Below are 72,089 nucleotides of genomic sequence, written 5' to 3' on the forward strand. Positions count from 1 at the left end.
GGAATTAACGACTGTCTAGCGATGAGTCAATCAGTTTAATAAGTTGATCATTGATAACAACACCGTGCATGTTTAATTGCATCCGTTAATGGGCTTAGCACACGCGCAAAATGCATGAATATGTAAAGCTCTCTATTACCGAAAATACTAAAATCAATAAATTTATCGCTACGTGCATTTTTCTGATAAATATGCACGATAATAATAATGTGGGAATTGATTTATAGTGTAGGTTCAAGTTCAGGAATGGATGAATGAGACAACGTATGAACTGTATCCGATGACTTTATTTATCTTCCCCCACTTAAAGACACAAGTAAATATTAGTATTTTAGTTATTAGGAACATGTGTACATGTCTTATACATAAAGTGTTTCAAAACAAAACAGTGTCTTAGTTACTCTTATAAGCATACATCTGTCTTTAACACTTTGTAAAACATTTATAGTCTGGTGTTGAAATATCGTTGATGATTGTGCTTTCTGAAGTGTTTCAAATTGAACAGTTTTCGAGAAAAATGCTTAAATCACATGTAAGAATGCTCTGATGTGATTTACAATACGGCTACCGTACCGTTCATCAAATGCATGATATCAAACTTCATTATACAACGAGGTATTACGCCACATGTCTTGATATCCAGTTGTACTTAATAAGGTTAATAGGACCATATACATATAAGTTGATTGCATTATTCCATAAACGTCCTATCAATAAACATTTTAATAACACATCTATGTGCCTGTAAAACACTAAGTGTTTTATTTCGAAATAGTGCATTTTTGTGTATTCACAATTGTGCTCAATTTTCATCAAAAAGTGTTTGAACTACTCCGACAAACATTTTGATAGATAATATAGAGATTTTATAATATACTCATGTTTTCAATTTAAACAGTGTTTTTTTTCAATTAAAAAAATGAACTTTCATTAAAAATATGCTTCGACGATTTACATTGCAGTAATAATTATTCCTTGCACTTTTAGTCATGTCCAACAACCCTTGCTCTCAGTCAAAACCACTATTATATAATAACTGAAAAACGTCGGAACGAAAATATAAACATCGTCCAGTAATTCAGTGTGATAAATTATAGATTGATGGATTCTGAAAGAATTGACTCTTTGATTTTTCATTTTCTATTATGATCATGCATTTCTAAACATATTCACAACACAAGAGTTATAATATCCTTTTTAGAGAAAAATGAAATGCTGACGAATAATATTCTATAATCTTAGACTTTAAAACATTAAAACGCTAAAGGTGCATTTAACATCACGATTTACCATATTCCTGATGTTTGGCTTTTGACATGTAACACTTATTTATTGATCGCGGTAAAATCTGGTCACCTCTTTGACATTGATCTTGTTTGCCCCCACGTACAACATTCTCTAACTACTTCTATATATATATATATATATATATGTAGGAACTAAATAATGAACGGCATTATAAGTACAGGAATACATAAAGCTAGTGTTCATCCTCGGGGTTTACCTAGTATGATTTGAGTAATATTCATTACAATATAATTGCCTGAATTTTACATCGCCATTTTCCCGCCTGAGTTAAAAATCAGCGTATACACTATTATAACTTGACCAAGGAACGTGAGAACTTCATTAATTCCTCGTAGGTCTTAAAGATTATGTGTTCACCATTCGAATTCCAATCCAGTGCCTTTCATTCTGTGAGCATACACGGCGTCGAAGTGCTCGTTTTGGGCTACAGTAAAGTGATTTTTCCAGTCACCAACGACTCCTGTTATAATGAACAATGCACGACCATTAATTAACTTGAAGCATTATGCATTTTGAGTTAGCTGCGCCCATATAGACGAAGCGATACAGTGACGTAGAAATGGCGTAAGTGAACAACGTAATATCCCACAAGCACACAGTGATTTTGTATTTGATACTACTCCGTCATGTTGATCGCAGTAACTCTCAAAAAAATGTCCAAGAGTATTTTAAGATGCATTTGCGACTTGTTGTGATTACACTCTGCATGTACTGACCACCTAAGTCATTCATAATTAGCATAGGAGACGCACAATAATCACGTAGAACGCAAATGGTGTTAATAAGTTGATAGAAGTAGTGTTTTAAATAGTAATCAGTGTCATTACGGAACTATAACAAGAACGATATGCTCCATGTGGTACGCTGCACATACACATCGTAAGAACATGAATTAAATAAAGATACCTTGGCTGGTCTGCGCATGTACACATCAAAGTAAAAACACTGCACCTACGAAGTGTTAAGGGGTCTAAAAATCTACGTATACATGCCTAGCTTCATTGAAATAACCAATAAAAATGTTTTCTGTGATTGTTTTGACAAGTGGACTGCATTCAGATTATGCATATCGGTAATTCGGCATTTTAACATGTGCTATCATGTTGTCCAATCATTGCTCGATCAGCCGCATTGATCAAGTGAGCTATTAAATGCTAAATTGCGAATGTACATGCCAGAAATTCAGCTCTAACCTCTACCGTTAGATGACGTATGTGCTGTCAAATCATCACAAACATAGTTACATATATTGATGTCATGGAAACATCAAACGTTCAATAACTGTATGGTATATAATCTAAAACAAAGCATTACCTTTTCTGATAAATTTTAATGTCTGACTGTTTTCTGTGAAATCTGGAATTATTTTCACTGACTGATTGTCCCTCATCTTCTCAAAGGTCGAATATTCCACAATTCTTGACAGTACTTCCTCGCTCACATCAACCTCGAGAAACTTTGATATGTCCCTCAGCACAGATCGAATATCCTGTGTTTGAATAATAATAGGCAACGCACTGTATAAGCAGTGTAATAACGCGTATCGGTTATGGGTTCTGGTGAGAAAATACACACCATCATACACTGGACAAAACACCATTGTTCATAAAGCGACCAACCTTTTTCATGTCTTCGTATTTTATGAATAATATGTTATCTTCATCTTTATGTGCCCACCATCCTAGCACGTGATCAAACCAATCTCCGAAGCCAACTATGAACCAATGAAACATATATTTTTAAGATCACCCTTAGCAACAATTTCAGAAAGTTAACAGACTATATTTGACTGTAGCGTTTAGGGAAATATACTAACAAGGTGCCGAATTAACTGTAAAGCCCAAAATGCTGAAATCAATCGCCCTGGCTGAAGTTATTGCACAAATGACCATGTAATAAATGAACAATAGGATTTGGTAGATTTTACGGTTCACGTTTGACTACAAACGAGCTTCGTTATTATTGCCACCTTCTGCACTTCTGACAACGTCGTGTGCCGTTGTAGTGTTTCACTATCCCTGACAATGACAATAAGCCGGTTTGTTTGTTAGTCCCCGTTCAGTCCGAAAACGGGGACTTATTATTCGGTCTCGGTCCGTGCGTCCGTGCGTCCGTGCATCTGTGCGTCCGTCCGTCCGTGTGTCCGTCCGGAGTCACATCTCAGAATCCCTTGGACCGATTCCGTTCATTCTTTGCATATGCCCAGTACTTTATGTGGGACATATGCACATGCAGTGGTTTAGCGATTCGGTTCAAAATGGCCGACTGGAAGCCATCTTGTTTTTTGAAAATGTTGTATTTTGGACATGCTCTGTCAGTTTTCATTCAAACTTGGTACATAGATTATACTTGTTAGGATACATGTCCATGACGAAGTATTTCACAATTGGATCAAAGATGGCCGACTGGCAGCCATCTTGTTTTTTGAAAATGTTGTATCTTGGACATGCTTTGTCAGTTTTCATTCAAATTTAGTACATAGATCATACATGTTAGGATACATGACCACGACCGTGAGTCTGTCCGTCCGTCCGTGTGTTCGTCCGTCCGTGTGTCAATCTGTCCAGAGTCATATTTCAGAATCCTGTGGACCGATTCCGTTCATTCTTTGCATGTGCCTAGTACCTTATGTGGGACATATGCACATGCAGTGGTTTAGTGATTCGATTCAAAATGGCCGACTGGCAGCCATCTTGTTTTTTGAAAATGTTGTATTTTGGACATGCTTTGTCAGTTGTCATTCAAACTTTGTACACAGATTATACATGTTATGATACATGTCTATGACAATTTATTTCGCAATTGGATCAAAGATGGTCGACTGGCAGGCATCTTGTTTTTTTATGCGGTATCTTGGACGTGCTCTGTCAGTTTTCATTCAAATTTGGCACATACATGTACTTTATACATGTTAGGATGCATGTCCATGACAATTTGTTTCAAAATCTGGTCAAGGATGGCCAATTGACAGCAATCTGACTTTTTGGCCTTACTACTAAATTTCCACAATTTATGTACCATTTTCATTCGTATTTGGCACATACATCATACATATCAGTGTGTTTCATAATCAGATCAATGATGGCCGAATAACGGCTGTTTTTATTTTTGGCCATATTACTACTACACGGAACACGTGTTTTCATGTAAATAAACAATATGTTGTATACGCCACTTGGAACTCAAGTTTCAAGGACACGCTCGCGACAACCCCTCTGCTTTAATATAAAGAGAACTTTCAAAAATTTTATATATTTTCTCCATTCAAACAAATATGGCCGACTGGTGGCCATCTTGTTTTTTCATGGTACCCATGCTACTTTATCTTGAATGCAATGAACGTTTCTGTTTAAATTTTGTACAAAGATAATATACCAAGAGATACATCTGCACCAACATTATTTTTGTGATTCAATTCAATATGGCTAGCCGACACCCAATTTTCATGTAAAAGCGCTAAATCATCATTTTTACTTGTCCGGAGCTGCTTCTCAGAGATGACTAGGCCAATTTGGATCAAAGTTGGTATGATGATCATACATATTGGGTTATAGTTGCATGTCATATTTTTTTTGTGATTCAAACTAATATGGCTGACTGGTGTTTTTCATGATACCTATGCCTACTTTCTCATGAATACAATGAACATTTCAGTTTAAATTTTGTACAAAGACAGTATACCAATAGGTACATCAACATGAACATTATTTTTGTAATTTGATTCAATATGATTGCCCAATGTCCAATTCTCGTGTAAAAGCACTAAATCATAATTTTTTACAAATCCATCTCCTATTAATGGTTTCAATCTAATCTCAATGACTTCATCAGCATCAACTTGATATGTCAGATCACAAAATTGTGGACGGGGACTGTGTCATTAACAATGACTTGTTTGTGATAATTTCATCTTAATGAAGGCGTAGTAACACAAACATGACCAGGCTTAGTATCTACTTTTCTTAATCGTCCCAGAACCTTTCCCACCCGGAACAGGCTCGATTACCACCGCCAACTCCGAAACGAACTTTCCCAGTAACATAACAAAAATGTAAGTCAAATTTTCCCCCTGGATCCGACAAGTAGGACGTTTTGACTGACATAATAATGTAGTCATCTGCTTCCGAATGTAACTGTTTACTGCGTGGATGACTTACGTTTTTCATTCATAAACAACTGATAGAAATGGTCCCATGACCGCGGAATTCCCATCATCCGGACCAGTTTATGCATGTAGTAGTATGACACTACAGTGTCCTTGGGGTTACGTGCTATGTAGATGACCTGAAACATAAAGATGTGATTTTTACTCAAACAGCGTGCAACAAATGACACGCCTATAACTCATTTTGAAAATGAAAGACCGACTAAAGAACTGACCGACTTCTACGGTATTGTAAGGCGATGTACGTATCCCACCTGATACTGTGATGCTATCGGGATTTACCATATGACCATGGCGAATTTTTATTTTGAAGAACGGTGGTCGTCGCACAGCGCATGTAAGACATTTGTGTTGATAAATATTACTTTTTGCACAATCCAAACCGCTCTTTTAACATAAATCACAAGTATGAATTTTAACTTGGGCGCGGTATGCATTAATTACCGCCGGTGACTCTTTCGATACCATCCAATCCCCTAAAAAAACACCGATTTTAAAGCTTGGTAATGTCTCAGTTTACAATCGTTGATTTTTGCAATAGTGAAAGTCGCCGTTGTTGTTTATATGAGAACCATATCTCCGCGCATGCGCCGTGGCGCGACCGTGACGACCACCGCCATTGAAAGCAAATAAATGAATTTCATTGGCAATTTTGTTTTTTTGGTACTTTTATAATCTTTTCACCGGGGGACTGGATGCATTTATACGACCTTACAGTTTAAAGTCATTATTCCATGTGGATACTTGCCGTCGTGGTTTCGCAGGCTTAGTGGCAGCAAAATTATTGCTATTTGAACATTTTGCAGCATTGTTGAATGGATATGACTATCGTCGGAGTCTTGGGAGCACTACAAAACTACACAGACTATATATAGTAAGTTTCGAAGTACTGTAACAATATAAATACAACTTTTAAAATCTTACTCGTTTTTTATTCGCTGTTTTAGTGCTTTGTGAAAACTGAAAACAACACTATCACCAAAAGTATTGTAATGCAAAAGTTGGAAATAAATCCTTGGTAATTTTTAATTTACGGAATGTGTCCGTCGACTCGGATGTGTTTGTTTTCTTCCCGCACAACTTACCACCGGCCTACATACAGTACATGTTCCTCGGTAATTCTCAACGTCTCAATTTAATTCAAAAAAGAAGTAATTTGCATTGGGCAATAATACCCATACTGTCTCATTAGTTTTGAGAGTTTTCTGAAAGCGACATATCTTATATAGCAGCAGGACGACGTCGCTGGATACGTTCATAAGTAACCGCCAAGGATATTTGAGACTGGTGCGTATTAGCTGATTGAGATCGGAAGCGGATTTTACGATTTTTATATGATAAGCGAGGAGGATACTTGTTACATTCCATCGCAAGTCACCTATTTAACACATTCATGATAGTGACCATGCATCAATGACCATGTTCTGAATTTGTGAAAACGGTTTGCTTAGGGGTCAAATATTTGAAATTATGGGGTGGTGGCTGGGAGACCAATGCACTGTTTTTCGTTTAAACATTCTTATTTTTCCTTGTTTTTCCTGCAACACCGTGCGATATTTTTTTCACTCGGTGTCTGGCTTGAATTTTTTAACAAATCTTCCATCCATATGCCATCCTATGATTTCAATCGATCGACCCCTTACTAGAAAACGCGGTCTGTTCAAATCAAAGACAAAGTAATTCTTCCTTGTAAATGCGGACAAAGGATTCTGAATGAGAAAGGTTCTAGAGCGAAAATAAGCACCACTGTGATAACAGGGCGAAAAGTTGTGTAATTATTAGGACATTTGTGAACGTGTAAACAGCGTTCACACCATGCAGTGTGTTTTGTTCGACGATTGTCTACAGTGGTTCAACTAGAAAGCAATGAATTTATTTAACCATACCTTGTTTCTCTTTTCCATAGCTTGAGTTGGGAAGAATTTAAACGGTAAGTGCGTCTTTAGAACCCGAGGTGACGGAATTCGCTCCATTTGTTTCGTTCCATTGATGGCACGTATGGTGGCCCACGGCAGAGCAAGGATGTATTTATGAAGGTGAAAACATCTCGGAATTAACATCGCCAGAATCGTGAACATGTACATCATCAACTGAAAGAGTCTGAAAAGTCAATTATGTATCCTTCTTTAGTTTCCTGTTGGTGCCCCCCCCCCAGTATACAGTAAAGGGCATAAAGCTGTGGTCGTTATAAACGTTTCATAAATATAGATTTTTATAAATCAGTGTTAGAATTCAAATTGACTAATCCAGAAATGTTATTGTGACGTCATCGTTAGTTGTAGTTAGCAGTTATCAGAGAATACCTATGCCAAAAATCACCGTCGTGAAGCAGCTGGGATTCGAGATCGACTCTCAACCCTCTTAAACCATCGCTACAATTGTTTTTTCTAGTTGAATGCATGCTTTATATATTCGTACAAAAGAATGTGGGGAAAAAAGTAAATTTGATATTTTCAAAGAAAAACACCTCTACTACATCCTTAATGAGACAGTTCAACGTTATCCAATCAGCAAACGCCTCATTTTGAATATATGGGCGGTAGGAGTATCAATGTCACGTGAAGGCTCGCGCATTATGCGCGTGAACAATGTGTAGCCCTTGAATCCAATCACTATTGAATATTTACACTTGAATGAAAAATGATGATCGACTTTTAGAATATTTAATGAATACGATTATAAGCAAAACCCCGGTTTTGTGTCTTTAACTGTAGTGTCGGCCAAAACCTAGCCGAATGTTTGATTAAAAATCTTTAAAATTTTATTTCGAAATCTTGCTTGCAGACAAACATCATAAAGGAACTTCTCCCGCCTAAATCGATGGGAATAACTATTAATTTCTAACTTACGCATGCGTAGATTACACTAGCAGTTTCATTATTTCATTGCAAGAATACTGCTGTATTTTCAACCAAAAAGAAGTCAGCGGTTCAAATTTTGACTACTTTCCAAAATTTGTTAAATGATTGCCGGCGGTTCAGTAAACGTGAAAGCAGGGAGCTAAAATACAAGTACAGGCAATTCAATTTGATAACTGAGTCACATGGAGACCTTGCTTGTTTTTTACAATACCGTATCGTTTCTACTTAACTTAAGCGACAAACTAAGAGTTAACTGAAAAACGAACTTGACTTTAACGTATGATAAATATATGAGGGAAACAAAACAAAAACACAAACAACAGAAAATTACAGAGAAACTCACAAACATGTGTTTGGAAATCATTTAATTTTATCTTGAATCTAAATACAGAAAAACAATAATTTCACAGATTTCTTATATCTCAGAACACCAGCCATTAAAAATGAAACTAATTTCCACCTCAGAACACCATACATTATATATGTTTCTAAATTTGTTTTTAGAAGACCAAACACTGAACTTGTTTTACAGCATCACACGAAACAAGTGTCGCCAACGTGTGATTGTTCAGCTTCATATTTGCAAACGTTGTATTTCCAACACTGCTACGTAAAAGTTTCGATTGCTTGCTTGTAATGAGTTGCCGCTTTTGTATAGCAATTCTAGACATTTCAACACGAAACAAAAAACATGGTGAAAACTCCACACTAGTCACTGCGTTCGCACAGAAAGTATGTGACAGCCTCAGTATAGTGTAAACAACACACATTATACACACCTTGGTATTCGTGCCTCAACTGCGGGGTTCCTCACTGCTTGTGCGACTGCGCGATTTGCATCAACGTCACCACCGTTCATTAATAGCGAAACAATCTCTATTGCCCATGTTGTTCCTGTAAAAAAAGGCATGTCAAAGGATGGTGTCTTAGCAATAATTAAGAGTATAGACAAAAACAGAATAGCACAATTACATCGAGTTGGAATAACTTATTCAATCATCATGTGTATTCTCTAGTTCACTGTGAACGAACCCCACAATAACTAGAGGCTATGCCACTTTAATATCGCCTTCCATCGATCATTCAGCATAAACTTCTACAATTTATAACACATATAATGCAAAGTACATATATCCATCCACAATTTTGATTAAAGCGGGAGGGTCGTCACCTGCGCACGCGCGGGAATTGAGTTCCACTGGCAAGCGATGATAATAACATACGCCAAGAACGCAAAGGCTCATGGGTAAATAATGACTCATGCGTACGTGATGACTCACCCGCTTTAAGTATTTCGACGCAAAATGTTATAGTTTGGGTGTGTTTGAAGACTGAATTTTAGTTTTCTGTTACTATTAAAATGAAAACTTTGTTTATGTCAGCGTTATGTTTGAGCTTAGCGCCATGACCGGGGACAGGCAGCGAGACAAAGAGCTTTACGTTTTGTTCTGTTCTTGGAGTAACTCGTTCTTTCATGTTTTGTTTTTTTCGCGATGAACATATCACCTTGTCCGTGCGTGTATAACATGTTCGTTATTCCAAGTGAATATGTCTTAAACAATCGAACCTACAATTGAACGACGAACCGCCGGCTTGTAGTTCCAATAACCAACTAACCCACTACACTCAGGGGAAAACCTGTTGAAAAGATACGACTTTGGAAAACTAAATGCATCATCTCTTATTTATCATACGTACTACAGCAATTTTCTTAAAGCGCGGTGATCGTCGCGCTGCGCGTGTTCGAATTTCTTGTAAATAAACAGTGTATTTTGCACGCGTTGTATACGTCGCTATGAGTCCCCGGCATATCGAACAGAACGTGGCACGACGACTGCCGCCCTTTAAGTACTGGAACAGCAAATTTGCAAAGTCGCTAGCGAATTGCCTAACTGGTTGGCTTTTTACTGCAGCTAAGTACGAGTATTTAATTATTTGTCACTAGTCGTGACAACCCTCTACTGGTATGGCTACCTGTTCGAATAAGAGCCGACGTTAACATTGTTTGTAAACTGGAGCTTCGTAAGGTGAACGTCACCTCTCAAACAGTATCCAGGTCGATGTTTATCTATATCGCTGTACGCGAAAGCCTTTCCCAGGGATGGTCATTGCTGCTATTGTAAGGGTAAACTGATTAGAATAAAATTGTCTAGTGGATATTTTTTTGTACTTCAGACAGCAAAAAATAATTCGGATATTGATAATTTTGTTGTCTTTCCTCAATGCATGCGCATTATTACTCTATAGGTTTGCTGATTAATTTAAATATATCAGTAAAAAGTTATTCCATCCCGAGCAAGTCAACACTTCGGTCACTTTTGCTCGGATTGACAGCATTCACGAAGAGAAGTCAGAACCATGTGTGCAACGAAAATGAGCGCACGTGGTTAAGTTGTTTGAGGCATAAACGCGTGGTTACGTGCTCACATGTAGCGTCTAAGTGTGGTAACTTGCATATATGTGGTGTCAGTGAGAGGGCATGACTCTCTTTCTGAATATAAGTTGGCGATACGATTTTACGAACGGATGCCTTGGGGTCAGCTTCACTTTTCGAACAACATTTAGGTCGATGGTTATATTGTTGGTACGCGAAAGCCTCTCCTAGGGGCGGTATTGTTGTGGGAAAAAATTTAGCAGTTTTCTGATAGAATCTGTTTGTCAGAAAGGCAATATGCCCATGTTCCTGGTCTTCTCCATGCAGAAATATTTCCGCCCTATTTCGTTTTTAAGTTCACTGATACTATCTATATGAATAATTATTAATTCGTTCCTGGGCTCAAAACAAGCGGATATTTTCAAACAATCAATCAACCAGTCACGACTCAGCCTTCTGGCTCGGATTGCCAGCTTGAAACTAAATAAAGAGACAAGTTGATAAACGTGTTTTCAGATTCCTACACATGTGGGGGGGGGGGAATAACCGAATTTCATACTCAAACGGTCCGTTGGGGTAACATTAAACCAACCGTTAATACAATTCGACCGCTTTCGTCGTTTTGGGGTGGGAAATTCTTTGCACACAAACACCTCATTTCACGAAGAACATAGAACACTTTCCCCACTGTATTTGAAACCGAAAGCGTCATCCAACTGTAAGTGAAGGCCGTCGCTGATTGGCTCTTAGTTTTCGATTTTACACTTCCAGGCACTGACTAGAGAATTAAGAATCAGCTATCGAATAAATTTCGACATGCGGAAATTTTATAATTTTTACAAATTTCCCTTCCGTTAAACCCTACTTTGGCTGCCATTTTTAGCGAAAATGGGCATAATTATACAAACTGTGCCATCCGCGACAACCCTTTACTGGTATGGCTATTCGAATAAGAGCCGACGATAACGTTGTTGGTGAACTGGAGCTTCATGAGGTGAACGTAACCTTGCGAGCAGTATCTAGGTCGATGTTTATCTATATCGCTGTACGCGAAAGCCTTTCCTAAGGATGGCCATTGCTGCTATTGTAGAGGTAAACTGATTAGAATAGAATGCATATTATTATTCTATAGGTTTGCTGATTATTCTTAATATATCAGTAAAAAGTTATTTCTTTCCGAGCAAGTCAACACTTCGAAACTTTTGCTCGGATTGGCAGCATTCACTAAGAGAAGTCAGAACCATGTGTGCAACGATAATGTGCACACGTGGTTAAGTTGTTTGAGGCATAAACGCGTGGTTACGTGCTCACATGTAGCGTCCTAAGGGTGGTAACTTGCGTATACATGGTGTCAGTGAGAGTTCAATAACACTCTGACATTCTGGTTGACGGAAACATGGTTGGTTCATGCGAGTCACGTGATTGGAGTGGTTCGTTATTTAAGTTTCTCAATCTGTGCATTCAAGTCCGTTAAAGAGGATTTCCTTTCGCATTAAATGTACAAATGACGATTCTATGAATTTTTCATCTTCAAAAATTTGTTCGCTCTCCAAGATGTGGTATGGCGTTAATTTGACAAAAATCTAGGGTCCTGAACTTGTTTCCATAGAAACAAGTACTCTGCAATTTACCCATAGTGTCTTATCTTACTTTGGTGGCCATTTAGATTTGGAGATTCAAAAATTAGGCTGGGTAACCAAGATCTCGTTTTCTACTGAATTTTAAACAACCATTCACAGTGAGAAATTTAGTAAAGTTTCGGGAAATTTCTATTCCAAAAGTGTGTTAACCTCGAGTCGACCACCTCTAGGGCATGACTCTATTTCTAAATATAAGTTGGCGATAACATTGTTGACTTTTTTGTGAACGGATGCTTTGGGGTCAGCTTCACTTTTCTAGCAGCATCTAGGTCGATGTTTATATTGTTGGCACGCGAAAGCAGTCTTCTAGGGGCGGTATTGTTGTGGGGGGAAAAATAGCAGTTTTCTGATAGAATCTGTTTGTCAGAAAGACGATGTGCCCATGTTCCTGGTTTTCTCCATGCAGAAATATTTCCGCCCTATTTCTTTTTTAAATAACTGATCCTATCTATATGAATAATTATTAATTCGTTCCTGGGTTGAGAACAAGCGGATATTTTCAAACAATCAATCAACCAGTCACGACTCAGCCTTCTGGCTCTGATTGCCAGCTTGAAACTAAATAAAGAGACAAGTTGATAAACGCGTTTTCAGATTCCTACACATGTGAAGGGGGTTAACCGATTTTCATACTCAAACGATCCGTTGAGGGTAACATTAAACCAACCGTTAATAAAATTCGACCGCTTTTGTCGTTTTGGGGTGGAAGATTCTTTGTAAAGCATACAAGCACCTCATTTCACGAAGAACATAAAACACTTTCCCCAGTGTATTTGAAGCTGAAACTGTAAGGCCGTCGCTAACTGGCTCTTAGTTTTCGATTTTACATCTCCGGGCACTGACTGGAGAATTAAGATTCATCTATCGAATAAAATACAACATGCGGAAACTTTATATTTTAAACCTTATTTTGGCTGCCACTTTTAGCGAAAAATTGGCCTAATTATACAACCCGTACCAGCTGTGACAACACTCTAGTGGCATGGCTACCTATTCGAATAAGAGCCGAAGATAACATTGTTGGTAAACTGGAGCTTCATGAGGTGAACGTAACCTTTCGAGCAGTATCTAGGTCGATGTTTATCTATATCGCTGTACGCGAAAGCCTTTCCTAAGGATGGTCATTGCTGCTATTGTAGAGGTAAACTGATTAGAATAGAATGTATATTATTATTCTATAGGTTTGCTGATTATTCTTAATATATCAGTAAAAAGTTATTTCTTTCCGAGCAAGTCAACACTTCGAAACTTTTGCTCGGATTGGCAGCATTCACTAAGAGAAGTCCATACCATGTGTGCAACGAAAATGTGCACACGTGGTTAAGTTGTTTGAGGCATAAATGCGTGGTTACGTGCTCACATGTAGCGTCCTAAGGGTGGTAACTTGCGTATACATGGTGTCAGTGAGAGTTCAATGACACTCTGACATTCTGGTTGACGGAAACAAGGTTGGTTCATACGTGTCACGTGATTGAAGTAGTTCGTTTATTTAAGTTTTTCAATCTGTGCATTCAAGTCCGTTAAAGGGGATTCGCTTTAAACGTACAAATGACGATTCTATGATTTTTTTTTTCAAAAATTTGTTCGCTCCCCAAAATGTGGTATGGCGTTAATTTGATAAAAATCTAGGGTCCCGAACTTGTTTCCATAGAAAAGTACTCTGCAATTTACCCATAGTGTCTTATCTTACTTTGGTGGCCATTTAGATTTGGAGATTCAAAAATCAGTTCGGGTACCCAAGATCTTGTTTTCTACTGAATTTTAAACAAACATTCACAGTGAGAAATATAGCAAAGTTTCGGGAAATTTCTATTCCAAAAGTGTATTAACCTCGACCACCTCCCAGGGCATGACTCTCTTTCTGAAAATAAGTTGGCGATAACATTGTTGACATTTTTTGTGAACGGATGCCTTGGGGTCAGCGTCACCTTTCTCGCAGCATCTAGGTCGATGTTTATATTGTTGGTACGCAAAAGCCTCTCCTAGGGGCGGTAGTGTTGTGATAAAAACCTCGGGGGTAAAAATATAGCAGTTTTCCGATAGAATCTGTTTGTCAGAAAGGCAATATCCCCATGTTCCCTTTTTTCCCCACGCAGAAATATTTTCGCCCTATTTTGTTTTTAAGTTCACTGATTCTATCTACAAGAATAATTATTAATTCGTTTCGGATATTTTCAAACAATCAATTAGCGACGCGGCCTTCTGGCTCGGATTGCCAGCATTCGGCATAGAGGAGGTCAAGTTAATATGAGATTTCCTGCCCCGCTCTACACGTGGTTTAGGTGTTCGAGATATGTTCTGCTGTTTGAGATATAACGCGTGGTTACGTGCTCACGTGTGGCGTATACATGGTGTCAGTGAGAGTTCAATGACGCTTTGACATTCTGGTTGAAACAAGGTTAGTTCATACTTGTCACGTGACCAGCGTGGATCTTTGTTTACATATCTTAATTTGTCCAAACCAGGTTTGCTTAAGGGGACTTGCTGTCACATAAAATGTTATATTATCTACAAATACAAACTCCATTAATTTTCATATATACAGTAACACAATTTTGATGGCGCACTTGTTTCTTATTTAATAACGAGTTACTTCTAAGAGAAATAGCGTGCGCGCGCGCAAACTAGTACATAATTATTCATTTGTTTGTGCTTTATTCGTAAGCGAGTTAGTGTGCGCGTGCATCGGGGATATTTTGATCATTTTACAATTCTTTCTGTTCAACGTTTCGTTCTTGAACTGTGACCGTGACCGAACTTCGTCATTGAAAGTGCACTGACCTCGTTGAACTTATACAGAGAGCCAATTATAACAGATTACGCGCATGCATTAGTAATGGATATACCTTAAAGTTTTACACACTCTCAAAATGATAAAAACATTCAGCAAATAAACAAATAATAAAATGTAAACTTAAAGCGATGATGGGGCTCTTGCGTATTTACTTGCCAAGCACCTACACGCCTTTGAAATAATATACCTTTCCTCCGACACATTCCCTGGCAAAATCCTAAACTGACACAACCAAGACTAAGCAGTAATATGGATTTCCGTAGATTGAGTTATCATAAATTGACTTTACTTGTATAATTGTTGACCATCAGAAAGTAGAATTGTTAGTTGATCGCATGAATGTTCGGCTGGTTGACTGGTTGGTCGGTTTCTGTATAGCACGTGTATGAACAAAAAATAACAAAAAAAGAACATCGTATAAGTACCTGATTTAGGATAGCTCGCCACGAATACATCGTCTTTCCGACAATCAACGATCTCAGGCGACTTTAAAATGTCAGTGTTTATCAGTTTAGGGAAAACTACACCCTGGCATTCGATATTCCCGGGCAGTCTGTGCAACTCACACTGGGCAGTGTCCATGTTGTGTTATTGTATTGGTAGTTGTATACCGATATGATAATGTACACGTCAATGTCCGCTGATCAACTCATACACGAGTGACGGTATGGTCCATTTATTTCATTTTTGGATCCAGGCCAACTCGGTTTTAGAACTGTTAGTAATATCACCGACTTCAATTCCATTTTTAATTATGTTCGAGTAGTATATTTCTTCACGGGGAAGGTAAACAGTCTGAATAAATGAGCCAAATTACCAATTTCCTGCGCGGCTACGTCGAGCGCCCTCAGGTGCGCCACGGTCTCACTGAATTTCAAATTTCTTCCATCAATTGTCACAAAAAAAGGAGTATCCAGCGCAGAACCGTGTTTGTTTTTATGGTGCCTTACTTTGAAAAACATCATAGAATATAGAAACATATGAATAAAATTTCTCATTGCACATTAAGTGTAAGAAAAAGCCCTTCCAGTATATAAAGTCTGACTCAAGACATATTATCCCTGGGAAGGCCTTATTTCCCAGAAGAGTTCGCGTATAAAGCCAATCGCCCAAACTTCATCTGTAGGTTTATATTCCGCGGAAATTCTCATACTTTTGAAGGACTTCAGTATGTCCTGCATACTATATTATGCACAAAACTCGTATTGAGAAAGAGGAAAATGCCCTATTCTCAAATGGAATATGCTATGAAAGTTAAAGCGCGATGGTCGTCGCACAGCGCGTGTTCGAATTCCATGCAAATAAACAATGTATTTTACACGCGTTGTATACGTCGCTATGAGTCCCAATTACAGGACGCGGCACGACGACCACCGCCCTTTAACGAACTGCTGTTACACAATGCATGAATGGTGCGTGAGTGTTGACCCTTCGGGAATTGTGGTCATTGCTCTCGTACATTTTGCATACTGAAATCAAGGTAGGTTGAGCGTAATGTAAGATTGGCAAATTATGAACATGCATGATCTAACACGAAAAGTCGTAGAATGAAATAGTAAAAAAGGCAATGACCGACATTGTGTTCTAGATGCATGAGCAACGTGTCTGCCAGATCGACCGTTGTGCGAGACCTGAGTTCAAAACCAGCTTTATGTTGTTTTCTTAGCTCAGTAAAACTTGGTCAGTGTTGTCAGTTGTACATCGTTGATGCCACTTAATCTCGCACAAAAGTTCCAGGGCAATTTATGAGAACAAAACGATTTAACGTTAAAAAAAAATCAGAATCGGAAAGCTGTATTTTACCCCAGTTAAATTGAATGATTTGATTGGGCGCGCCGCCAAGAAGTTAGATCCAACAATCAACGTTTCTGTAACAACAGCTCGCATCAATTTCAAATTTAAACCAATAGATTTTGCTGTCTTATATCACGTCATATATTAAGTAGGAAATAATCCGAAACAACTCCTCAATGTCCTGTGATGTTAGCTACTTATACACTGACTGCTTAATTTAATTTATTTCAAAGTCTTCACTGTACTACACATCAAGTGAATAATATACAATGTGAATAAGATAGAACGATTGCCCAGAGCAGACTTCTGCTTTTTACACGTACAAATCACGTGATTAACACAAAGCCAACGATTGGCTATTAGCATCATGTACAGACAATAGTTTCCTGCTATACTGGTGAACCTCGGGGAAACGTTATGTACTGAAAAATGCTAATTTTCACTGGGTTTAAATTTCGCTAATTTACCATTGCAGGCATATTCACTGGGTTTTTATAAATTCATTAAAACCCACTGAATAATTAACCCTTTTAGAGTATTATGCAAACATACCATGCTCGCATTTCCATCATCTGTTGACACTGACCAATCAGACGCCTGGACCACAGTTGCTTTAAAAATCCACTTAACTCCACATGTTCCAGGCCAGCTGCTATAATTGTAATTAAATATACCGTGGTCACTGATTGGCTGATGGTGCTGTCAATCATTTGACCGATATAAATAAGGTTTCCCGCGGTTCGGCAGTATAGTGGGAAACTGTTGTCTTTACATGATGTCAACAACCAATCGTAGGTTTTGTGCCAGGCACGTGATTTATAGGTATATAAAGCAGAAATCTGCAGTGATCAATCTTTCCACACTGAGTTAGCTACGGTTCGGTTGTACTAAACATTGTATTCGCATTATTCAACCTTATGGCGACCCATTAGAATATTGCCACGCTGATTTAAGACCAAGTTATGAAGTAAGTTTATGAAAAACGTACTTTTGGAAGACACTGACGACTTGATGGCTACCCGTTTTGAATAATTTAGTTACAAATGTTAAGTCAACATTTTTTTTTATTATACCCACGAGAAGTCTTTTCAACCTCGTGGTATTACATTGTGTGCAACTACACTTACAGGTGACACAATGGATATAATTTCACGTTTAATACGGCCCACCATCAGCGTTTTAGCCTAAGTTTAATTACGCAATAGATAGTGAATGGGATTAGCAAGCTGCTTATTAATGGTTGTATTAATAATGACCCAGACACATGTTAACCTTTCAACAGGTCTGTGTAAGCACAGGATGGCCTTGAACTGCATCTAATTAAATCTGTATTTGTTGGAATATAAATTTTGTTGATGATTTTTGAGTTGTAGGAGGTTACTTGTCTGTAAATATTATATATTCATATTTGATTTGAAGTCTGCTTACTATCTATTGAGATTGGCCAGGATCATTAGAGTTTCCTTGAATTTTCTGACAAATTCTGGGAGGTGTACCAATATTATGTTATCTGTGATGGTCTTTGGTATTTCTATGGTGTCGTGTCTGTTTCTCCACTAAAATTAGTATGATTGGGTTCGTGTGGTGGCGCTCCACGGGCATCAAAATTGTCACGTTTAATTTCAGGATGCTGGCATAGGTGGCGCCCTGCGCTCCGTGAATGCTCGGATGCGCTTTTTGTTAGCTTCAGACAAGTGTCAGTGGTGTCAAGCTTTACTGTAGATTGGTTGTGTATTAACCCATGAGTTGGTTCACATTAGTACATTAACGTTATTAAGCTAGGGAGCTTTATTGTGTGTTAAACCGGAAGTACTATAAAACGGGGGTCATTACTTCCAAGATGGCAGCCCAGAGCTGAGTTCAATCTGTTGTGTCTGTGTATTTAATCCAAAACATCCACTGTCTTATTAAAGACAGCGACTGTTCAGTTAGGTCATCTTTTGTATATGTAGAAAGGTAGGAGTCGTGCATTCACTGTGAAAATATTGATACATGCGTATCGTGGGAATGTAGTACATGTAAAGCGAGCAAATCTGAAAGAGGTCCGCTTGTAGTACTTATATGTTTATTATCAAAGCAAATGGCCTTTCGGTTTTCAGCAACAAGTCGAAATATCACTTTTTACAAAAAATGACAAAAATATTCATAAAAATTAGATAATAGAAGATTTCATAGATTGAACACATCTAAGTAGGGTCTACCCAAAGTACATATATACCAAGTATCAAATCAATCCTACGTGTGGTTTTCAAGAAGGCGACGACGGACAATCACTCATATGATAATCTCCGCTCGACAAAGTCGACACCAGAACTAAAAATACAGACTCCGTTTAGCGTCGTACGTCAGATTACAGTTTTGGCGATTACAGACGGCATTAATTTTGTTGGAGTCGTATGCATAATATGGCAAATATAATTTTCTAAACATGAAAAGCCGTAGTATATGGTATAGTTTATCACGGCTTGCATATTAACGAAGCAAAAGGAATAATACACGACCTATGATTGGCCAGACGAAATATTGTTCGTTCCTTTCGAACCTCTTTCGAACCTGCATCGATGATATAACGACCTATTCACGTAATTGTAATAATATAATTTGAATTGTTTGAATGAACTCACCGTGTTACTGCACTGAACACCAGGTGTTCATCATTACTCCAACTACGATGCATTGTCATGACCAGCTTGGCTACTTTGATTGCATCTATCAAAGTTGATATGGTGTACTTGACAGCTGACACACAGACTAACAAATCATACGCCCTGGTGAGCTTCGGTCGAGCGCCGATGATGGATACAAGGAACGTATCAGCTAGCGGCAATTCTACAATTCCTAAAATCGACCACGAATGATCTGTTTGTCGGAAGCCCATATATACAATAGTACAGTCTAGGCACCATATGACGGCAAGGCAGAAACAAGAATTTAGGTGGTTGTTCTTATCTGTGGTTATTTAGCTTTCTTTGGGTAGCGGAATGATGATAGAATGACGGGCACAAATGACAAGGTAACTAATTCTTCAACCACAAGCCGGAATATCTGCTCATTCCAAGAGGAAAAGAACGGAAAATCAATACGACCACATTGAATATCTTTCAGGACCAGTAAAGTGGCTAGTCATTGTCCACAATACCAAAGAATGGAATTCATACTTGCACATACCTGTCTTCTCCTTCGACAGTACGAATACACGACTCGAGAAAAAGAAGCCGGTCTCTGGACTTCATCAGTTGTGTTAGTATTAATAAAATGATGAAAAGCCGCAAAATAACGTACGAAAATTTCACCATCAAGTGCGGTATCTGCAATGAACACAGAAGACGGTACCTTAGTTTATAAACATATTTATAAAAAAATACTAAAAAAGCTCCACGTGACAACTGCGACCGCCCACCTAGTCAAAACGTGGTGTTTGCTGGTTGGATGATGTCGAACTAATATATTAATATTAATATTTATTAAAATTAACTACAATTTTACAATACCGATTCTGGATTGCTCAAGTTGAAATCTAACAGCCTTTTTGGTTTATAAAAATGTATATTTAAACATAGTAACGATAACATTTATTGTCAGCATCCTTTTTTTCTTATAAGTGTCATAAAGGTGATTGACAGGTCATACTTGTTTTCAACTCTGGAAGGACAGTTGGAATCTACCAGGTGTGCTTGTGATTTACATAACAAAGGGTGTTTACAACTTTGGGAGAAGAATTGGAATCTACCAGGTGTGCTGTTATTTGAATAACAAAGGATGTTTATGATCTACTGAGTTGCCTACGTGACACAGCTGCTAGCAAGATCACATTCTCATTGACTCATGTGGAAACCCAAGTGGTGACACTGAATGATGCCTATAAATTGGACACACTCAGGACACTTAGTATCCAGCGTTTGCTATTGTGTGACAAGTAATACAGGCTACAACCATCATTCTGTGAGACTTGTATGAACTGCTCTGCGATCTCCTGCTTCCAGCAGTGCCCTCCAGAATACCAGCGTTCCTCTGCAAGCAAGATTCCTGTATTTTTTCGTTGTTGTGTTGCAGAAGCCATTGACTGTCGTCCATTATTACATCCTGGAACTGTGAGTTATCACCAATGCACACTTCCCTAAGCCATCTCCTATTTTAGTGACTTTATTCATCGTATTTTTCTGTGCTTTATTTCTTGTAATTATTTTGAGAGGTATTAAAACCAGGAGCTTTAACTCGATATTTTGGTGTATGTGTATTTCATTCCCAGTACTATTTTCTTGTCTACCCCACACACTCAATTGCGATAAGCAGGTCTTACACTGTGACATTTATACATTTCATAGGAACGACGAACTGATGACGCAAATAACGCAAATGCGACACATAACATAGCATTCATATCATGGTTCCTTGTGTTTTTTATAATTTCGTTTTCCGCCCTGTAAAATATCTGCGTGCTGCGATTGCCATTCCTCCGAATATACATTTTCAGCCTTATAGTTTGTAAGACGGTTGTGACACGAACATTTTCAGAAGCCAATAATTCGTGAATGTTGAAAATAGCTGGGCATTTCGTCTCCATTTCACCAACAACAAAAAAAGCATTGTGATTAGATGACACATAATCTGAGTTACCAACAATGATCAGTTACTGTATGTATACAGTAATTATAATTAACGACGACACAATTCTGAAAATGCAAGGTGATTTTTGCATAATGGTAATTTCTGTTCATCTAAAGAAGATTATCAATAAGGAAACAAGTCATTACCGAGTTCTCGTTGAGAGTGAGAGTACCACGCGGCGACTTGTCCAAACAACGCCCTACGTGTGGCATATTTTGTCCTAGTCAAAGCAGAAATTGAAAAAGTGTCTCAGTAAAAAAAATGCGACACCTATAAAAACGACAAACTTAATGTTTTGATTTTGAACGGTGGACACGAAAGTCACTGTAAATTGCATAATTGTTGATCTAAAGTCTATAAGACCTCGTTGCATTTGAGACCTGCATAATAGTTCATCACATTAAATTATGATTTTTACCGAGGTTCTAAAAAACACAAAAATACCGCGGGAAATTGCCACAACATTTCCACATTAAAAAAAAACAAACATATATATACACGTTTGTAGTGTTATTACATACTGGGTCAAGGTTTATGTGTTATATATTACCCATCATGCAACGTGGTTGAATAAACATGGCGTCCGTCTAAGTACCCAATATTATTGTTGTCTAGTCGTCGTTACTAGATTACTGCATTCACTGGGCATAACATGGTGTCAAAATCAAGATTAACTTCACAGAGACACTTCAACTTTTGAACTGAAGACGTTTTTTCTTCATCAAATCACTGGACAAAAGCACATTTGTAAAATAATATTTACGGAAGCTTACAGCATCGACGATATGCTCGCGAATGCGCGTCCATCCACATGTGAGTTGTTGAAAGCGGACATTTGTTCGAAATATTACCCCATAATACCAGCGCCACAGCCCATGAATGTGAAGGGGGATGTCTCTACAAATTGGAAACATTTCAAGGCATGGCTGCAGCTCACTGAGTTGAAAGATAAAAACAATCTTATTCATGCATGTGCCTTATGTAGTATTATGGAACTTGTTTGTGTGAAAATAATGAGCAGTCTAACCATCTTGCCTGAAGCTGATAAACAAGATCTCAAGAAAAAATCTGAAAGAATTAGATGAATATTTCATGCCTCAAAAACATTTTTTGAGAGTAAAGTTTGGTTATGCTAATCAAACAGAACACGAATCTGTGGACGTGACAGTTAGCAGAAACTTGAAGATTTGACAATCTTAGTGAAAGTCTCTCACAAAGTCACATGATACGTCAACCAGAGATAGATTACCTATACCAGATCTGACGAGTTGCATTGAATCGAAATATCGAATCAACATCCGGTATATTTAATACTTGACCTTTGACCTATAGGCGTGTACATACTTTGAGACATATCTCCTTATAGGAATCAGTACTACATACAACAGTCTCGCTATCACCTGTGAGCATACCAACCGTTATGTTGTATACACAGTCAGCTGGCGCACACGTGATAATAAAATAAATACGATATTTACTATATGGGGGCCGCCATCTTGAATGACGCATAAAACTAAAAAAGAGACAAGTTGTGAAACGCGTTTTTCAGATTCCTACAAATCAGGACAAACATACCAATCTTTCACAAAAATACGGTCCGTTTGGGTTATATTAAGCCAACCGATAACAAAATTCGGCGCAATTCGTCGTTTTTGTGTGGAAAAATCCCTTGCATACGAACACCTAATTACGCGAAGAACATAGAACACTTTCCTGGGTAAATAAGGTAACCCAATAACGATAAACACAACAATGTAGACAATTTGAAAAAAAAATAACTTTGAAAGAAATAAAGCAAAATACAGAACATTTTTCAAAATTTTGGCGGGAATTTAAAACGTTCAATGGACTATATAACGTTTCGATATCTACACCACATCATAACTGTGATCCATTTCTCTACGGAAATTTGGACCGTTCCATTACGTCTGCGGTAAAATGCCCGGAAACTAACATGCCTAACAACCCCCTTCAATAATAATCTTTTTATCTGAATCAATAATTGATATCACAACTGCTCAGTCGACTTTGTTCCATAGTCAGTGTCTTTCAAAAGCAAACAAAGCTGGTGAGAATGACGCACTGTTTAATCGGAAATAATAAATCGGGGGGTTGCGCAATGTATTATGGGTAATACTTCGTTCGTGGTCACCTATTACTACGCGTCGGCGTCATGAGGTTTGTAGAACTGAATCCTTCCGACATTCGGTACTCGCAGGATTCAATACAAGACTGTTTCAAAGATGGTACACCGCTTGTATCTACACTCCAGCAACTATTTCGCGGAAATATAACACCCAGTTCGCTGCAAGAGATTGCTGTGTTTAAACAACCTGTACAAATTGCTGGAGAGTTTAGATATTATCGAGAAAATTGTTGTTCGAAAACTGGAGTGCCTCGATGATAGTAGGGTCCGCCGAATAACATCAATCGATGGCCATTGTGTCACAGTTCGCAATGGTATGGCATTCAAACGGGAGATTGAAAAAGTTATACATCTATGGCGTATGGGAAGCTATGATAAGACCCCCAGCTGGCTGGTGGATGCAAATAGTGATTCTGAAAACGACGAACCTACGAAAGGTAGGAAGTTAAATATTGTTAACGAAACCCTAAGAAGGATAGTATGAAGGACAGGTGTGACATGTTCTGAGATAAACTAAACTATGTAATTTGTAATGGCGTAGCTGCTACGTGCTTAGAAGCGTAGGTATGTGTGTAAACAGTATCCTATTTAGAACAGTGACATCATATACCCACAGTCACTGTGAACAGTGCTCACAGTCGTGTAATCAGTTAAATATTTAAGACCGTTTGGGACAGAATCACGGGTCTTATAATGATACAATATCTTGATTCAACCAATAAGATGGCTAGATTCAGCTTTGCAATGTTATAATTAGAGCTTATGATAAACTACAAGCGAGGGTATTTGGTAGTTTATATAAGGCCTCGCTGGGTAAAATTAGCATATTCAGCGGTAGATAATAACCAAACGTAAACTACTCGTGAAAATATCGAACAAACGAAAAATCGTGATATAACGCGATATTTTCTTGTTAGCGGTAAACAACCTCTAAAGATTTGAAGAAATCAATCGGTTAATTCCTGTCTCTGACAACAATGTATTGGGTGACGAGAATTCTTATCATATTTACATGCGCAACTCGCTATCTTCAGTGATAATGAAAATAAAACAAATAATATATCAAATAATTTGAGACAATGTTTAATATGAACTATACGATATAAAAACAGCACTCTAATGTAATGATTGAGAACTATTTTTATCCCTCGCTTTTCATTTTCGTAAAATTATGGAACTATTTGACATGTAAAATGTATAGAATAGCTAGGATAGAAATACACGCATACACAATCGAGTCCAAGTATATATACAATGCAGAATTTGATACGTCGAAAAAAACCTGTCAAAAGGTAATCAGGTTGGTTTAGCCTATCAGACAGTCTTGTAAGTAGCTTTGTATTGTCTCTGTATACATTTAACGTTGCTATTATTCAGATTCTTAGGATTATTGCTGATTTGTCATTGTTCCGAATTAATGCAGGTCACGTAAACTAGTCTTAATGAATAACCACACAACAGAAACCTATTAAAACTAAGGAATCATACAATTGTAACATAACAGCAAACAACAGGAAGCAGTAACTCGAGCTCCATCACTTGGACGTCCTAAAATCATCCAAAGGTTTCGTCTTAGTTACACATGTTGTCCACTATTCATGCGAAGACTGGCTCATCATCAAAGAGTTCACATTATAAAACCAATAATATCATATGTCTAGAAATGAAAATGTTTCTTAAGTAGATCACAAGCGATTCCTACTGACTATATTATGCAATGTATATTTTGAAATGTTTTCAGGTAGACACTATACTAAATACGGTATATAAATAGTTGCATAATGATCATTAAGGTAGAAACCTACTCATATTGTTTACAAAGTTGGTCATAAATCGCATGACAGTTTTCATTGGTGTATTATGTATAATCATGTAGCAATTAAATGACATTATTTTGTGTGTTGTAGTTACGTTTTTTTAATGAATGTTTTTCAAAAATAGATATTTTTAGAATAATTCCACAGCACACAATTTTAAATAAAAACTGAATCTTTTGACACTTTTTTAAAACCCACATTTTAAAAATAATTCAGGACAACAAATGGCAACCCGTTATTAACAATATATGATTTCTTCAGCCTGGGCTGAGTAGGCTTCTATCCTAACTTATAAATATACATAACCAAACTTTGAACAGGACAGTTTGAGTCGAATTCGAATTTTGCACAACTGAGCCTATTGCTGTACATTTATGCAGTGCATTTATGCTGAGCGTTTGTTCATGGACAATTTATTTGTTTTAGAGTTACGTCTCATATAAATGATTAAAATTTGTTTGTAACAGGCTACTACACCTTCAGAACACAACGTGAAGCCAGCAGCAGTGAGTCTGATAGTGATAATGAATTATGTGCCGGTAGAACACAACGTGAAGTTAGCAACTGGTCAGGTGACCAATTCCACAGTCGTCGACATTTTAATAATGGTGGCTTAAAGATGACTACAGCAGGTATAAAAATTAATCTTAGTATGTTTAGTGAGAGGCTAAGATTGGATCATAATGTTTGTACTATTGACTAATTATTGAATTTCGTGACTTTGATTTATTATTGACTTGTGAACAATTTTTGTATAACACTAAATTGTATAACTGATTGTTTTTTTTTACTTTAATTTGTGTTTTGTTTGATTTCCTTTTTTTAACGTAGAGAAAGTGGTATTAGGTGTAGGAGCAGTGGCGTTAGTGTCAGTAGCTGCAGTTGTTTTGTACAATGTGTGTACATCAGAAAGAAAAGATACTGACAGCGAGAAGAAAAAAAGCAAGCCTTAACTATTTATATGCAACACAATTGTTTTACTGTAATGCCTTACATAGACATAGTACAATCAAACCTGTGTTAGTGACCACCATGCCTATAGTGACCAATTTTGTATTCCCTTATGAAAATGTTAGCCTAGCCGCCTAGATCAGCTGCTGCTCTGTGGCTGAGTCGAGGCGGCAGAATGAAATTTTCGTATGCAAATTAGAATAGCTGATGAGATGCCGTCTAGATATTGCTGTTGAGATGCCGCCTAGATATAGCTGCTGAGATGCTGCCTAGAAATAGCTGATGAGATGCTGCCTAGATATAGCTGCTGAGATGCTGCCTAGATATAGCTGCTGAGTTGCCATCTAGATATAGCTGCTGAGATGCTGCCTAGATATAGCTGTTGAGATGCTGCCTAGATATAGCTGTTGAGATGCTGCCTAGATATAGCTGCTGAGATGCTGCCTAAATATAGCTGCTGAGATGCTGCCTAGATATAGCTGCTGAGATGCCATCTAGATATAGCTGTTGAGATGCCGTCTAGATATAGCTGTTGAGATGTTGCCTAGATATAGCTGCTGAGATGCTGCCTAGATATAGCTGCTGAGATGCTGCCTAGATATAGCTGCTGAGATGCTGCCTAGATATAGCTGCTGAGTTGCCATCTAGATATAGCTGCTGAGATGCTGCTTAGATATAGCTGTTGAGATGCTGCCTAGATATAGCTGTTGAGATGCTGCCTAGATATAGCTGCTGAGATGCTGCCTAAATATAGCTGCTGAGATGCTGCCTAGATATAGCTGCTGAGATGCCATCTAGATATAGCTGTTGAGATGTCGTCTAGATATAGCTGTTGAGATGTTGCCTAGATATAGCTGCTGAGATGCTGCCTAGATATAACTGCTGAGATGCTGCCTAGATATAGCTGTTGTGATGCCATCTAGATATAGCTGCTGAGATGCCATCTAGATATAGCTGTTGAGATGCCGCCTGGATATAGCGTTTCTGTAGGTCAAACAATATTTTGACAATGATCAAAATTATGGCATAGATTGGATTGGAACATAGCACTCAAAAATATTATACATATGAAAGTATATCTACATACCATAAAGTGAATTGCTTAAACAAAATCAACAATATCCATCATTTAAAAAAAACCTGTACATTTATTAATTTTACTCAAGCAGTGATATTCCACTAACAAACGTCACATCAACACTTGCATATATATACTCAATTCCTACTAGTTATAATTTCTGACACTCTATGTACCCCACTTCTGAGTTCTAATGAGGGAAAATTTGGGAAAACACTTACTCCTGCATAAGATGGAAGATTTACTAACTACTGGTTACACAAATGAAATATTATACACAAATATATGTAATTATTGCTTTTCTAGACACCATTCCTCATTATGTTTACACATGTGCGTATTTAACTACATTTTGTTGAAACATACTGTCACGATCACGTGACTGGCAAAAATGTAATCTTATGATGTTCTAATAGATACAAGAATTGTTATTTGCTAATTGCAAAGCAAGTCATTTCTAAAATTAAATAATAAAAAATAAATAATATGAAAATTACATTTGAATATGAGGCTAAGATTTTGATGTAATTTTATTGTAAACTCGATTCTCCAGAATGTACTTTTGCTCAGTATGTTTGATGTGAAATAAATATATTATAACAAAAAAAAAACTTTCAACGTTGAACTTGTTATCAAATTTATTTTAAGAACACGTGTCTTTTCTGTATGATCTCGTTCTGGTAACTTCAGCATGTGGCATCTTTAACACAGTTTGTGCATATCCTGGATGAACATTACAACAGAAATAAAATATTTAATCACTTATCCTCCGGCATAGATGTATGTATGAAGGTAATATCATGCACTGTGTGTGGTTTGCAATGTAGAACACAAAATGTGTCGAAATAGACGCGTTGCATTCGAAGTACTGAGAATTGCTACATTCGAAGACGCGGGAACCAGAAGAAAATGTTTGGCACGCACCAATGCTGACTTCTTTGGGACGTCTTATACAGGAGTCGATACAGGAATTGTAAAAATTTGGCGATTAGCACATTACTTTATTAGAATAGAACATTTTCTGTATTTACCAAGAAACTATGTTGATACGTTCATAGACTTACGACGAACCCGGAACCAAAAAAAACGTCTCATCCAAACGACCTGCGTTCTTGAAAATCGAGTCTTACCGCCCTTGCGTTTCCAAGCGAAAAAACGTCGAGCCTGGCCAAAAACGAATGATTTTTGTTCCAACTTTTATGAATTTTTGATGAGGACATGAATTCAGTACATTCAGTTAGATAAGTTATTAAATTAGAAACGAGCCACGTCTTTATAATGTATCAATATACATATGGGAGATGAAATTGCACTAAAATCACCAATTGAAGATGTACATATAAATTATCTTGTTTTCTCTTGGGGACACCCAAAAACACCCCAACAATGGGCTTATACGGTGACCATGGACGTTATCCATTAGAGACTTTTATGGGAAAACAAATGATAAAATATTTCAATCGTGTACAGAACAGAACTCATTAAAACAAGCTTTCCAAGAAAACAAAGAAATTAATAGTAAATGGCACACTAATACAGACTCCCTTTTAAAAAACCTCAACCAGTCTAACCTGGTCGACAGCAATTAAATTGTAACAGCAAGGCAATTAGGACAAATTAATAAAAATATACAAACATCATTTATATCAACTTGATACAGGCAGCCTGTCAGCTGATAGATCCGCTGTTAGCAATGCACATTTCAATTAAAGACCTGAAAATATCATTAGAAAATGAATAATATCTATAGTATCAAAGCAATCGGACTCGTTGTTTTCAACAAGAATTTGAAAATATCAAATTACAAAAATATCCATCAAAATTAGAGAATTGAAGATATCATCATGAAATGAACAAATCTGTGAGAGGACTGACTGTTGTACCTATATGTATAATATCAAAGCAATCGGAATTGCGGTTTTTAACAAGAATAGAAAATATCACTTTTCACCAAAAATTACAAAAATATTCATCAAAATTAGAGAATTAAAGATATCATCACAAAATGAATAAATTTAATAGAGGTCTGTCGGAGGTATATATACATCAAGTATCAAAGCAATAAGAATTGTAGTTTTCAAGAAGAAGTTGAAAATGTAAAACGTTGGCACGGACGACGGACGACGAACGACGAAGGACAATCACTCATATAATAAGCTCCGCTCGACAAAGTCGACAGCGGAGCCAAAAAATAAATTAAGAACACACAGAGAATTAAAAAACAATTTTGCTTTTGAAATCTACCTTGTTACCCTGCAAAATATTGAGATGCGCGAAAATTTAACTAAATTCCGCCTCAGTGACCATAACCGGCAGACACAAAGGAATACCCTTTGCTAATAGATTATGCAACCTTTGTGATCTGAATCGAGTAGAAAATGAGTATCACCCAATGATGTCAAACAAAAGTTATACCCCCGATAGAAATGTCTTATTTAAAATGGCAAAAACCAACATTTTCAAAATGTGTCACCAAAGACACAATTCATAGCCTAGCTAAACAACAGTGGTCTAACACTCCCTGTAGCAAGGTAACCAAAGAAATGTTTTGAAATAAGACATTACATCAGCAGCTGGGTTGCAGCAGGTCAGCAGCTGCTCTCGTGCATAGAGTCCATTTCAATGAGGGTTGTCCTGAAGCAATTTACATGTACAGTGTCCTATATCTAAAGACCATCTATTGTGATCAATGGTCGCTATTTTAGCAACAATTTGGTCAAATAGACTTCTGAGAAGCCAAACTCACGTAAGATGATTTCATGTCTTTTACACTTGTCTCCAAACTGACATTTGTCAAGTTAATGAAGGCAAATACGCCTATATTTATCTATTCATTCTGCATCTTTAAATATCTGTTAACAAATTACCCCTTACATAATTTTCATATTTGTATTCAAAAATTAATCAACTGCATACAAACCCATCAGTTTATGTCCGCAGGTGCTTGTGTTTGACCGAGCCTGGTTGACGCAAGGATAGCGCATTAAAATTGCCATTTGATAGTGAGATGGCCACACAGCCCTGTCATGTAGTCCCAAACATGAATATGACTTCTGTGGCAAAGATTGCACTTTGTGTCAGCATAGCACATGCAATTTGCACATACACAACAAAAAGTCAGTGACACTCAAAGTCCGAAACTGTCGCCTGGCACAAAAACAATTTAAAATAAAAAAACATACTAAGCAATGGGCGAGGGTAGAACAAAAATATAAAAGTTAAAAAAAAACGACATATTTGAAACCGACTTTTTTTAAAGTTAAAAATGAATTGAAAGGAATGACATGCTTGTTTTCAACATGTTTTATTTAAATATGATAACCAACCCTTAGATTTATGATTGACAACTTACATTTGTTTACATGTTAGTAGTTTTTTTATATTTGTTATGTAATTTTATAAATAACCGCAATATTGAATCTGACATTTATTGAATACCTTGAATCAAATTCAATACACTTGCAGACAAAATAAAAGCATTTGCTTACAATGCAGTGATGAGAGACACAGCAAGGTGAAGTATGCTGCTGTTGTTGTTGATGATGATGTTATGGATGTGGATATGGTTGTCTACCACTCAAAAACTAATCCAGAGTCTTTCATTCGGCTTTCATACATCTTCTCGAATTGTGCATTCTGAGCCACAGTAAAATGATTTACCCAGTCACCGACGATCCCTATGATAGAAAACGCTAAGAGTTTTAGATCTGCCCCGGCTCTTCTAACTACCTATATGTGGAAATTCACTCTCCACAGTGAAGACGGGTTAATACCAGAATGTTGTCCGTTAGCAAAACTCCCCCTGTGTCTGTGGGGTGGATTACAAGATAGTATCATTTGCAAAGAATTCCATATGTGATAGTGTTAGCGTTTGATTCGATATCACTTTTCAACACTGTCGTTACGCTGAATAATTCTTGGCCATCGGTAGTCAAGATATGCATAATTAAACCATGACATTTATGTCAATCATTAGCAATAATCTTGTGCACACCAGTTCAGAGATTGTGTCATTGTACTGCTTAGGATGAAATGTTACATCACTAACAGCGTGATTTTCAAAGCGTTTGACGACTGCGTGGCCCAAACACTTAATAACAATAATTTAATTCAATTTGGATTCCACTCATTCCAAGAACAACATTCCAATAAAGAGAACGGACAATTTATTAAAGCATTCATCCATATAGCGAGTCACATGAAAGTTATACTAGTTTTGAGCTTACACATTGATATATTGTAAGAAACTTTGAGGAACACAATTTGTTTTACCCATTAAGATACTGTGGGTATCTTTGAGGTAAAAAATAACAGTTTACCAATCGATATATTGTAAGTACTTTCCATGACAATATTAACAGTGTGCCATGGATATATTGTAAATACATTTGTGAGTGCCTTTGCAAAGAAAGTTAACACAATTACACAATGATATATTCGAATTACCTTTTCGGATGAAGCTAATAGTTTGGTTGTCAACTTTTCTTTCCATAAAGTTCACTGATTTGTTTTCTTTCATTTTCTTAATGGAAGAATATTCCACAATTCTTTGCATGACGTCATCGGTGACTTCAATATCTAGGAACAGAGCAATTTTCTTTATAGTAGCCCTGATATCCTACAGAAAAACAAACATTTCAAACAATAATAATTAAAATAGCAATATTTGGCTTTAGTTAAATAAATATATTATTTGATAATTAAAACGCAATATGCGCCCATACAAGAAATGCAATCCGTACTCCTTTTTATTTTGAATATAATATTCTCGACATGTTGTTTCATTGCCTCGAGTTTCAAAAAAATTCAAAGAAATGTTCTAACTTGGCGTGTCGTGGCCTTTTTTGCCCACTGTATTATTATGTTTATGCCACAAAACATTCAACATTTATACTGGGTGCAGAACGAGTTTAACATTCTGCATATTTTTACAAAGCGATTATCATACCATTATTTTTATGTAAATATTATTCAGCAATATCACAATCACCTTGACGACAGAGTTTGTAGAATATATAATATATACATATACATGATCTAACCTTCTTTATATCTTCATACTTTAGAAACATAATATTATCTTCCTCTTTGTGTTTATGCCAGTCCAGCAGGTGATCAAACCAGTCACCACATCCAGCTACAATTACAGTGGTGTATATACAATTATTACATGAAATTCGAAACATTAAACTGTACTATTGTAAGAAATATATTTATATTTTAATTTAGTTTGTTCATATATTTTATTTATTATTTATGATGTGTAAGTGTTTAGTGGATTCTAAAAAAATTATGTATTCCTATTACATTACACAAGGTTTGCGAATATAGCCAAATGTTCTCAACCGGGGGACTATAATGTGGTCACTATCTGAAAACAGTAAAATGACGTACTGGTGGTTTGAAGAACCTTTAGTATGAAATTGTATATCAGAGCAGAGTTCAAGCGACAATAAAGGATGTGATAGATTGTTAAATGGCAGAGGACGCAGGCAGTGCTTAGTCAAATCTCATCACGTCATTGCAATACACACGAGAAGTCTGGTGTATGACCCGACGACAAAGACACTAGATTACCACAGAAAGCAAATGGCACTAACAACTAGTGTTGAATAACCATGTATTGTTTTGCGGCGACCTCATTCAGTGGTGAATTATATAACACATTACGTCCGCCCATTACACCCGAGGACACAGGGTATGGTTTAATGTTAAAAGGGCAGTGATTTATCTCACCTTTACCACAGCTAAATAACTGATAAAAATGGTTCCAAGATTGAAAAAAAATTCCGAACACAGGCATAAGTTTCATCATATAGTACAACGGCACTGCTGTGTCTTTGGGGTTACGAGCAACATAGATAATCTGTAAAACATATGCAAATATTCAGCGATTGAGAGATCAAACATGCTTTTGTTTGAAGCATGGCGTAACATCATACAACAAAAAGATTTGTTCTAAAACTATATACAAACTAAGTATCTTGAAATACATTTTGACAACATTCCACTATGTAACGCCATGTCGCAATGCTCTATATTTTTGTATTAGAATATAAAGTAAACATAAAGAAATGCAAATATCACAATAAGTTTTATTCAACATTTTCAGATCATTAACTTTGGTTCAGTTAATATGCTTTGAATTGGGTTTACACATAGAGTACCAAAATAAAGTTCCATGCAGGTGGCTGCGTGCATGCGGTTTGTGTTTGTCAATTATTTTTTGTTATAATGAAATAGAGTAATTATATCCTGACGAATTCATCGATCGGAGGAATAATACCGCGTGACATATTGTTCTTTTAGCATGGCGGTTTTCTTCCACAAACTGACGTTAGTTCTTGTCCCTACAAAATATGACGGGACCAGTAGGCCTGCCTTAACTGGAATACATCAGCTTTTACGTTCCGTTAAGCAGAAATGTTTTATAAGTCATAATTCAACTACAAACAATTTCATCTTACACAGTGCTGGGAAATATGGCTGCCAAATTAAGTGTTTTCATGAAAATGAACCGAACTACGCCGTGAATACAATCATATGAGTGTTCAATATGCATAATAACTGAGACATATGTGTGGGATTATGGTAATAAACGTACAGAGTAAAGGGAGTTGGCATCATTGATAAATTATTATGATGCTAACAATTGTCATATACCTTGCATTTCTTTTCAAGGGCTTGTGGGGGAAAGAATTTGTATGGAAGATGTGACTTGATGAGTCTTGGTGAAGGTATTCGCTCTATTTGTCGCAGTCCATCGAATGCAGATACTGCATGGATTGGGGGTACAAATACATAGTTATCAAGGTGTAGGAAACGTGGTAGAATCCACTGTAACAGTTTCATGATATGCATAAACAGTTGCATTGGTCTGTAGGATAGAATGGTATCACTATTTATTTTTAACACGATGTTAGAAGCAACCGATGTAATCATGCTCGAATACACATATTTTCAAACGCGTTTTGTCCCCAATTCATAGTTTGAATCAAACTTAGAACTTGAAATTTTAAATGAATCCAGAAAATTATGTTTACGTGGATAATGCTACAGTGTCAATTTTTCAATAATATCCCCATGATGTTGTTTATATAAAATTCCATTTCCATTGATAAACAAAAACAATTCGTTTCACAATATCTTTCTCTTATTCAGATCTAAATTGAAATGTTCAAAATATTTGTTTCGCAATTCAAGTGTCTTATTAGATATATAAGCCTCCACCATGAAATTACGTTCTGGTTGTGGTACCGCGTGGTTTGCATAAACATCGCCACCATTCATGATGAGAGACACAATCTCAATTGTCCAGGTAGTTCCTATGTGACAATCATGACATATGAGAACGAATTTAATCATCTCAACCTTATGTACCAAACCTGTATCTGAAAGTCACCATTGTTATGTAAGTACGGTGACTCCGCCAAACAATTCTATCATAGTGTATGCTCGAGACAAGCCTTACAGTCGCATTACAATCTAAATATCGGCCTTCCAATAGCTCAAATGAATGTTTGACATTTCATTTCAGTAAAACATACCCAAAAAACAAAATTCAATTATCAAAGTGAAAATAACATACCCAACTATATATCATTGAATAAAAATCAAAGTCATGCATTCAATGGTATTTAATTTTCTAGCAACAAAAATCAATATGCAATTATTACATAACAGTATTTTGCAATGAATTCGACTCGCAGAAATGCATCTGCAACTCAAATATGTTACACATTAGTTCTAGGGATATTCGTCCATCTGACGACCACTGCATGGAGGCTTGCTCCGTCACACAAAACGGGATGACATAAATCGGGATGACATAAATATTGTTAATCAATTATGGTTCTATCATAATATCGTGGTAAAATGTTGAATTGCAATCGTTGAATTGTAATAGAAATGTGTTTAGTGGTTATAACTGGGGGTAATCCCATAGATACGTGTATACGTGTATGCACCGCTTTGAAGTTTTTTTTTTACCCTGAATTTCAAGATTGTAGGCCATTCCCTTAAAAAAAAGTATATTTTTTGGCAAAAAAACGCAAATTTGTTTGCTAAACAGTGCCATCAACGTCTATATTTGGGTGTAGTTTTTAACTGAGTGCACCCCTCCAATGGGAAGCTATATTGTTGAACACACTATTGGTATTCCAATGGAGGATTTAAAAGACAACAAACCTGATCTTTGTTTTGATATTTGCTTTGAATTTTACTATTCTCTAATGAATGACAAAACTGTTTATTTTAATTTAAACGTCATAGCAATATTCATCTTCTTCCTATCTCATAGATTGTTGACGTGTGAGGGCAAAGCTAGCGTATGTTTCAATCACGCGACCTTAATCTACGTAAGTGTTAAAATGGGAAGAACGCAAAGCGTCATATATCATTTACTCTACACAACCAAAAGTCACTTAACATAGCAAAACAATAAAATTAAAGGCACCCGACTTGGTCGATAATACTAGTTTATTGATGATACATTGTTTGTGTATTTTGTCATATATCTCACACACACACAGGGACAGTTCACTGTCATGATTGTGACCTAACAAGATTTTGGGGGGGGGGGGATTTAGGTCAGACGAAAACAACCAGAACCTTATAGAATCTGTTTACAACAGCGAGGCTGGAACGGAATTGAGTTAATTATACCCACGCAAAATGACGACAACAAACTTCACAAGGACGCACGAGTTAAGTGTGATTATTCTCAAGGAAGGCATCCGAAAGATACATATTATCAGACACCTCCGTTACGTTCGCACTATAATGTACATACCCGAATTCCGATGGTATTTCACGATCTGGTTATTCTAGAATCTTTGTATTAACGAGTGCGGGTAATATCCACAGTGAGAAATGGTTTTGTTTTTATATATTAACTTTTGAAATGTATATAAGCCGCTCCCTACATCATGTACTAGGGTAGTACAACTGTAGTAGGGTAGACGTCCCATCCGCCGCACAGTAGAAGTGTTCAATCCACCAGAGTTGAATACCTGTGGTAGTGTGGAATCTATCTCACTGAGACCAATCTATATTGGGTGCTTTGATGCCAGTTCCTTAATAACTAATGAGTGGTGGCTAAGCCTGGCCGACCGATACACTATTGTCTACGTTCAACAGTCTAAACTGGACATGCACTGGTGCTTGTAGCCACAGGCGTAACCAAGACAAAGACCGATTGTATTGCTGAAATTGCTTAACAAAACCCATGCCAGTGGGCAAATCAAAGAACATTACAGCTTCGAGTGTGTAGCACACTATCTAGGCTATCGGGGACCGCTACATCTTAATTAAGGAAGCCTGTCTTAATTAAAAACGTTGGTCGTAATTCAGGAAGATTGTCGTAATTGGGGGAAGCTGTCGCAATGAAGGCACACTTGCTTTGTTATTAAACAGCTGCTATTAAATGGTTTATATTATCAAATGGCAAGTCGTCCTCTTTGAAGAAACACAAATAAGCATTGAACCTTGAGTTAAACGCAATCAAACTGCAAAATGATGTTTTGAATTCACATACCTAGGTTTCCCATTCGTAAATAACTTCCACGATTTAGGTCAGACGAAAACAACCAGACCCTTAGGAGCTGTTTACAACAGCGAGGCTCCATTGTTAATATAACCCCAAACATTACGACAACAAACTTGGCAAGATCGCACTAGTTAGGTGAACGTATTCTCAAAGTATGCATCCGAGAGATACATATAATGAGACATAACACTTACTGTCGCACTATAATGTACACCTTCCGATAGCTCACAACGAACACGTCATCATCACGACATTTCACAATATCTGGTGATTCTAAAATCTTTGTAATAACGAGTGGGGGTAATGTTATACCATTGTATTCAATAGTGCCCGGTACGATTACCTTCTCGTCCATTATTAGGGAATCGATACAATATGCTTATGTTGGGCCCCTTTAAGTTGATGAAAATGTGTACAAAAGAAACTTACCCAATTTAAATAAATGTCTCCGCCGATGAACACTGGTGACTGTTTATATGCTGTTTATTATATGGTGGTAATGGTCTTCAAAACTACTAAAACAACTACATGTACTATTACATTAATTTCATATATACCTCACAAACGATACAACACAACATATTCATGTATATGATAACTGTCGCTACATGAGTTCTAGCTGTTTGCAGACATACAGTCGTTTATCTATCTTTGCTCAATGTCCTATTCGTTGGGTTTCGTTAGCCAACATTACTTAGTTTTAACTGATTTCAAATAGTATACCGAATATTCTGCTACCTTAGCAAAAAAGATAGGGTAAGCAATTATTCTTAGAACGAATTGTAGGAGAGTGAATTTCTCCCTGTGCACAATATTGTACCATGTAAACATGTTTGGTGTGAATCTAGGCAAGTGTACTTGTCTTCTATACTTTATGTGTATAACCTTTCGAACACTTTACTCTGCGCCACAGTGAAATAAGTCTCTAATAATACTACAGTGAGAAATGTATTTTTGGTTTTAATTATTTATTTTAGAAATATGTTTGAGCAGTTATCTTCATCATGTACACGAGTAGCTTACAGTACAACTGTATTAGGGTAGAGTCCCATCCGCCGCAAAATAGAGGTGTTCAATCCACCAGAGTTGCATACCTAATTGGTTAGTGTGGAATCTATCTCACTGATACCAACCCATAATGGATGCTTTGATGCCAGTTCACTGGGAACCAATGCGGTCTACCCGACCGATTGTCTACGTCCAATAGTTTAAACTGGACAGGCATTGGTGCCTGTAGCCACAGGCGCAAACAAGACAGAGGCGGATTGTATTGCTGGAAGGGAAGACAAGAGGACATTCGTAATAGTTATCTAAATGGAAACAATGTTTACTACTTTGTAACGTTGATTGAGTTTTCAATAAAGCAATAGAAACTTATATTGCTGTGTGGCGGTAATTAGTTATTTCACATCTCTTGCCTAAAATAACTCTATTCTTATTGTTCCAATCATTAAAATAAACTGTGTTCCTAAACCAAACCCTTGTCAGTGGGTAAAGCAAATTAAATGGCGGTTTTGTGTAGCACGCTACCTAGGACACCGAGGACCGCAACATCTCAATTAGGGAAATCTGAAAATAGTTGGTCGGAATTCAGTAAGTTTGTCGTTACTGGGGAAGGCTGCCGTAATGAAGTCACACTTGTTCTGGTATAAACAATCACAGCTACGTGACTGACATTTGATAGTGAAAATGTATGAAACGGAAAACGATATTAAATTTATTATGTAACAATGAATCATATAACCTAGTACCGCATAGAAACATTTTTAGCTCGGTTTGCTAGTTTAAGGGTCGTTTTAACATTTCGCTTTCCATTTCTGTTTTGGGTTTCCGTTTCCGTATAGTGTCTATATAATATATGCGGTAATTTGCAGTCACGTGATTAATATTACATTTTTTATATGGGGTTCTGTTTGGCATGTAGATTATAATCTTTATTCTGGTGAAATTATTCCGTCTATCATTCAGTTTATTTATGATTGATATTTTATACATAAGATCACAACATATGATATGAACAAAATCGACATTTCTGTTCAGTGAAACATTGAATACTTTCTGAAACCTATGTTAGGTAGGTGCGTAGTCATGCGCAGTTTCTATGTACTTTCTATGAGACGGCAGAGTGCTACGATGATCACGTGTAACGTTTCACCCTATAATTTAAGCTCATGACGATTTGCACATAGTATATTCCAAGTACCTTTGCGGATAAACCTAACAGTTGAGGTGACGCAGTGGAGGTGGACAAGTACTTTTATCATACGGAGGGAGTGAAATGCTCAGGCAAATGTCACAATTGTCACTAGTAAGGTTTCAACCCTGAATTAAAACTGCTGTCTATGTGTGACGTGGTAATATTTGAAAACACATATGTAATGTTAGTAAAAGTCAAAAACTAAACCCGAGCCTTTCATACGTTTTTCATACATCTTCTCAAAATGTGCGTCTTGAGCCACAGTGAAATGATTCACCCAGTCACCGACGATTCCTATAATACAAAACGTAAGCAGTTAGACCTTCTCCTGCCCTTCGATATATCTGTGTGTGAAATGACATTTTTCAGACTGTTGGTATTTTGATGGCGGAACACAAGTGAAGCAATATTATAGAAAAGCGCCCTCTGTGTATAGAGTGATAGATTACAAGATGACGTTCTTACATAGAATTCCCATAAGCAACAGTGTTAGCATTCAGTTCTTCATCGAATATGCTAAGAATACAAGCGTGTCATATAACAAATACCAGTGGCGTTGAAACTGATTGCCACTTTAATATATTTCAACAAATCCCAATAAATTAATTTGATATGTGGATTTCACTCATCCCAAGAAAAAACTGTAATTCAGTTACTACATACTTACCACAAATACTTTCCAGAACAACGGAAACCGGGAGTTCTTTAAAGGTATCGGAATTATTGTGTTATGTGAAACAATAAATTTCAACAGTTTACCCCTGATATAATGTATGTACATTTGCAGACAAAGTTTACTCATTGATATATTGTAAATACCTTTGCGGATAAAGCTTACAGTATGGTTGTCCACGTTTCCTTTCATTAGGTTTACTGCCTTGTTTTCTCTCATTTTCTTGATGGAAGAGTATTCCACAATTCTTTGCATGACATCATCTGTCACTTCAATATCTAAGAACAGAGCAATCTTCTTTATGGTAGCCCTGATATCCTACAAAACAAAACAAGGATTAACAAAATAGTTAAAGTCTCATTATAAAAATGTCCGTTTAGTTTATTGATTGAATAAATAAATTATAATGATAATTAAAGGGAAATATGTTTTTTCTGTGATGTTTTTTTTTCAATTATAAATGACCATGGTATTACGTACATTCAAATATGTAACTATTAAATAACAAGCTTGTAACAGAAAAAAACTTGTGACATTACCTACCAGACTACTAAGATAGTGTGAACTAATGAAACTGTCATCTTTACTTCAGAATGTTTTATTCTCAGTTTCAAAATGTCAAAGAAATGTTTTAATAATGTGTGTCATGACTTATTTTCCCCCACGAAGTCTCAGTAATCAGTGACAGAAATATTACATTTGTATTTAACCTCAATTGTCCCACGTATAACTTTGTATACCAATATGTAATCTATTCACAAAGTATCAGCAATTTCTAAGAACCTTCATGAAACTGTGTTGTTCAACATTTACACTGAATACAAACACGAGCCTAAAATTTTGTGAATAACACCCTTTGCTATATTCGTTTACAAAGCGCTCATCGTACCAGAACGTTCATTTCAATATTATTTGACAACATTCACAGTCGCCATGACGACACACATTATGTGGAGCATTTCTGTATATTGCGCTATAGTATGGTACAAAAATACAATAAATTATTCGCATATGCATGATCTAACCTTCTTCATGTCTTCATACTTTACAAATATTATATTGTCTTCCTCGTTATGTTTATTCCAATCCAACACATGATCAAACCAATCACCAAATCCAACTATCAAACATAAAAACGTTATAATGCGTTATTTTCATGCTGCGGTTGAATAACATACATGCAGCTCATATATAGCGTTGAAACTAACATAACGCATGAATTAAAACGGCGGTCGTCAAATGACTCGGCATGAACATTTGTATGTGACAATCAGGTATTTTCGAAACAGGCGCATTTTAGACATTAAATGTTGATCATACATAATGGAATGAGTAGTTGAATTGTCAAATTATTTATGTTTGTGGTACAATTGTATCTAAGGTCGCGTGAGACTTGACCTGAAGTCAGCTGATACGTTTTTAAGTCTGAATGTTATAATTATAAACTGGAGCAAGTGAGATCTTACAGTGCAGTATGTTACAACATTTTTGTTTTATTCTGAATAATAATACAAATATTGACCCAAGCAGTGGTCGATATACAGATTTGTCAAAACTCAAAGAGCATTTTTGACGTCGGCTTCGTCTCAGTCAATGATGCTCTTTTCTGGTAGACAAATCTGCATATGTAAACATTAGACATAGATTTTTCTATAATACTGAACGGACAGTGATTCTTACCTTTACCACTGAAAAATAACTGATAAGAATGGTTCCAAGACTTAATGTAATTTCCAAACACAGGCATAAGTTTCATCATATAGTATAGCGATACTGCTGTGTCTTTGGGGTTACGAGCAATATAGATAATCTGTAAAACAAAAGAAGTGTGGTTAATTGCAATTGAGAGATCGAACGTGCTTCTGTTTGAAGTAGTCGTGACATCATACAATAACTAATTGGTAAAGGTTGTCCTAATATGGAAATATAGGTCGTTATATGTATGAGAAAACAAAAGCTAAAACTATATACAAAATAATCTTAAAGATGCATTTTGTCAACATTAAACTTCACCCTATGTAACACGCGATCGGAATGTTTAACTCCAATTCTCCAATTTGTTGCTGTACAAGCAAGATGTTTACTCTTGCAAGTGACATTCCAATAACAGTCAACAGTGTGTTTTTATCGGAGTAATATACACAATTATAGCATAATTCCTGTTATATTTATACGTAATTGGTAAGTAAGTGTTCTCAGATCTATAAATTCTACTTAATCCATATCTCTCTGATGTGTTTACTGATTTAATCAGAGGGTGTTGACCTGCTCAGAATATGATGCATGATAAGGGCTCAGAGTGAGTTGGACGTAATACTGGTTCGATGGGCTTAACGTGAGGAGCGGGTAATTCGTTTATATGGCCCTGGGGGTCATATACAAAAATACAAATTAAGATAAAAAAAAATAAAAACATTTTGGCCAGATAAAAAGGTATCATAACCAAACGTAGTATAAATCGTTTTTACAACTGAATGAATATAGTTGCCATTAGTGATATCTAGATGCAAGAAATTGTACTTAACCTTGCATTTCTTTTCAAGTGCTTGTGAAGGAAAAAATTTGTATGGAAGATGTGACTTGATGAGTCGTGGTGAAGGTAATTTCTCCATTTGTCGCATTCCATCGAAGGCAAATAATCCTTTAATTGGAGGTACAAATATATAGTTTTCAAGGTGTAGGAAACTTGGCAAAAGCCATTGTATCTTTTTCATAATATACATCAGCGTCAGCATTGGTCTGTAAGTTAAACACATCGATATATCAATATATGCTGACATATTGTACATTACACGTACTGTTAAATGCGTGTTGCTCCCAATTCATAGTTTGAGCAAATATTGTTACTTGATTTGATTACCGGTGTGCTGTCAATATTAATAATGCTTCATTACACTTTTTGTTGCCAGTACAGTCAAATTGACACAAATATTATTAGATAAAAGTACACGTGAATGAATAATGTGTTATCATTCTGTATATTATTATTAGTTGTCGCATTTTCAGGTATACACGATTCCATTTATATTGCCAGCTACTGATATTTTTATCTTTCTCTTATTCAGATCTAAATTGAAATGTTCAAAATATTTGTTTCGCAATTCAAGTGTCTTACCTAGAGATATATGACTCCAGCATGGGATTACGTTCTGGTTGTGGTACAGCATGATTTGCATCAACATCGCCACCATTCATTATAAGTGAAACAATCTCAATTGCCCAGGTAGTTCCTATGTGACAAGAAGTTATAAGAACACATTCAAGCCCCCCTAAACTGATGTATCAAACCTGTACCTTAACGTGAATGTTGATATATAAGAATAGCAGGGTATTTGGGTGACAATTGCTTACAATAATACAGACAATGGTACAACACAAATCAAATATACAGTACACAGATAACGGTAGACAGAAAGTGGAAATAACATATTTAATTGTACATAATTAGGAAATTATAATTATTATTATTATTATTTGGGCATTATATTCTGGGATGGTGAGTTATTGTATTAATCACAATTACACTGTTGAACCTATTATACGTAGCTGTCACCTTTGGAGGGTGCCGTGCTTGGCATGGCATGCGGCAGGGTCGTCACCTGCGCACGCGCGGGAATTAAGTCCCAAGCGATGATAACAACTCACGCTAAGAACGCAAAGGCTCGTGGGTAGACGCTTGTTTGTAAACAATGACACGCATGCGTAGGTGACGACTCTCCCGCTTCAAATAAAAATGCATTTATACAATGGTGAAAGCTACTGAATGATAATTATGAACAGGTGCATTTGGCGCGTGATCTGATTGAAGTGCAACTTTGTATGGAGTGGCAGTGGCTGGTGTCTATATACACTGATGTTATACTAGGATGAGTTTTAATGGAATATTTGTGTTTCAAGTCCTATTAGACCAAACCCTAGGAAAGATGTGTGTGTTTGTGCTTGATGAACTGTCTATTCCTATGTATGCATGCTGCTGTGGAGGTATTGCTTAAGGTTGTATGCGCGGAAATGCACTGTGCATACGTTCTGCGCGTTTGAAGCAGATTTGTAAGATGACTGCCACAATAAACAAGTACGCATCGCGATCATAGAATCAAAAAGATACTGATGAAAATGTACGCAAATTTAAAGGATTTTTGACCGAGAAAGGGAAGAGAGGGTGACAGTTATCCAGGCGAACCGCCAACATAAGAAAGTTGCTGAAGTAGTTTTAGAATCAAATTCAGGTACGTACGTACGGTGTCAGTATACTATGTTTGGTTGAGTCGTCTGCAACTGTATACACAACTCGAATCAATATCAACAGAATATTTAACAGAATATCACCTATTTCGAGCATCCACAAATATAATTCTTACACAAAAATGATACAAAATTAAACATCATCATATCATAGTTACTACCTTATGCTAAAATATGTTTGGATATTTAGAGTACTAACAAATTTTCACTTCCGGTCCGGTTAAACTTAAAATACACCACGAATATTCATGTTTGAGATATAATTTTTGGTATGTGTTGGTTCTTGGATATTTAAGCTTCGTCGTCCTGTTCTTCGTTTAGTCATTCGAACTTCCTAGTTTGCGTAAAAAGGGAGAGTTTCGCGATTTCGACATCGAAAATGCCTTGGCTTCATTTGTTGCCGAGGGACGGCCGCTTCGGTATGTGCTCTATAACTTGCAGCACATGAACCTAAAAACGTTAGGTAATCAAACAAAAATGAAGTTGTACTAAAGTCCAAAGAGTAGGTTCAAGGTCTTCACTTTTTCGTAGCATAAAAACGATTTGTTCCCTCGCTTATTGTGACACCCTCAAATCAACTGATTCCCATTCACCTCAAGTGTCAACAATGGTATATACCTCCATTTTACGCCACAGCTGGAAACAGTATTTTTTGTTTGACATGTTCATTTGCCTTCTTTCAATTACGTGTCAGTGGCTGTCACTGTACCCTTGCTTACTAAAATTAAAATATGATTGGGGTCGCAATCACCGTCGCTATCGCCGCGGTAAGTAATCGCTCACCTCTTAGTTATTATTGTAGTCCAAGTCATTCACGTCCCAAATTTTTGTTCCCGGCGCCACTAATAAATAAGTTATATTACCACTGGGTCGAATCAATGATATATCACCAAAAAATGGATGATTGGGCGAAAATCGTTTCTTTTTTCTTTATCTTTTTTGTTTTGACCTCGACAATTTTTCACTCGGAAAGGCATTCACGCTAAATATTGGATTTTGTAAATAGTCTCTCACCCCTGGTTATTACACAGGGACTGTGGTTATTACAGGTATCACTGATTTTTTCGACGCCGGAGTGATTCACGTTCCAAATTTTGGTTTCCCGGACGCCTTTAATAAATAACCTATCATATTTTTGGCCTCGACCTTTTTTTGCTCGAAAGGCAAGGGCGATAAGACTAGATTTTCAAGGATGCAGGTCGTTTTGATCGGACGATTCCTTTTGTTTCCAATTCGTTGTATGCCTAGAAACATGGCAACATTGTTTTTGGTGAATATATGACATGTTCTGTTCCAATAAAGGATATTGATATGCATAACAATTCCTTACTGAAACATTTCCTGTACTCCCTAAAGTTTGACAATGCCACTAGCCCAAGATGGACTTCCTATTCAACGCGTTCACTGTGCGTAAAACACACTCTCGAACTTGACAATATTCACGTTCAGACCACTAAGCAAATAGATGGAAATACCAATTGAATAAATCATGAATATTGATGATTCGATTGCTGACCGGGATAGCTGCATTTAATGTTCATTTCTATGCAATGTAAAATCATATCGATGCTGTGGGCGGCAAAGGCTGACAGATTGTTTTGGTTCTGTGGCCGACTCTCATGGCACGGGTAATTGACATTTGCTGACTTTTTTTACTATTCTGACGTGTTCTGGGCTGTATATAACAGCCAGACATTGACAAGTAAGTAGGTTGGTACTATAGTGAACAGCCCGGGACATAGTCAATATAGGAGTCTGAATCAGTTAGGCCCTGAAAATAGCGTCATCGCACAGTTTTTCTTTTAATGAACAAAGTTCACATAACATTCTTATGCTTACAAATAATCCCATAATTAATGACAAGTTGTTACTACCTTATACTAACAAATTCCCACTTCCGGTCCGATTAGACTTAAAATACAACACGAATATTCACTTTTGGGATTTTTGGTATGTGTTGGTTCTTGGATATTTCAGCTTTGTCGTCCTGTACTTCATTTAGTAATTCAAACTTCCCAGATTGTGTAAAAACGGAGAGTTTCCTGATTTCAATATTGAAAACGCCTTGGCTTAATTATTTGCTGGGGGACGGCCACTTAGGTACGTGCTCTGTAACTTGCAGCGCAATTCACAGGAAGCTGACAATCCCTAATATTGCAAAATCGCCAGTTGTGAACTTTATCAGGATTGCCGTATGAAGTTACACATCATTCTAGCAAGGAAAAAATATTGATTACTTTTGTGCAGGTTATATAATAAAATATATATAATTAATATTTCATTTTTGTTAGTATATCTTTATTTATTAAAATATGTACACATTATATCTAATTGGGGTGGGTATTGCCAAGCAAGTTTATAAAATTATAAACAAATATTTTCGTAAATAACACTGACCGCGAAATACGCCTTTGAGGCATATTACTGATGGAATATTTTATATTGCAATTTCTTACAATTTGAATTAGTTGTATTGCAATGCATTAGTAATAATGTAAATATATATATACAACCCTTTATTTCATTGTTGAGACTGAGTTATACAATTTGTTACGTACTACAATTCATCTATATTAGAAAATGGTTATGGGGATTATTAATTTCAATAAACAATATTCAACTATCCTTTGCAACACCAATAAGATCATAATGGTAATGTTTATTGGTCTTTGAAACTAGAGGCATTATCAGAGCATGGGTCTTATTTTGGAACTCCTGCAAGGATGGTATTCCCAGAATAGTGCCAGTTGTTAAAGAAACATAAAACTTTAATTCTCGAAGGATGAAAGGACTAGTTACTGAGACAAAGCCCTACTCCCCGTGAAAGCCACTCACCGCGAAGCTACTAGTTTATTGGCTAAATATATTTAAAATATACATAGAAATTGGATTGGCCTTGCGCACTAAAAGTGAAATATAAAAAAAGTAAATACAATTATTTGACTAGATGCAACAAAGACTACTTAGGGGCCTTACATAAATTTGACGTCATGCGTCGGACGGCTATGGTGTAGAAGCCTTTGGCTGACCGGGGCGATGTGGATGACCGATATACCGATAGCGTCTGTCGAATGGTAGGAGCTCGAACAAATCATGTGCGGGATGAGACGTGTGAGTGATGATTCGTTCGGCTCGCTTGCCCAGGCGTTTCCAGTACACGTCGCAAAGAGGGGGAAGTTGGATCCCAATAATACGCGACACGCTCGCCACCACACCGTCCAGCCTCCGTAACTGATGTTACCAAACCACACCGTGACGGAAAGCATCAAGATACTCTCGATTCCGGAGTAGTAGAAGTTTAAGCAGCAGAGCAGTCTGCAAACGAAAACTTTTCAATCTTCGAAGGAAGAACAGCTGACGCTGGGCCTTTGTGACGCAGTGCTCGACATGCGCCGACCAGGTCAACTCGCTGGATATGTGGATGCCGAGAAACTTGAAGCAGTCAACGCGCGCCGTAAATGACCAATAGAGAGATAGGCGTCTTTTCCGACGAAAATCGACGACCATCTCCTTTGTTTTGGTCACATTCAGCTGGAGTTGTTCTCAGCACACCACACAACCAGCACGTCAGCCTGGTAGTGGTAGTCGCGTTCATCTGCTCTTCGAATTAACCTAGCGACGGTTGTGTCATCGGCGAATTTTACAATCTGACGTCATCAAAGAATAGAGGAAGGGGCTCAGTACACAGACCTTTGGGCGCCCCTGCGTTCAAGGTCATCGAGCTTGAAAACTTCCTGCCGATTATCACAACAAGACCAATTCACAGATACATGGCAGACTTAGATTTAACATTTTGGTAAAATCGTATTAAAGGCAGAACTAAAATCAATAAAAAGAAGCCTAGCATATATAGGATGAACCTTTTGAATCAAGATGTTTTAGTACACTCATTGTATAAAGTAAGAGATACCGCGTCGACTACCGACCTGTTTGATCTGTAGGCAAATTGAAGCGAGTCCAGCATGCGTGTAATCAATGACTTGAGAAATTTGAGAACAAATGATTCCAGTATGCCAACAGGCGTCAATGCAACAGGCCGATAATCATTAATTTCAAGGATGAAATCACTGGCTTCTTTGGTACAGAGACAATAATTGACTGTTCAAAAATAGCAGGTACATGTAAAATGCGCAAAGACCAGTTGTAAAGCCGGGTAAAAACACTGGCTAGCTGAGAAGCACAGAGCTTGGATGGGCGCGGACTAATGTTGTCGGGACCCAACGCTTTCCTCCCATTCAATTGGCTGAATGCACACCGAGTGTCCTCAGTCCTGGCAATAAATGGTGATGTCAATAGGTCTGGATCCATCTTCGTTCATCAACACAATACTATAAAAAGAGTTCAACTTATCTGGAAGCTCAGAATCGTCGGGGATCTTGCCAGCGGCTGATATAAATTTATAATCCGCAATACGCTACGCCGCTTGCCAAAGCGCACGGGAGTCGTCTGAATCAAGTTTCTCGTCTAACTTGCATTTTCTTGATATAATTGCACTGTTCAGGTCACGTTTAGCCTCTGTCAAAAGGGCCTTGATACACATGTGTAAATCAGTAATTAATATACTGTCATGATTTATTTCTATGTGCCGAGAGATGGGTCACTGATACGACTTGATAGCTAGTTGCCAGTGAATATCTGGTTAATATCATTCAACACATTTCCATAATCTGTCACCATTTAGACCTATGCGGCGTCTTGGTCGGAACTGAAATCATTGACTGGAACTAAATCTGACAGTTTGATATGTGTAGTTTCCCGATATAGCAGACGATTAATCAGTAGATATGACGTGTTATATACTTTGTGTGGCTACATGTGAGTAGAATGTGTGAAGGCTACGCCTTAAGCTTTTAAACTCCCCTGTAATTGGTTAAGGTTTGGAGAAGTGAATAAAGAGTAGTCTTGGTCAGTCGTGGGAGCTGGTCACACGAGCAGAGACGTGGCGAGGACTCCACGGGGGGGGCGAGCCAGTCTTGGCAGTTCCCACAGAGCGACAGAGTCTAGAGTTGACACGTATTCTACATGTGTGTGTGTCTTTGTTCAGCCGAAAGGTTGCGAACTCCCCGATCCCTGGTACCTGAGATGAAGGTTTAATAACACGATAATTAAGCTGTCATATACTGTAAATTGGGGTCGCACTTCCCAGTTTGTTAATGAAACGCACTGTTTGAATTAACAACACGTGTGTCAGATTTTGAATTAAAATCAAAACAGTAGTGGTTTAGTATTTTTGGAAATGTGTTTTCTGAGTTTTTTCAACACTATTTGGTGAGAATTAGGCACATTGTTAGAAGACATAAATGTTTTATTATAATGTTTATTTATTTATAGGAGATTTATGGATTAGTATATCTGATATTATGCCCAGCAGAACTAACAAAATCGAGCAAAGAGAAATTAATCTATAATCCGGGATTCGCATTAAAACCTCGCGTATACGAGATACGTCATTGGCCTAACTAACTGACCACCAAATAATAGTATGTACTCTTACAATGCGTACAACTGGAAATCAAAACACGTGGCGTAACACCGTGTGGCCTTATGAAGTTCAATACTCCGCCATTGGTGGAGGGTAGTGGTTCGAAAATGCATTTCAATGTGTTACGGACATAAACATATATAAAAGTGATTGACCGTGGAACGCATCATTTTATATATTTTGCTCACTTCCAAAAATGTATATTTTCTGGTGCTGACACTTGCGTGACTACACACGTGTTTTGGTAATAATTGTTCTTTTTAACCACGGTGAAAGTAGACGTATTTTTATAGTATGTCTCGATTACAAAATGTGTTACATGCCATAACATCCCCGAAACAGTGTATATCGTCATAGTAACCAAGATGAATATGGCAACCGTCAATATGGATAACTTTGAGTAATACTGTTTGATAGGTACCAGTCAGGTCATGGGTCACATGGTACCTGTGTAGATCATTGACGTAGCAGATCTAGATGCAGATATACAGTCATGTGATCCTCATCGTGTCCATGTTGAAGCTTGAAAGAATTCAATGGTTTCATCGTATGTAAATGTTTTTGTCATGGCTCTTATGATGACATAAACATTGATCTCACATGTCAACATATAACAGAATACTAATAGGGAATTATCAGTAGCAATGCCGAACTATATGTGATAGGTTATCTTACGCGTGTTTGTAAGAGCGTGTAGAAACCCAACACCGTTACACTCGCACTAAAATTAACATACCTGCTTTCGGATAGCTCACAACAAACACGTCATCATCACGACAATTCACGATATCTGGTGAATCGAGAATTTTTATATTAACGATGTCTTGAAATGCTGCACCCTGGTATTCAATAGTGCCCGGTACTATAACCTTATCGTCCATTATTCAGTGCATCTATATTAACGGCATGACGGGTCCCCTAGGTTAGTCAAGCTTGATATAGTTAGAAGCACGATTTTAATTTTAGTCTTCGTACCCTGGCACATATTTTTTATTTATACAATTTAGGAATAGCTTTTCACCACGCAAATAGTCCATCGCAGTTATTACTTTTAAATGCTTTCAAAGAATCTGGCGACCCATTTGATGAAAGAGAAAATATTGGCAACATAAATCAATGATGCGTAAATCGCTGTTTAAAAAAAGAATTGTCCCTGTGTGATTTTCCTGCTTTAGGATTTGTCAACACAATAATGAAATCGGTGACAATGTCAGTGTATGACATCTGAACTAGTCGATGTGATTTAAATCTCAGTCAGGATGTGGACGGTTGGATATATGTATTCCGTTGCTTACCGCCCAAAATATGCATGTAATACAAAGGATTGGTCATTCATCAAACCTTCTAAATACCTATGTCCATCGCGCATTAGAATCCTCTCTCTGTTTCCTCATGTGTACCGATATTGTAATTTTTGATAGTTATCATTTCTACTACAATGTCACTGATAACGTTTTGCTATCAGCATGCTTTCCGGGTATTATATATACGGGTATCATTTGCATACCAGTTGGTATAGAAGTGCGTATCAGTATTGACAAATTCATGATCTAGAAGTTGGTCGGATATTTGTAAATTTGAAAGGTTAGTGAAATCTCCAAATATTCTTGGCGAAAAACGCCTGAAAACTGTTATTCTGGATCCGTCTCTGAACGTCATTGGTTTTCAAACAGATAGTGGCGTATATGTTTAGAACTTGGTATATTATATATTGTATGACATTTTCGTTTGTCACTGCGCATTCGTGTTGCAGTACTGAAATTAGACTAACATGTTGGTCTAGAAGTGGGTATGTAATTACTGAAAACAGTGGTTTGGAAATGGATGGTGTCAATAGATGAGAATTGTTATTAATTTACTACAATTATCTTTTACAATATGGGAGAACGGAAGTTAATTATAGGTTTTGCTCAGACATGGCAACACATGTAAATACGATTTTGTGTTTGCAACAAATGAAAATAGTTTACCCATTGATAAGTAACTAACACGAGATTTGTTTTGCCTCACACAGTGTGCTTGATTTCCCCCCGTTAATACATCCACTGTTTCGCTGGCCTGTGGACGTGATGACTGTTTAAAGGGCAAAAAAGTGAGATCCCGCTGGAATGTACGCCCAATAACTATTCCATGTTTCCAAGTACTTGTTGTCAGAAGGAGGGAGTTCGATTCCTGCCAAATGTCGCAATGGTAACATGTCAGGTTTTACCATTGAATTAACACAGCTAAATGGTGTGCAATAGTAATATATAAACACACATATAATTCTATCAGTAAATTGCAAGGGATAGCATGCTTGCTTTTCAATATGTTTTATTTAAGTACGATAACCAACCCTTAGATTTATGATTGACAACTTACATTTGTCTACATGTTAGTAGTTTTTTTATATTTGTTATGTAATGTTATGAATAACCGCAATATTGAATCTGACATTGATTAAATACTGTTTCGAATCAAATTCAATACACTTGCAAACAAAATAAAAGCATTTCCTTACAATGCAGTGATGAGAGATATACCAAGGAGAAGTATGTTGTTGTTGTTGTTGTTGTTGTTGTTGTTGTTGTTGTTTACCACTCAAAAACTAATCCCGAGTCTTTCATTCGGCTTTCATACATCTTCTCGAATTGTGCGTTCTGAGCCACAGTAAAATGATTTACCCAGTCACCGACGATCCCTATAATAGAAAACGGTAAGATTTAGTTTTTCCCCGGCTCTTCTAAATACATATATATAGAATGTCACTCTCCACAGTGAAGGCGTGTTACTACCAGAATGTTGTCCGTTCGCACACGTGAATCATACTGGTATAAAAACTCTCTGTGTGTTGTTGGGGTGGATTACAAAATGGTATTCTTTGCAAAAAAATCTATATGTGACATGGTTAGCATTCGATTCGATATGACATTTCAGCACTGTGTTGACCTCAATAATTGCTATAATCATTTAAGATAATGATAAGGGAAAATTTATTTTAGGTATCGTCCAGATAAGGCAAATCATGTGAGTTACATAATACGGTATACTCGTTATGGCCTCATGTAATGTAACTAAATAAACATACTCTAGTTAGTTAGTGAGTGAGTGAATTCATTATTTTTAACACGATAATATATTCGAATTCAAATCAATATATATATTATGTTGCAACATTTTTGTAAAAACATATTAATTAATTGTTAATATTAATTGTTACAACGGTTCACCCATTGATATAATTACCTTTGCGGACAAAGCTAACAGTTTGGTTGTCAACTTTTTTTTCCATAAGGTTTACTGACTTGTTTTCCTTCATTTTCTTAATTGTAGAATATTCCACAATTATTTGCATGACGTCATCGGTGACTTCAATATCTAGGAACAGAGCAATTTTCTTTATAGTAGCCCTGATATCCTACAAATTAAAGTAGAATGATAATCAAAGTAATATTATAAACATTTCGCCTGAGTTAATTAAATATATTATTTGATAAATAGAACGTAAACTGCAATCCGTGTTCCGTTTTTGTATTATAAATCACAGTATTACGTGATTGGTAACTGCAAAACATGTAATATTAACACACATTTTATATAATGAGTTAATAACTGATAACATTCTGACCAACTGTGATATTTCCTACCATACTGCTGATAATAATATTTAGTCAAGGATCGAAGCAAGGAGGTGACCACATCACCACTACGGTGTGAACAATTCAGTTTCATATACTAGTACGTAAATAAGTTCGACGTGGACGCACAGTAGATTTTGTTCGTGTAATAGCATAGGGTAAACTACTGAAACGTCTATCTTCCATATTCTCTTTTTATTTTTTTGAAAATATACTCCCCGTCAAATTGTTTTATTATCTCGAGTTTCCAAAAAATCAAATAAATGATCTAATTGAGCGTGTCATGTCTTATTTTTGCCATTGGTGTGCCAGTATTAACTTCGTAATCAGTGATCATAGTAATAATACCTTTATATCAAAATTTGTCCCTGACCGCAATTGTTCACATATGACATTGTATAGCAAGTAATCTATTCACTATCAAGATTTTTTAATAATTGTCATGAAAGTGTTGTTCACCGTTTACATTGGATGCAGACATGAGTTTAACATTCTGTAAATGTTGCATCCTTGCTATATTTCCGTAATGAATTGTTCAGCAACATCACAAAAAATATTTCTGTTACAGTACAACGAGGTATATCATGCCAACAAATTTAAGTTACACTTTCTACATATACATGATCTAACCTTCTTCATATCTTCATACTTTAGAAATATAATATTATCTTCTTCTTCGTGTTTATGCCAATCCAACACGTGATCAAACCAGTCACCAAATCCGCCTACAATTACAGTGGCGTATACAATTATTACACGAAATTTGATACATTAAACTGTACTATTATCAGAAATGTGTTTATTTTTACTTTAGTTAGTTCATATATTTAAATTTATTAAATCGATGTATTGTTTAAGTGGCTAGAAGATGTTCTGTATTTTTACCACATTACGCAATGTTTGAGAATATAGCCAAATGTTCTCGACCGAAATATGACGGTCTCTCAGTAGGCAACCAGCTAAACAAATAGGAAAATGACGCACTGGTGGTTTGAAGAACACTTAGTAAGGCAGTGTATTGGTACGCACTGGGTCAAGCACCGTCAGTCTATAGTCATACGTTGGGCCAGTCAGTCAGTCAGCTAACATCCAGTAGAGAACTCATTCATTAGTAGTTGAGAATCAGAGCTTAGTTTGAATTATAACGATTGATGTGTTGTTAATCGATAGATTGTTGATTAGACAAAGATTGCATGCAGTGTCAACTTTCATCACGTCATTGGAACATACAGACGACAAACACACTATATTATGTACGATTTTTTGCTTTTGCCGTAATGAGTGATCAATCATGACCGGAAATCGACTTATACTGTTTCAATATATTTGTGTATTTGTTTAAGCTTGATGGAATTGTGCCAATATAATATAATGTGATTAAAACAAACGTTACTATAGTACATATGCTATCATTTAATGTTAAACGGATTATGATTTTTCTTACCTTTACCACTGACAAATAACTGATAAAAATGGTTCCAAGACTTAATGTGATTTCCAACCACAGGCATAAGTTGCATCATATAGTATAGCGATACTGCTGTGTCTTTGGGGTTACGAGCAACATAGATAATCTGTAAAAAAAAAATATACGGTGTTTTTGAATCTATAAATACAAAATATTTAGAAGGAAACGTGAAAAAATGAAGCTTGTTTGTTCCTTCCTAGCAACATGTATGAGAGCATTACCTTTATTTCCGATTCGCCCCTTTATAATTTGTTGACTGAATGGATAAGTGTTCGCGGGGAGTTAGATGTAATCTCGGATCATTGGACTGAACACACGGAGCGATTAATTTGTTTCTGTGGGGCTGGGTTTCACATGAATAATGAACTACGCTGTGAATACAATCATATGAGTGTACAATATGCAGAATAACTGAGACACGTGTGTGGGATTATGGTAATAAACGTACGGTCTGAACGTTTCAAATAATAAGTTAAGGCAGAGTAAAGACAGTTGTCATTGTTCAACTTGATATCAGGGTGCAAGAAGTTCTCATATACTATACCTTGCATTTCTTTTCGAGTGCTTGTGAAGGAAAGAATTGGTACGGTAGATGTGACTTGATGAGTCTTGGTGAAGGTATTCGCTCTATTTGTCGCAGTCCATCGAATGCAGATACTGCATGGATTGGGGGTACAAATACATAGTTTTCAAGGTGTAGGAAACGTGGTAGAATCCACTGTAACAGTTTCATGATATGCATAAATAGTTGCATTGGTCTGTAGGATAGAATTATGGTATCACGATTCAACTTTAACACGTCGATGTCAGAAGCAATCATTTTCCAACGTAATCATTGCTGCATAGTGCATATGTTTTCGTTCACTTTGTGTCCCTTATTCATAGCCATGGTTAAATATTGACATTTGGATAGTGTCATTTGTTTAATAATGTCACCATGATATTACCATTAATATTACATTAAACTTTTTGTCTTCGATGTAACCCAACTGTGAAAGGGGTCGATGATGTGTAGTACAAAAATAAACTGATAAAATATTTTAACTTTCTCAAATAAATGCCATTCCATTTCTACTGTCAGCTACTGACAACAGTCGATTTTTATCTCCATCGTATTCAGATCTGCAATGAAATGTTCGAAAGAAGGCTATTGTAGCAAACAAAATAATTTGTTCGGCAATTCAAGTGTCTTACCGAGAGATATAAGACTCCACCATGGGATTACGTTCTGGTTGTGGTACAGCGTGGTTTGCATCAACATCGCCACCATTCATTATGAGAGACACAATCTCAATTGCCCATGTTGTTCCTACGTTGATATTTGATTTCAGTAAAAAAAGACAATACAAAATACAGATCAGATGACTAAATCTAATTCAATATTCAGAGAGCAAAGTGGAAATAACATACCTAAACATAGATCGTTAAACAAAAGTCGCAGTCATACATTTCATATATTAATTAATTTCTATGCAACAAACATGTGCTTCTCACGGTGTCGAGTGTAGAATCAATAAACTATTTATTTAACAGATAGGTTAAAACAGTATATTGCAATATATAGGATTATTGAGCAGAAAGTGAATTTCGTCTTCAATTCACTTATGTTACATATTTGTTCTAGGGACATTCGTATATCTGCCGACCTGTGGCATGTAGGTACGCTACGCCACACATCACTTTCATCGGGTTGACTTGAATATGGTTAATTAATTCAAGTTGGAGGCAATACCTGGATGGGGTACTTCCATATTTAAGGTATACAGGTATAAGCCGCTGCCCCCCCCCCTTTATGGTCTAGCCTATTTATTTGACCCAAACTGTGGCAGTTCCGGTCATTTTAGCAAAACGTTAGAGCATTTCCTGGCGCCAAATTTTAAGTCAAAGCGCCCTCACCGTTGTCTTTTAGAGGTCCAATTTCCAACTTACATACTTTTATGAATGACAAAACTGTTTATTTTAATGTTATGATAAACATTCGACACCGTCATATGAATATTCATATTTTTCCTATCAATATGTTATACATAACTCCATGCCCGCGCCTATTCGATGGGATAATTAAAAACGCTCCTAATTTACATCCAAACGTTCGAAGCGCATGCGTACTAGAAGTTTGAATATCGTCATCGGACTACCATATTTAGTGCCAAAAATAAAGATTTCTGTTTCAGATAAATAAACACGATACTTTTTTATCAAGATGCAGTTTTGAACATATTAAATATTAAATTCACAAACAAATCATGTTTATTATACCTAAAGCCTCATAGTCTTCGCTTCACAGGAACTGTTGAGCAATGCAAGCTATAGTGCGATGCTTTATCAGAGTTACGATCCGAACCGTCTTAGCAAAGCATGTCACGAGCGTCTGTCTGAGTCATATATGTTGTGGAAGCAGAGCTTGTGTATGTTTCAATCACGTGACCTTAATCCACGTGAAAGAACTCAAAGGTCGATATCACATTGTGTGTGACGGCGTGTAATGTTATAATTTTACTCGAGTACATTCACTCTACACAACCACAAGTCAATGAAACATAGACACACGGCAATTAAAGGCACTCGACCCGGTCAATAATCCTACTTAGTTTATTGGCCATGCATTGTTTTTGCATCTTGACATTTCATGGACGAAGTCTCCACCCAGTAATATCCACAGTCTCATATATCCAATTTAGTTAGTTAGTTAGTTAGTTAGTTAGCGATTTAGGTCAGGTGAAAACAATTCAACGAGAACTTTATGGAAGCTTTTTTCAAACAGCAAGGCTTGAAAGAAACTGGGCGCCTCCATTGTTAGATTTCAATATAGACTCAACAATGACGAGAACAACTTGACGAGGTCGTACTAGTTATAGAGAGGTATATGAATTCAGGCACTACAGTTACAGTCCTAGGAAAATGAACATACCTGCTTTCGGATAGCTCACAACAAACACGTCATCGTCGCGACATTTCACGATATCTGGTGATTCTAGAATCTTTGTGTTAACGATTTCGGGTAACGTTATACCCTTGTATTCAATAGTGCCCGGTGCGATAAGCTTCTCGTCCATTATTATTGAATCAATACAATATGGTTATGTCAGGACCCCTTATGTTGGCGAAAATGTGAACAAAATAGTCGCCCAAAGTTGATGAAGGCACCGTTTTTGGCCTTGGCGATGTACACTGTTGAATGGTAGTCGAAACTAAATATTAAAATAAATATTACTGAGACAAAAATGGAGAATTCAGTTTGGGATAGTAATCGCATTACAGTAATAATTAAAAAAAGTACATTCGATTAAAGTTCCATTCTTGCAGCATTTCTGTTAAAAGCGCCATTGCTTTCGCCTATAACCCTTTCACAGTTGGGTTTCGACATATCATTTTGGTAGGTCTTAAATAATGAACGGTTCCGAAACTATATTTTATTTATTATTGAGTCCTATAAAGAAGACCTTTCCTCATATCCTATAGAGTGGAAACGTACAAATTGTGAATGGTTGTGATATAATTTATTATTATACATCTGTCACCGTAACGCCATAAGTTACTGCTTGCGGTAATTTACGGAGTATTTTCATCTTACCATATAAGGAAATGCGAATTCCAAATATGGAATGGTCATGCGCGTAAGCGTCGTCTAATAATAAAAAACAAACATGGCTGCTACCAGGGTTTGCTGATTCTGTTCTAGACTTTCAGCATTCCCATGATTGGAAGGAAAAGATGTATAGTAATAAAGTTAAGAGGTAGACAGCACTCCGTCGCATCGACCTCCGCTGCGTGATACTGCCGCTGTACTGACTTCGTGCATACTTTGGAGTATCCTCGTAACAACCTCATATTATTTCCTGTGACAAAAACAGCAATATTGAAGTAATATTATTGGTTGTTTATAGCTCAATGTCGAATTTTTCATATGGGAATATGGCGCTGGGATACCTTTACTTCAGCTGTCTCTGTATAGCACATTCTTGAGCATGGGAATATACCTAAAATAATTGCGTATTTTTCGAATCCAACGCGATGTTTTGACACCATTACGACACTTCGACCTTTGTTTGTTCTGTTTCACGTTCGATTTCACGCATAAGGCGGGATCTCGCAGTGGACGGAGAATGGACTTATTAGAGTAGTGGTGAAATTGATCACAGTGAAGTCAATGCTGTAGTGAAAACCCAAAAAATTATGACTTTCTACATGTTACTGTTCGCGTAAAGCCTATTCATGTATGCAGTAAATACCGGTCTGTTTGCAAACTTACAGTCGTTTATCTACTTTAACATTACTCAATAGTGATACAAATGAACATGATATGTCCTACTTGTTGGATTTTGTCGGCAAACCATAAATATTCAAATACCCGTAATCTTTCTTTTCGAGATTGTTGGAATGTTTGATAACGTTGTATACTCTACCATCGTGGCTTCAATATTGGCCAACAAATATAGACCGAAGTTGCAATACATATTATCGGCCGAGTACTATCGCTATTTTCCATTTTCTGATGAAATACAACAGACTGAAAAAGTTAATACGATAAAAAAATATCAACAATCTTAACAGTAATACCATTTTAACTGAAAATTTGATATGAACTAAACAAATTTTGTACAACTTAAAATACATATAAACTTTTTTTTTTAAAAAACTGTTTCACTATGTGGGCATTTCAGTTTATAATACAGATTGATTGCTAATTAGACATTTTAAATCGATATTCTTCAACATTTACTTATGAATGCACAAGAATTTTATCAGCTGTGTGCGCATAAGAATAGTATCACGAACATCTTTCAGCTTTACAAAATTTGTATCTTGGCAAAAAGGGAAAATTATTAATTGATTAAGTAATTTCTAGATAGTGATTTTTTTCTTTGTGTACACCTTGCAAAAATATTAGGTGTACCAATTGTGTACTGCCACGGTAAAATGAGTACACATGTTTTTTTTAGAAATGTGTCTATGCAGATGCATAAGGATACCGTAAACTGTACCTTGCACTTCTTTTCAATTGTATGCAGAGAAAATAATTGATAAGGAAGATGAGACTGGATGAGACAAGGTGATGGTATACGTTCTATGAAAGGTTGACAGTATTTTCATAGGAGGTACATTCATATAAGCATCGACATTCAGAAACCTTGGAAGAAACATATGGAGAAACTTCAAGATATATAACACCAACCTCACAATTCTGTGAACATTTCGTAAACAGTGTTTTATATAGTTACTTTATTCGTGGAATTAGTGAAACAATTACAGCACAGTATCTGATATATCTACCCCTGATTTATTTAATCAAGCTGCCACATTGGTTTAGGTGACGCCACCTTGAGTGTTTTGTCAACGCAGTACACATGATTATACGAGTAGTCCGTCACTCATTTTTATTCGAAGAATGCTAAAAGTCACGCACTTCAAATAGTTTAATAGAAACACCTTACCCTTCTACTAACTAAATGTGAGAATAATTCTCACATATTATATTGACCATGTTAATGTTATAATCTATACAGTTGTACCGTTTCGTAGCGAGTACTTGTATCACTTAGATATGGTATGTCCTAAAATCGCGACTAGATAATCTAAACCAATTTCAAATATTCAAAAATCGTTAGAGTGCAAATCTCAGGAGACACATGGACACATGTTGAGTAGGTTTCACAAAAACAAAAATAGGCAAAATTGCACAAAAACACCTTTACTGACATCTAAGTATCTCTTTGCCTATTGTTATTTTCAAATTATGGGTTTTATTATATTATATTATATTATATTATATTATATTATATTATATTATATTATATTATATTATATTATATTATATTATATTATATTATATTATATTATATTATATTATATTATATTATATTATATTATATTATATTATAGATGTATTTGCACAATTTTTGACTTAATATTTCAAAATACAGCTGACTACAACACAACAGACATCGTCCGATTTGTACGGTTTCACTGAAACCGATGTCGTCCTTGGTGAGGCGAAGGCAAAATATGTGAACCTTGCCTTGCGAAGAAGTACAACATAATGTTCCCCCAATGTTGACTTACCCCGTGAATAAATCATATAGATATTCAAATGTCGGTGGTCGTCGCATCGCTTTAAGCTCTATATGGAACCCTTGTGTGTACGCATACAGAGCGTTACATTGCACGGCGACCACAGCTGTTTAATCAATAAATATTACTATTCAAATCAAAAGAATTACTACCAGGCGTCTACATTGAATCAGGCTTATAAAATTGTGATGAAATATTGGGAGTCCGGGTTAATAATTCATTATAGAACAGTACTGTTAAATGTACTTCAAATCTACTAATCACATAAGTACGTGGGTAGGTGAGACTTCACCATGGGATTACGTTTTGGTTGTGATACAGCAAGGTGTGCATCAACATTGCCACCATTCATTATAAGTGACAGAATGTAGTTAGTAGTTCCTGCATAATGACGAGAAACATAAAGAATGAGTTAAGTCTTAGACATTAGATGACAAATAATTGGAATTATAATTTCAACTCAAGTTGCAAATAAATTTGAAAATACTCTTGCTTCAGTCACTTTAATAACGTGCACATAATTTACATACATGTAATTCGAGTAATAATGTCAAATACCATATACTGATTAAATAATGTACATTATTGTTGAGTCGGAAGTAAAAATGCCATTCAATAAACATAAAGAGACTTTATTATTTAGATAATTAGACAATTATATACCAAAATGAAACAAAAGTAGTACTGCAGTTTAATTTTCATTTATAACAACCCTGGTGTTTCTTAGTTCTTCATTTTATAAACAAGTGTGAACTAAGTGCAATAACTGTTATTTAACAATTATTCAAACATATTAATTTAGCGACGCTGTTAGTCGTCTTAGTGAATTGTTGTTTTTTATTAATTCTCTTCGTTGTTATATCGAACAGAAAATTGCCAATAACGTTTACGGTTGTAGTGTAAAAAGCTTAATCGCACATTTTCAAATAATTCGTTGCACGTGACTACCACCCAATCAATTAGTAGTTCGATATATAAAGTTGTGCACTCTGTCAGCATCCTTTATTTTGTGTGTTTATATATTACCTAAAACCATGCAAATAGAAGTGTGCATAGAATCATGGGAAGAATTGGTGTGCGTTGCCATGTGATAACTGTCATAAAGGTGATTGACAGGTCATACTTGTTTACAACTCTGGAAGGACAATTAGAATCTACTAGGTGTGCTTGTGATTTATATAACAGAGGATATTACAACTCTGGAAGGACAATTAGAATCTATTAGGTGTGCTTGTGATTTATATAACAGAGGATTTTACAACTCTGGAAGGACAATTAGAATCTATTAGGTGTGCTTGTGATTTATATAACAGGATTTTTACAACTCTGGAAGGACAATTAGAATCTACTAGGTGTGCTTGTGATTTACATAACAGAGGATTTTTACAATTCTGGAAGGACAATCATGTTGAATCTACCAGATGTGTTTGTGATTTACAAAACAAATGATGTTTACGATCTACTGACTTGATAGCAAGACCACATTCTGATTGGCTCATGTGGAAACCCAGGTGGTGTACCTGAATCGGGCCATTTAGTTATAAATAAGCTAGACTGAAGACAGTTGTGGCTCTCTATTTCATCTGAATACCCTGTGTGTTTCTGCTACAATATTGTGAGACAAGTGATACAGGCTTCAGCCATCATTCTGTGAGTCTTGTATGAACTGCCCTTCGATCTCCTGCTATCAGCAGTTCCCACCAGAATAACAGCGTCCCTCTGCAAGCACGACTCCTGTATTTCTTCGTTGTTGTGTTGCAGAAGCCATTGACTGTCATCAATTTCCACATCCTGGAACTGTGAGTTATCACCAATGCACACTTCCCTAGACAATCCCCTAGTTTAGTTAATTTATTCATTGTGATCTGTGCTTTATTTCTTGTAATTATGTTGAGAGGTATTAAAACCAGGAGCTTCAACTTAATAGTTTGGTGTATGTGTATTTCATTTTCAGTACTATTGTCTTGTCTACCCCATTCTAGCAGTGAAAAAACCCAGTCCAGTGTTCGCTTCGCTCGTGAAAGTACGGCCGCAGGATACACTGCATCACTCGTGAAAATAACTTTCATACACAACGAAAGTCACGGGGAGAGTGTGGGTTCTGTCATAATTCACTGCATTAAGGCGTTGTCGAGACTATTGTTGGTAACGAATGACTAAATGAAACATATACAAACAGGTAATGTATGTTGTGTAGCTATTTATGTTGGTTAATTAACAAAAAACACGTTGGGATAGAATCCTCTATTATCTTATAGAGACATTATTTCCTGGACCTATGTCCTATGGATATGTATGCAATATTTAGTTGTATAATGTACAAAATAGTTCAAACTGTAATTTAGTAGCAGTTTACCTAAAATTGATTTGTATTTACTAGTAATATAATTATCACACCCCTCACAAATAGACTTGGGGGTAAGTGAGGAGAATAATTCCTCTATACTGAATATAGATTAAATAATTATGCCTGACAATGTAAGAGGAAGACACGTTATTCCGATAAACAATTGTCACAATAATAATATTCTTTATTGCATAATCGTATCCTTATTTGAATATTGATATTAAAGATGAAGGACTGAGGAAGTAGCAAAGTACCTATGTGCGTGGATATATATTTATAATCAAAAACAACACTGTCTATGATAAATTGAAGTTCCCAGTGAATCACCAGTTACAAACAGCATGAAGGTTTGTGGGACAAGTTAGTTGCATGTTATCCAATGTGAATTAAATGACGCAAACAATAATGTCAAACTTAGTGTGTTTGTTGACTTTTCATAAAAAGCCGAAAAATATTTTATAAATTTTTATAGAATTACCATAATGATTCAGTGTATGTTATGCTAATAGTTCTGGCACATCAAAATTAAATTATTTACCAATGTTTAGTGGAGTTTGTTATGCATTATTCATAATTGTTTATAATATATAATGAGAGAAATTATGTTAAATTATTTGTGCATTTTTCTAACTTAAGCAATATAGATACAAGTCATGGGTGAAACTAACAATCAACGATGAATATCTCTATTGCTAACCATGTATTAGTACATTTTGTCCAAACACTGATATGCTAGATAGGCAGGATCGATTTATTTGCCATAAAAAAGATGGATAACCCAGCGGTCATAAATTTCAGAAATAAATACTAGATAATACCTAAACGTATATTGAACATTAACATTTCAATTAAAACAACAACCGCAACACCCGAGGGGGGGGGGGCTACTTTCATCTTAAGTGGAATATACCCCCAACTGTTTTCAGCGACCTACATGGCATTAACTCATACCATATACACTTTACATGCGCGTTAATAAAGAATGACATAATCCATGAAGATACAGACATCGGACGCAAAAAAAAAAACAGCTCACAACTTTCGCAACCAGTGAAACAGAAAATAGATGCTACACACTTCTAAACCAAAACATTAATAAATGACTATCCACTTCTAAACAAACAAAAAAACGTGATACCCGTATTGCACTTCTATGGAAGTAGACCCCCGGGCCGTAACACAACTGGATAAACATTGAATCACAGTTGTGAGCTTCTGTGCATGCTCTAGTTATCATAGATGTCATATGAATCAGGGTGAAAAACCTTTCATAACAATTGCAGGAGGGCATTTTCTGAATATGGGAGAGCCGGGTGAGAGGGTTCCACAAAGTTACTGCTCTGCAGTTATAATCTGCTGAACAGATAAAAAAAAAAACATGCAAACTATATACTTAATTTTTTTCATTTTCTAAATTCCTCAAAGTTAAAGTGCGGTCGTCGTCGCGCAGCGCGTGTTCGAATTTCATGTAAATAAACAATGTATTTTACATCCGTTGTATACGTCGCTATGAGCCCCATATCGAACAGGACGCGGCAGGACGACTGCCGCCCTTTAACCTTTGCCAAATATTTCCAGAACCTGAAAACTCGCTATAGCCATCTGAACCACCTTGTTGTATTATGCAAGGGTAATAAGAAATGAAAGAACTATTATAGTCAACGTATTATAGATTATGTGAACACTCGTAAGATCAATCATTTTGTGAACAGATGGCACACCCGTGCATGGTACACGGCAGATTTACATAAACACCTGATAAATTGAAAATTTACCTGCTTTTGGATAGCTCACAACAAACACGCCATCATTACGACATTTCACGATATTTGGTGATTCGAGAACTCTTTTTATTAACAACGCCCGAAATACCACACCCTGGTATTCAATTGCGCCCGGTAAATTACATAGCACTCCATTTTTTCCATCCATGTTTATTTTCCTGCCTGATGCACTGTGACCCCTTCAATGTGATGATATGTGCCCAGGTCGTGAATTGTTCTGTGCACTTTATTCCCTTAGCTAGTTTGATGTTTCCTTTGACCCTTTAAGCTTACTAATAATTTTTGAGAAAGTTGGTCATAAATCGCATGACAATGTTCACTGGTTTATTATGTAAAATCATAAAGCCAGTGTCACATGGGACAATGAAATAGCATTCTTTTGTGTGTTACAGTAATGTATTTTGAGAAACTTGTCCTAATATTTTTCAAAAATCGCTATTTTTAAAACAATCCCATAAATTGCATATTTAGACGCTTTTAAAACTAAGATTTTTGAAATAATTGAGGACAACAAAAAGTACCCCACCATGCATAATATAGAATTTTTTCAGCCTATGTCATCATATTATAATTTGAGATATGGCATAATAATTCGGTCATAGGAACGTATGGTAAAAGCGTTATAATACTGCCAAAATAGGCATTATCTACTAAAATATAACAATCATTTTCTCGAAAATTAAGCTGGTGACTCCCAACGTTTTTAAGTCAATATCCTTATATTGTCCGGAAGTACTATTTATTGGAAATTGGATAAATTCTGTGTATCTTAAGCTAGTGTAATATGTGTATAGGTCATACAACTGTGTGCTTTTGTCCTCCTAAGCTAATGTGATATGTGTACAGGTCATAAACCTGTGCGCTTTGTCCCCTTAAGCTAATGTGATATGTGTACAAGTCATAAACCTGTGCGCTCTATGTCTCCCTAAGCTAGTGTGATACGTGTACAGGTCAAAAGCCCATGCGCTCTTTGTCTCCCTAAGCTAGTGTGATATGTGGTCGGGACAATGTCACAAATTGTCTTACTGTCTACACTCAGCCAGCCATTTGTTAACATACACGTACTTCCTGGTGAACCCATAACATCACGGGGGGGGGGGCTATACAGATTACCATTCTACCATTCAATACAATATAATGTATTCCAATACATGACAGTCTATTCTGTGGCTCTCTGTTCCCTTAAGCTAGTGTGATTTGTGTCCAGGTCAGGAACTATTACGTGCACACCTTGTTCCCTTTAGTTGATGTGATATAAATTCGGGCCATGAACTCTCCCATGCGCTATGTGTCTCCTTAAGCTAGTGTGATATAAGTACCTGGGTCTTCTTTGTCTCCTTAAGCTAGTGTGCTTTGTTTCAAGGTCATGAACTATTCTGTGCACCCTGTGTCCCCTCAACTTAAGCTGATGTGATACAAGTCTGGGATCTTGAACAATCCCACACGCTATTGCTCTTCTTAAGCTAGTGTGCCTGAGTCTTGAACTATTCTGTGCACTCTTTGTCCCCTTAAGCTGATGTGATATGTGTCTGGGTATTGAACTATTCTGTGCACTCTTTGTCCCCTTAAGCTGATGTGATATGTGTATGGGTCTTGAACTATTCTGTGGGCTCTTTGTCCCCTTAAGCTAGTATGCTATGTTTCAAGGCCATGAACTATTCTGTGCGCCCTGTGACCCCTTAACTTAAGCTGATGTGATATAAGTTTGGGTCATAAACAATCCCACACGCTAGTTGTCTTCTGATTTGTGTCCAGGTCATGAACTAGTTTGTGTGCTTGTTGTCCCCTTAAGCTAGAGAGATATGTGTCCAGGTCATGAACTATTCCGTGCACACCTTGCCCTTTAGGCCGATGTGATATAAATTCGGGTCATGAACTATCCCGTGATAAGTGCCTGGGTCTTCTTTGTCTCCTTAAGCTAGTGTGCTTTGTTTCAAGGTCATGAACTCAAGGTCATGAACTATTCTGTGTCCCCTTAACTTAAGCTGATGTGATACATGTATCAGGCAGATGTTTCAATATTGGTTGAGATTGCGTAATATGCCTGAAAACAGCCTCATAAATGAAGCATACAGATTGGCAATCAATATGGATAACTCAGACAGCCAAAATTGGGTCAATTGTATTAAAACAATTCTCAAAGACCTTAAATATGGAACACGAGTGGGAAAATGTAAAGATTAATGAGAACAAATACCTAATAAATAATATTACTACAGCACTTGAAACAAACTTCAAAATAAACAGTAGGGATTCTCTAAAAAATGACAATAAAGGTATTAACCACAGAAATAAACTACGTACTTATAGAAAATTAAAAACTGAATTTGGACTTTAAAATTATCTGCTGACCGTAAATAACCCACTACACAGATCATCAATGACCAAACTAAGATTAAGCGCACATATGTTACAAATTGAAATGGACAGATACCATAAAATTGACATTACTGAAAGAAGCTGTCCTGTATGCAATACAAATGATATTGAAGATGGAGAGCACTTTCTGTTAAAATGTCAGTTGTACAAACGTGAAAGACAAATCCTTCTCAACACAATTAGACAGTGTTCTGGGGGCAACACTGATACAAGCTTTATCAACATACTAGGCACAAAGAATACTGTCATGCTAAAATGTCTAGCAAAATATATATATATACGAATGTTTCAACATAAGAGAAAGCAAATTAAAAAAAACAGCTGCCTCACAGATATCTAAATAAGTAATCCTAACATTTACTTTATTAATTTGCATTTCTAACCCATTTTCGAGCAAGTTTGTTGTTTTAGTTGTGTTTAGTTTAGTTTTTTATACTATTGTATCTTCTTCTTTTTTTATTCTGAATGTTTCTGACATGGAATGACAACCATGCTTTATTGTACTTAGATCTATGTCCATTTTTAGGATACGACTTCAATAAATACTATACAAGCTCGGAGTCATGAACAATCTCGGCCACGCTATTTCTCTCCTTTAGCTAGTGTGATAAGTGCCTGGGTCTTGAACTACTCTGTGCACTCTTTGTCCCCTTAAGCTAGTGTGCTATGTTTCAAGGTCATGAATTATTCTGTGCGCCCTGTGTCCCCTTAACTTAAGGTAGCGGGACTATCATTTGCATACTTGTATTCATCTTCAAATTGTGACTAAATGACTACAAATTGACCCAGGAATATATATATTCTTGGAATCGCCAGACTTCAAGCTTTTCAAAAATGTGTTTTAAATGCCCGTATCTGCATTCTACGACGCGTTACTCAATCAAAGGTGAAAAAATACTTTTTTGTGAAAAAAATAATTACGCAGTTATGCTGGTGATAGGAAGTTTTTTTTTCACTTTTCCTAGTTGTTCAATAGTCTGGTAAATTGAATGTTTCTGGTCCGTTTTATTCAAGCAACGCTTTTTAAAAAGTGGTGTGCTGAATTTTAATTTCTGTTTTAGTCGCATTGCCCCCAACTCAAACCACAACACGTTGGTAAATAATCCATGAAATAGTTTGTCTGGACACATTCGAGTTCCTCTCATTGTCACCTTAAAGCTGTGAAAATTTGGTGTTAATCTGACGACAATAAGTATACATTATTTTTTGTTAAAGACCTTGTATTTTGAAAAACATAAACTCCTAGAAAATGTCCATGAAGTCACAGCAATGATTTTCAAGCTTGTTTATCTGCACAAGCGATTTGTTTTCCCATCAAGGTCTGTTTTAACATGCGTAGGGACATCCAAATGTGTAAGGCTATTGGAAACCAAAAAATAAAGGAATAGAATAGCTATAATTCGATAAAATCGGCAGATGCAAACACCAAAATCAGTGATTTTTTTCAGTGGCTGTGTGACCTTGTGTCTGACACATTCATATGCAAATGACTAATCTGTGAAACAAACATGGGTGGAGACAAACCACTCAAATGTTTGGAAACACTCATTGTGTGTCAGAAAGCTACTGATAACACATCCTAACATTGCTTTGTCTTGAGTTAATCTTTGAAACTTATAGGCACACAGATTAAAACTGTGTTGTTGATTTTGCAAAACACTATGGAGGCTGCCTTGCTTCCCTTCAGAAAATCTACATTTTAACCAACTTACATGACATTCTATGGTATGTTGAATTTATCATATGAAAGTTTATAGTGGTTTTCGTCAATTAATAAATAAATGTGAAAATCGTAATTTTCAACACAAATAATAGTCTCGCTACCTTAAGCTAATGTGATATAAGTTTGGGTCATGAACTATCCCATGCGCTATTTGTCTCCTCAAGTTAGTGTGATATGTGCATGGGTCATGAATTATTCCATGTGATCCTTATTAACTTAGTAGTAAAATTAGTTTCCAATATTGAACATGAACAATCCCACACGCTAGTTGTCTTCTGATTTGTGTCCAGCTTATAAACTAGTTTGTGTTTTTTGTCACCTCAAGCTAGTGTGGTATGTGTCCAGGTCATGAAATATTTCATGCGCACCTTGCCTCCTTAAGCTAGTGTGGTATGTGTTCAGGTCATGAAATATTCCATGCGCACCTTTCCTCCTTAAGCTAGTGTGGTATGTGTTCAGGTCATGAAATATTCCATGCGCACCTTTCCTCCTTAAGCTAGTGTGGTATGTGTTCAGGTCATGAAATATTCCATGCGCACCTTTCCTCCTTAAGCTAGTGTGGTATGTGTTCAGGTCATGAAATATTCCATGCGCACCTTTCCTCCTTAAGCTAGTGTGGTATGTGTTCAGGTCATGAAATATTCCATGCGCACCTTTCCTCCTTAAGCTAGTGTGGTATGTGTTCAGGTCATGAAATAGTCCATGCGCACCTTGCCTCCTTAAGCTAGTGTGGTATGTGTCCAGGTCATGAAATATTCCATGCGCACCTTGCCTCCTTAAGCTAGTGTGGTATGTGTTCAGGTCATGAAATAGTCCATGCGCACCTTGCCTCCTTAAGCTAGTGTGGTATGTGTTCAGGTCATGAAATAGTCCATGCGCACCTTTCCTCCTTAAGCTAGTGTGGTATGTGTCCAGGTCATGAAATATTCCATGCGCACCTTTCCTCCTTAAGCTAGTGTGGTATGTGGCCCCTTAAGCTGGTGTGATATGTATTCCAACACATGACAGACTATTCTGTGGCTTTTTGTCCACTTAAGCTAGTGTGGTAAATGTTCAGGTCATGAACTATTCTGCGCACGCCTTGCCCCCTTTAGCTAGTGTATGTGTTCATGTCATGAACTATATCGCGCATGCCTTGCCCCTTAAGCTACTGTGGTACTTTTTGTCCTCTTAAGCTAGTGTATATGTGGTATCATGAACTATTCCATATACTCTTTGTCCTGATGTGACACGTGTCTGGGTCATGAACTATTCTGTGCGCACCTTGTCCCCATAAGCTAGTGTGCCATGTTTCCAGGTCATGAACTATTCCGTGCACCTTGTGTCCCCTTAAATTAAGCTAATGTGATATAAGTTTGGGTCATGAACTATCCCATGCGCTATTTGTCTCCAAGTTAGTGTGACATGTGCATGGGTCATAAATTATTCCATGTGATCCTTATTATCTTAGTAGTAAAATTAGTTTACAATATTGAACTATCTGTTTCTCACATCGTACACCACGGTCTCATTATGGCAAGCCATAAGTGTCATCCAGAGACAATATACCATTCCCTCTTCCCATTGGTTGAGCCACTTGCGGTAGATGAATTTGTAGTACGTGTAAATACACGGCTCTTGGCAACTAGTTTCATTCACATTCTACTACCAGTGCGTTTCATATTAAGACCATCAATTAAATTTATTTTCAATATGTTCGCGAAACATCCAATCTGTTTTTTGTATGCCAGCTTTTTTCAGTTTTATTATCATGTTTCACACTGATCTAGTTTTTATTTATTTTAAACCATACAAAAGCACCTTAGAAACAAAATGTTGTAGCAGGCCACCAAATATCTAGAATGGTTGTATACTGTGGGGTTTCTTGCCTTTTCTATTTCTCTTGCGGTATCGATGGAAATGCACTATTTACAGTTCACTCGTGCTTTTGCACAACTTTTCTACTTTTACAAACTACTCAGCGCACTTTTCAACTTTCTCACTAGAAAGATCAGTTTCAAATTCCCATCCACTTCACATTATTTATTGATTACGTGACAAACATGGCTACAAAAGAGTGTCTGTCATGTGCATATGAACGGAATTGGACACCAGATTACCCAATAATAGACCATTTTCCATTCACTGCGAGAATCACGCGTTATGCGTGAATCGAACGTAAAAACAGGACAAACAAAGGTCATAGCGTCGTAGTCGCGTCAAACACCGCGTGGGATTCGACAAACGCGAAAGTATTTCGGGGACATTTCCATGCTTAATAATGTGCTGTCCACATTTGATGATAGGCAATTTCGATTAAGTAAGGGTATTCGGAAGCAATATTCCTCCGTCGAAGATCGGCCGGTCAATGTAAGCTACGAAATAAAGAAATTCTAGTTCAAAATCAAATCGTTCGATTTTTGCGGCAGACGTTCGACGCGCGTCTTTCATGCATCTCGCGAGATCTCGCAATTGTACGGAAAATCACCTATTAGACAGAATTGGATATAGGTGATTGTCCTTGCGCACATTCATACCATTGTGGGGTGTGGAAGTTATATTTTTATGTCACTTCCTTTATAACCATATGATAAGCTGCAATATGTTGTTCATTATTTTTTGATTATTTTTATAGAGTGTGAGGTTATTTCTTTATTAGCATTGACAGAACCACATTGATCACATTGTGGTGTCGTACAAGGTGCCAAGTGTACAAACCGACTAACCAATGTTGTATGTCTATGTTTGATAATGTGGTTAAAACACATTTCAATCAAGATGAAATCAAGTATTTAAGTTTGTTCAAAAACGTAGTTATGTCATAGTAAATTTGTTCTACTTTTTTTTTTGATTTGGCTCATTTAAGATTTGAATGTGCTATATACAACAACCCTTCAGTCAATGAGAGACTGTTCTAAGAAATTAATTCTGTTGAACTATTTAATATTATCCATTTATTTCGTCATTTTATGATGACTAAAATGGAAACTATCTAAAACAATTGTTAAGCTTTTTGTGAATTGGCACAAATTAAAACAATAAT

At 36.6% G+C, this 72,089-nt stretch overlaps 4 protein-coding genes and 1 long non-coding RNA gene across 5 annotated transcripts; 1 reads left to right on the forward strand and 4 right to left on the reverse strand.

Moving 5' to 3' along the window:
• Positions 1 to 267: 267 nt before the first annotated feature.
• LOC144341611 (sulfotransferase 1B1-like) lies at positions 268 to 15,724 on the reverse strand. Its single transcript, XM_085508548.1, has 7 exons — positions 15,568 to 15,724; positions 9,114 to 9,228; positions 7,360 to 7,573; positions 5,466 to 5,592; positions 2,928 to 3,022; positions 2,623 to 2,797; positions 268 to 1,768 (listed from the first exon to the last, which is right to left on the reverse strand). Exons 1-7 carry the CDS (start codon positions 15,722 to 15,724, stop codon positions 1,662 to 1,664), a joined length of 990 nt encoding a protein of 329 aa, XP_085364674.1. The 3' UTR covers positions 268 to 1,661.
• Positions 15,725 to 16,543: 819 nt separating this feature from the next.
• Positions 16,544 to 26,556, forward strand: LOC144358256 (uncharacterized). The gene is made up of 4 exons (XR_014931737.1): positions 16,544 to 16,558; positions 17,808 to 17,903; positions 25,975 to 26,139; positions 26,339 to 26,556. It is a non-coding gene; the product is annotated as an uncharacterized LOC144358256 (long non-coding RNA).
• Positions 26,557 to 30,950: 4,394 nt separating this feature from the next.
• On the reverse strand, positions 30,951 to 37,162 carry LOC102808403 (sulfotransferase 1C4-like). The gene is made up of 7 exons (XM_085508549.1): positions 37,072 to 37,162; positions 34,678 to 34,861; positions 34,200 to 34,413; positions 33,273 to 33,402; positions 32,579 to 32,673; positions 31,983 to 32,154; positions 30,951 to 31,213 (listed from the first exon to the last, which is right to left on the reverse strand). The coding sequence occupies exons 1-7, from the start codon at positions 37,160 to 37,162 to the stop codon at positions 31,107 to 31,109; spliced, it is 993 nt and encodes a 330-aa protein (XP_085364675.1). The 3' UTR covers positions 30,951 to 31,106.
• Positions 37,163 to 38,916: 1,754 nt separating this feature from the next.
• LOC100366879 (sulfotransferase 1C4-like) lies at positions 38,917 to 50,558 on the reverse strand. The gene is made up of 7 exons (XM_085508550.1): positions 50,414 to 50,558; positions 43,069 to 43,183; positions 42,479 to 42,692; positions 41,634 to 41,763; positions 40,979 to 41,073; positions 40,100 to 40,271; positions 38,917 to 39,574 (listed from the first exon to the last, which is right to left on the reverse strand). The coding sequence occupies exons 1-7, from the start codon at positions 50,556 to 50,558 to the stop codon at positions 39,465 to 39,467; spliced, it is 981 nt and encodes a 326-aa protein (XP_085364676.1). The 3' UTR covers positions 38,917 to 39,464.
• Positions 50,559 to 51,973: 1,415 nt separating this feature from the next.
• On the reverse strand, positions 51,974 to 57,818 carry LOC100367033 (sulfotransferase 1B1-like). Its single transcript, XM_006824155.3, has 7 exons — positions 57,674 to 57,818; positions 55,957 to 56,071; positions 55,307 to 55,520; positions 54,739 to 54,868; positions 53,925 to 54,019; positions 52,903 to 53,074; positions 51,974 to 52,357 (listed from the first exon to the last, which is right to left on the reverse strand). Exons 1-7 carry the CDS (start codon positions 57,816 to 57,818, stop codon positions 52,251 to 52,253), a joined length of 978 nt encoding a protein of 325 aa, XP_006824218.2. The 3' UTR covers positions 51,974 to 52,250.
• Positions 57,819 to 72,089: the final 14,271 nt, after the last annotated feature.

Source organism: Saccoglossus kowalevskii, chromosome 15 (assembly GCF_978046115.1).
Source record: "Saccoglossus kowalevskii chromosome 15, keSacKowa6.1, whole genome shotgun sequence".
NCBI classification, from domain to species: domain Eukaryota; kingdom Metazoa; phylum Hemichordata; class Enteropneusta; family Harrimaniidae; genus Saccoglossus; species Saccoglossus kowalevskii.

Bases quoted from the DNA above. Each gene is read 5' to 3' on its own strand.
- LOC100367033 (XM_006824155.3), bottom strand. From the start codon at position 57,818: ATGGACGAGAAGCTTATCGCACCGGGCACTATTGAATACAAGGGTATA. The intron at 54,020-54,738 runs GTAAGAAAAATC...CTGTAATTGTAG, and splicing joins GTTATTTGTCAGTGGTAAAG to GCGGATTTGGTGACTGGTTT. The intron at 52,358-52,902 runs GTAATTATATCA...TTTCTATTATAG, and splicing joins TGTTAGCTTTGTCCGCAAAG to GGATCGTCGGTGACTGGGTA.
- LOC100366879 (XM_085508550.1), bottom strand. From the start codon at position 50,558: ATGGACGATAAGGTTATAGTACCGGGCACTATTGAATACCAGGGTGCA. The intron at 42,693-43,068 runs GTAAGACACTTG...TTTAACTTACAG, and splicing joins CTGGAGTCATATATCTCTAG to ACCAATGCTGACGCTGATGT. The intron at 39,575-40,099 runs GTATTTACAATA...TTTGTATTATAG, and splicing joins TGTAAGCTTTATCCGCAAAG to GAATCGTCGGTGACTGGGTG.
- LOC102808403 (XM_085508549.1), bottom strand. From the start codon at position 37,162: ATGGAGCCTCGCTGTTGTAAACAGCTCCTAAGGGTCTGGTTGTTTTCG. The intron at 34,414-34,677 runs GTGAAACGAATT...TCTATCCTACAG, and splicing joins CTGAATAAGAGAAAGATATT to ACCAATGCAACTGTTTATGC. The intron at 32,155-32,578 runs GTTAGATCATGT...GTTTTTCTGTAG, and splicing joins AGTATGAAGATATAAAGAAG to GATATCAGGGCTACTATAAA.
- LOC144341611 (XM_085508548.1), bottom strand. From the start codon at position 15,724: ATGGACACTGCCCAGTGTGAGTTGCACAGACTGCCCGGGAATATCGAA. The intron at 7,574-9,113 runs GTGTGTATAATG...TTGACTTTTCAG, and splicing joins GTTGAGGCACGAATACCAAG to ACTCTTTCAGTTGATGATGT. The intron at 1,769-2,622 runs GTAATGCTTTGT...TCATTATAACAG, and splicing joins ATTAAAATTTATCAGAAAAG to GAGTCGTTGGTGACTGGAAA.